Consider the following 56,596-nt stretch of genomic DNA (forward strand, 5'->3'; position numbering starts at 1 on the left):
ATCTTGGAAGCGTTGTGTAGTTTGTAGTTGCTTTTTAGTAAATATGAGCAGAACTTTACAGCTTGCAATTTTAGCATATCCAGCTTATCAAGTAACATGAAGCAAAGAGTATATTAAAAATCATACAACCTTATATCTCTTAATAATTCATTATATTTAGTGTGCATCTACAATTAAGTGATTAATATTGAACTTGAATTGGGCTTATACACTGACCTGTTATTAGTAAAACCATTGCCATACAGCCCACTTGTTTAGCAGGGAGAGCTCAAAGTGAGCTCATCCAGGTTGTTGTATTTATAAAACAAAGTGGTTGACTTGTAGTCAACTTGCATACAGTAAGAAAAGTATACATGAGACTCCCTGTACCCACACATTACAGGTGTTCAGTGTGCTGTTGTGCTTCTTTGTGGGTCTCCTGGAAGGAGTTCTTGGCCTAGATACAGCTCCGGCCCTTACCTCCTCTGGAGCCTGGACCAAACTGCTGCTAGTTGATGCGGGATGGAGGCAGCAGGGTGTGGGGTATCGAGTGCATCCACCACAATGCCTGACACTGACAGTGTCGGTACGGTCCTTGCCTGCCTTGTGGTGATGTTAGCTTCCCGGCTCACCTTCCCTTATGGAGCAGCTCCTCCTGCTGCTCCTTGACAGACATGACCATTGTAGTCTATGCTTAATTCATAATTCTCACTCTGTGTGGTGATCGCAACACCCCCCAGGCCACTTGAGTACTTGGATACCAGGGGCAAACAGGTCATGTCGGGGAGAAACAATTCCCATGATGCAAGTGCAGTGAGACAAAGCACTGAGGCATCCCCTCTGTAGTTTCAAAACTCCTGCTGAACAGAAAAAGGCACCCCTTCTGCTTGAAAGGGGTAGCAACAACCAGTCATTGCTGACAGTCCAATGTACCCATGGCTCCCCTGTTACCTGGACTGTAGCTCGAGCAGGATGGTACAGAATTATACGATCTGAAAAGTTCTAGACATAGATAAATGGTGGAAAGCATAAGAAATCATTTAATCCTAAGTGTGGTCCGGGTGGAAAATTTACTGAATAAAGTTAGTGAACTCACGACCCTATAAATAGCAATCCCAAAGCAAGACCCTTTGAGCAATTCTGGAATGGGCTGTGATCAGAGTGTCCCCCTGACTAGACTGAGGTCTGTCAGAGCTGACTTCGCAAAAGCTCAATAATAATCTCCTGACAATTATGTGGGGATTCAAAGGCCTAACTTGGTGTAGTCTGCTGGTGAAGATAGGTTTCTCAAGATTCACCAAGTGGTCGTTGAGGATGCTGGACTAAAAGTGAGTAATTTGCTAAATTTGGGAGGGAAATTTGAACTACAGGTATACCTCCACATATATTCTACATATATATGCTCAAAGCTAGTTTACTGTGTGCAATTATATTCAAATTGATGGATTAATATGCATTACTGTGTGTAATTTAGTGTGTTTTTTATTATAATCTTGTATGTATGTGTTTTATCTCCACATGTGTGATTATGTGTATATTATCCAATTTATCTCTTTTGTAAGTACAGTGTGACTCTGCTGTCATTGCATCTTTAATTAGGTCACCTTATTGGTTATAAAAAAATTATTGTTTTAAATAACTTTAATCACTTGTCACCTGTAGATTGAATGTTATTAAAATAATATATTAAACTTGTGATCTTCCTTAATAATTCCTAAATTGCTGATAAATCAAAACAGTGTAAAATTCCATTCTGCGATACTCTGGCCTTTCTCATGTTGAGTAGCTTTTAAAATCAGTGTACCCATAGTAGGCTCACTATCTACAGCCTATGGGGATATGTACTTTTTTATTTGTCTCCATGAAGACTGGGAGTTCACATTCAACTAACACCCATTTGGTCTCTGTAATGTTGTTTTCAACTTATAGGCAGAGAGTCTGGAAGATGAGGTGGGAGACTTCCATCTCCATCTGCATTACAGACTTCAAATTGGCTGCCTAGCAGTCAACACTGAGATGGTAAGGCTACACAATGCAATGGAGGACTTTCTCCACAGGTGTTGGCACCCAAAATATGATATGGTGATGCTTGGTGACAGGCAATAGCTCACTCACTGCATAGAATCTTGAAGGTGACCTTCTTTATGCCAAAATTTGGTACTTCCTGCTGGTTCACCCAAGTGCACAAAACACAGGAACTGGAGGATCATTTTCTGCAGTGTGAAAAAATTATCTACCCTTCAGCAGCTCATTTTGCCACTTCCTGGAGAAAGAGATCAGTCCAGTACTTTCTAGATAATACCTGAGCATGAGCATAATTGAGAGTACAGCAGCAGCAGAATCAAAAACAGCAGCTAAAATGGCAGCAGTAACAGTCAGGTTGTCTGTTGCCACACAGGGCAGGCCTGGCCTGGTTTCTGAGGTGTGTAGTGAGTATGTGCATGTGAGTGACTCCAGGTCTTTTAGCCACAGAAACAAAGAGCATTCCCTGGAATGGATCACCAGGACAATAGAAAGTTGTGTGAAACAACTGCAAGTTTTGTAGTTTAATTGTTACATATGGGATGAATTGTAACATATTAACAGTCTATTAAAACTAATTTAAGAATAATTTTTGTAAGCAATTTACTGACATGATCTGTGTCCAGTTCTCTAATTGCACAAACAAATTGTACCATGAGGATGGTACAGTATATGTTAATAACTACTAACAGACACTAGTACATTGTTACATCATTTCATTAAATGTAGAACTAATCTATCCCATTGAAACTTCACCAGCACAGATGGTATTTATGATACTTGTTTAAAGCAGTCTCTATACTTACTATTCTTCTTAATTAAAGTCTATGCTGTAAGAATTATACTGCTACAGGCTGTTCAGTCTTCTTATTAAATTCTAACTGCTTTCATGTGAGTATACTCCCTGTTTCTTCTGTGTGTGGTCTGCCAGCAAACTTCAAGCTGGACTTACTGTTGAGTAGAGTAAGAAGTTTAGGAGCTAAGTCTGAGGGTCCAGTCTGAGGATCTGGAGGTCAGCTACTACAGAGACCTGATCCACTGCTTTTTTTCTGTGCCTTGAAATTCAGGGATGAATGTTTTAAATATTTAGAGAAAAAGTTTAGAAATCTTATCATATAAAAAGGGACAAACACAAACATGTACATACCACCTCCTTCTTGTTCAAACTTGAAAGAATCATTTTGATCTTCAGAACTGAGATCCTGGCATTTAATTAAAAACTAGAGGTAACCACACAATTCTCTGAAGCAAGGTTATACCATAATGCATCATCATTAATGCAACTTTTTAGAAGCCATTGGATCAGTTCTATCATTATTTGAAATCCTGGACAGTTACTTCCAGGTAATTTTACCATACATGGCTTGAATAAATAGTGATTTCATGACTGCTTGGAATTAATAAACAGTGGAGTGAAGAAAATAACAGAGAATCATATTAAAATTTTTTTGTATTTTTATTTTAAGGAAAAATTATACTGAAAGAAATAATAGCCATAAAATAAAACACCAAAGTTTCCATGTATAAATTAAAGTATCTCAGAGAAAGTGCACCAAAAACATTTACCTTAGACCGTAATTCAGAGAAGTAACTAAAATTTTACTTTCAATTTTTTTAACTCTTAGGGATAGAGACATTCAATGGATCATAAGATCAAAATATAGTTTATTCTGAAACTGAATGACATCTTAACTTTTCTTACAATATAAATCATATTAGCCTGCACTTGAGCCCTCTCTCTAAAACCAAATTTTGTTAAATACATCTGTTTCTTTAAAGTACACTTTCCTCAAGTTACACTTTTGTTTGGGAATTTCTGACTACTGCATCTCCAAAAGCATTTGGACTCACAAGAAAGTAACAAAATGTAGGACTAACTTTTGGAAGTTTTTGAAAAATACATTCATAAAGATTCACAAAGGTAAATGTCACTCCAGATGACTTCATTTCAGATGTTTGTTTAAACAATTGTTGTCTTGAGGTAGAGATTGCTCCTTCTTAAGTCTCAGGTTTAACTTAACCACAGGATACATCTCATTTCTCTGAAACTCAAAATCCCTCAAGCACAGCCCAAGTAAGGAAGAAAGTGGTTTCCTTCCTAACTGCTTGTTTTCTTTCAGACACCACTATTTTTACCATAGCATTAAGTCTATTAGCTCCATCTCTTAGCTCCATCTATGCATTGTTTCAAGATAACAGCAGTTCAAAGGCACATATACATATAGGCCCCAAACAGATTTCGAAGCAGCCTTTATTAACTTTGACCACAAGGCATGTGTTTTTGTGTATGTATGTTTATCTTCCCGGGTGAGCCAGTGCAGGCAGGTCGCAAAAACACCTAGAGGCCATGAATGCAATGCAAAAAGCAAATTTATTTCTGTAACCTCACTTCCAGAGATCTCTGAAACAGCACCTAAGTTCCCAAACAGAGGTGACACAAGCGGAGACACAGGCACTACAGAATGCAGCACTGGTTGACGATGAACGAGCCTGCTTATTTTGGCCTGTATATAGGGATTCAGGCAGGCACAGTTTACCAAACCGCTTTGATCTTTACCTGCAGGAATCTCAAGGATGTATAATAAGCTGCCCTTAAGACTCTTTTCACAGGCCTGTTATCTAAAGACAGAGGTTCTACTTGTGATTTATGTTTTTCTACACCCCAGCTGCAGTTGCTTAAGCATATTTACAGTTATTGTCCTTGTCATTCTTGCACTATTCCCATACACCTCCTCACCCACTTTCACAGACACATGGGACTGAAGGTCTTAAGACATGGTGGAGGCTTTTAGAAACGCATACAGCCTTCTGTACAAAAGGGTTCATATTCTGATTAAATCTATTTAATAGCACTGTAGGACAATATTTAAGAATTTGTTTTTACCTGTAAGCCTGGTAGTTTGAAAGGTTACCAGAAACCTTACTGATGGCACTGTCTGGTAAGCAGAGAGTACAGCAGCTCTTCTTCAACACTACAGAGCAACAGTTCCACAGTGGTAGAGACCTGCCTGTCTTCAACGTAATAGAGAGGCTGACAGGGGTAAGCAGCCATGGGGTAGCAAAAGCAGCTGCAGGATGACAGGCACTGGAATGCTGTCTGGCTGTGCTGCATGGAGAGTGGCAAAAGGCAGACAAAGATTTGCCTGGGCTCTGCCCTTTGGCTATGGCAAGGATGGCAATATTTAAGTGCTTCTCTGCAGCAATAGTTAGGAAACTGCAAATGGCAGGCCTAGCAGCTCACCTGTGCTTTTGAGAGAAAGTTCCTTTTCTGAATTCCTGCTGAGGCTGCCACTGGGTCTGCTGTGTGAAAGGTCCAGCAAGGTTTACTACTGATGTGCCTACAGCTGAGGAAGAAAATGGCATCTCTGTTGCTACCTCACTACCAAAGATTTTGGCAGCAGAAGCCTCAGAAACAGTGCATGTGAACATCCCTGTTTTAGCCCTCCAGAAAAATCTGAGGCAGAGCTTGAAGCAGTTTGTGACAGGAGGGCTTCTTGATATGCAGAGATCAAACCTGCCAGCAGTAAAAACAGAGACAACAAGCTTTTTGTGACCTGCAGATGTGCCAATGTCCTGGATCACCTGTCCCTATAGATTCCCTGTGTCTACCTGCTGGACAGTAGTACCACAGCCCTGTGCCACTCCCATTACCTCCCATCCATCTATTACTTTCTCTGCTTCACCTGTGTTTCTCAGAAGATGGTCTCTAACAAATCCTTTCTTTGTTACCTTTCCCATCCTCTCAAAGGGGCTGTACTGCCTCCTTTGTTGCTTACCATGCATCAATATGCATGCCTGGAATCCTGCAAAAGCTCCTGTGTGGTCCGGGTGATCCAGCACAGAGCTTGCTAATGGGTCTTATTAGCCATCTGCACTACAACTGCTTCCTAAGAAATCTCCCACTAGTCAGGTCTGTACTGCCAGGTATTGAAAACTCTTAGAAATAAATTTTTTTATGTACTGCAATGCAGGAGTTTTCTTGCTGACTTCCTACTCTATATACCTCATATTCATGTGCATGGGGAGGGATCCCCCATGCTACCATGGGGATGAATACTGGCAGGTGTCAAGAAGATCAGGGAGTTCTTCAGCAGCAGGAGAGAGAGATGAGAGGAACCCTGTGAGTACTCCTACACTACACAATAAGCAAGCAAACTCAAGCACTTAACCTCTGCTCATGGCTCAGATACTGGTTCAGTCTCTAGCTTTGCTTTGGCCCACTTCAAGAGAAGCATGACATAGAGGGAATTCATCCTGTGCAGTCTGGGTGCAACTCAGTCTGTGCCACTTGACATTGTACCCAGGAATCAGCCCCTGACCAACTTTTACTTAGCACTGTAGATAAGATTTCAGCTGATTGCCTCAAAAATGAGATGAGCCTCTAACCACATCCTTCATTCTTTGCTCCAGCAGATGAGAGCCCTAGTGTTTCCACAGTACTTGCCGTCCCAGGTGAGTCTGTATGAAAGCAGTTCCTACACACTGCTCAGCTGTGGGATCCTGCCACATGAGCCCTCTAACTAACCTCACTGCATGACCTGTTGATGGCCACTGATTAGCAAGGAAAAGAGTGCTGAGTAAAATCACTCAACATCATTACTGGAACAGACATAATGGATACCTTGTCTACCTCTCATTAACACATCTGTAGCATTTTTTTCCTCACCCTGACCAGATTTCCAATGGAGTGGCAGTGCCTTTGTTTCTTGGAGGTCTGTACCAGGGAGCAGAAGCAGCCTTCTCTGCAAGGGAAGGTCAGCCAGGAAATGAAGTTGACAGCAAGCCAGTTATGAGGCAGGATCATCACCGCAGGGTACAGTCCCATAGTACCTGGACGAGAAGAGCAGAATAGGTCTAGTGACTGCAACCAGGTTAAGCCAGCAGTCGAGGCAATCCAGAAAGGACCATAGTAAGGTGGTAGGTCCAAGATCAAGCCATAAAGTCAAGTCTGCACATTAGGGTCAGTATCAGCAAATTTCATGGCCAGACCCAAACTTGGCTGCCTAACAGAGACCACAGGCCAATGTCTGAGCTCCTGAGCGGTTCCTGAGCAAAGAATGGGATGCCTCTGTCCAGATTTATCTCTTCTCTTCCTCATGCAGATCTTTCCACAGCAGTCTAACCTAAGGTTATGCTGCTGGAAGGTTATACAGACCTTGAATAGGCAGACAAAGCCCAGTGAGAAGGGAAAGAGGTTGCAGAGTTTGTTGGTGTACTAAGAACCTAAGAGCCTGGATGTCACTGACTTTGGGATTCTGGATAAACACCAGATAGATGCCATCAGACAAAAAGAGCATATGTGTCAGTGTCATAAAGAGGCTTGTGTATTTACACTGGTATAAAAGACAGCGCTCTGCAACTTGTTCCAGTTGCCAAGAATGAGTCAAGTAGCCAGAGTTTGATTAGCAGCAGCTTATATTTCTCTGAATTCCTGATTCTAGAGTGAATGAGAGAGTGGGCAGAACTACCAGTGATGGTCATACATAACGTGAAACAAAAATAAACTCAACAAAGGAACCAAGAAGTCCTGTAATTAGGATCCTAAGAAAGATGGTCTTTAAAGAGCTTCTGCCCATACAGATCTCAAATTTTGACCAAATAAGGAAACCCTGAGCAAAACTTGCATTAAAGACAAAGTGGGTGTCATTTTTTACTCACAGATCTACCACTAGTGATAAACACCACTTCTGTTGATTTTATAGTGAAAGTACAATTTCTCCCAAGGAGATGGATAAGCTACAAATTTAGGGATTTTCTTTGCCTTTTTCTCTTCCAAAGTTATTTATAAAATGACCAATGTTCTTCACTTTCACATTTGTTCAGGTGAGAATTATTTCCCCCCCTCCATTTTGCGTACTACTTGGCCGGCACCACCAAAGCTGGCCCCACAGTAAAACAAGACAATACCAGTGATGACATCAGAAGCACAATCATCCTTCATATAAGGTCACAAGCACAATTTTCAAATTTTATTGGAGGATTTGCTTCTTTCAGATTTGAGATTAATCTGTTGATAATATCTAAAAAGGTGAACAATATTTCTATTGGTTCCCTCATGTAGTTCATGTGATTCTATATATTTCCTACTTTGTAGTCATTTGTGAGGCACAGAGAAGGCCATGTAGAATTTGGTGTAGGCAGTGCCTAATAGAGAGTGAAGTATCATCTGTCTGTCATCTTGATGGCAACAAGAGGACATCTTCCTACTCCATTATTGTGGCTGCTTCTCCTCTCCGTTCAGTTCTGCCTGGGTAAGTACATTATTTATTTCGCATAAGGCACTGAGATAGGAAAAGAATGTAGATTCAATATAAATAGGTTGTTATTCCAAAAACCTGTAAGACAAAGTGTCAAGAAAGTGTTTAAACACATTTCTGTCTTTGATTCAATCTCCTTGGTGATCTCGAAAGAAAGAAGGGTAAGCCATTTGTAATAGTTTTGCATTTCACTCAGACATCTGTGACTGGCCATTCTCATAGGAATTTGAGTCCAAGCTTAGTAAAAAGCCAAGCTGTAATGGAAACCACCTGGGTATTCTTACTACTGTCTTGCCTCTCCTTTTGAGGTCTGTGTAGTCTTTATACAACACCAGTTAAAATGATGTTGCTGTGCTCTGTATGTCCAGTGAAGTTTAGCTGGATAACATACCATCCCCTCAGTTGTTCCTGTGTATCTGAAGCTTATTGCTATTTTTCTCTCTACTCTTCTAGAGCTATGCATACATGTTTGAAGCTGACGATGAGATAGATTTTGGAAACCTCGTTTTTGTCTGTATAGACATGGAGGTGGCACTATAGCATGGTGGTGGTGATTGCATCCCCATACAATGAGCACGAGACTTTATGGTGGCTATTTTGATGTATCATGGCCTTCGTCTTAGTGGTTCTCACCAGTTGCGGATGTAGCCACGGTTCAAGTGGATGGGAAGAGGAGTCATGGGCCTTTCTGTGCAAAGGAATGTGAAGAAAAATATTAAATATTTGTATTTAGACATCATTTTAGCAATGTCTGAGTGGCAGCTGAGCAGTACTGTAGAAGTGAGAGTGAGTTTTCTGCCAACTTATTTTTAATAGCAGGGAATAGTAACAGAGTGACTGAACAGCAGATGCAGACAAGAGCAGCTTTGCCATGACACCACCAGAAGCACCTACCACGCCGTCTCTGCTTTGGTGGTACTCGCGCTCTCCGCGCTGCTTCAGCCCCCTGCTGGTCCCCGGGAGGTTGCAGCGGGGTGCAGGTCCCGTGTAGGCAGCCGGTCCCTGCGTAGGCAACGCGGGCGCTGGTCCCCGCGTAGGCAGCGCAGGGCGCAGGCAGCCTGGCGGCACGGCCACCAGGGAGTGAGCGTGCAACCTGCGAAGGAGCAGGACGCGTCTCCTGAAAACCTGGGCACAGGGATGCAGGACTCATTCTCGTTCCTGGCCTATGAGGGGAATCAGGCCTTCAGCCAGAGCAAGCCAAAATCTGGCGCCTTCTTATCCAAGCACAACCCTACTCTGTGACTAGTACCACTGAATTCAATGAAGGCGCTTGTGAGGCAGGCTATGGAGTGTGAGGAAATACAAAAGAGCATGCCTGTAGGTATCATAAAAAAAATCACATAAGATTGATTACAGCAAATAATAGTTGTAATTAGGGAATATTTAAATCTGTTGATTGGGTTGTGCCTGCTTCTGCAACCAGCCTTGCATACTGTCACATGTTGAAAGCATCAGAAGTTGAAAAATTCAAGTGCAGAGAGATCTGTAAAGGGAGGAGCTGTTTGCTTTACTCCTAGATATGGCTAATGGAGATACATTATCTGGTTCCTTTAATTTGAATTATTAATCTAACTTTCCCAAGAAGTTATTTCTGTTTAAAATGTGTATATTTTTTAGCTAAGAAAACTCTTTTTTGGACTGTGTTCTTTGAATAAACTCTGGGTTGTTTTCCAGAAATTCTTTCAGAAGAGTCTTAAAAGACATATTATGGAAAGATTATATTCCTTTGAGACATGTTGGAAGTCTAGAGGAATTTTGTCATTTTCAGAGGCTTGTGAGAGACTTTCTTACTCAGGAAATCTGAACAGAGAAGATAACTTTGCAGAAAAAAAATAGGTTTTGGAAGTTATTAGTTGTCAGTCACTTGAATCTCCCTTAAACTTTTTTGTGTTTCCAAATCTAAATGATAGGTGGGAAATCATGAGGAATTCCAGCAGTGTTAGCAAACAAGACAAAACCTTTGCCTATGTGTCAAAGCAATATATTGTCTGTCTCTGATGAAAGAGGAAAGAACCAAGCTACAGACCACATGGAGATGGGGGCAAAACTGCCTTTTATTTTACTACTGCTGGCAGTTTACTCTGGAACAAGAAATGAAACAATGATTAGTTACGGAAGGAAGTGGCTGCATTAGCACCAGTTCATGGGATAAGACTGACATACTTACAGGGAACAGAGAGAGCAATTAGATTTGTTTTCAAAAGCAAAGAACAAGTATATATTCTTGTTTCACAATCTCAAGTGACAGCAAAGAGTGTGAAATGTAAGAACACCTTTTGAGGTAGGTAATATTTTGAGATAGGTGATATCATCCACACCAGGTTGTTTTGAAAACTCTTAATGGAAAACCCAAGGCTCTTAGTGTAAATAATTTATCTTTTGTTGTTTATCAAATACCACCACTGATAGGAGATGATATCTGAGAGGTGTCTTTCTGGACAACTTGGAAGATGTGCACGGCTGCATCGTTTTCTGTTCACATCACTGCCCAGTGCAGTACTGCAGGTTTCTCTTGGTATCTGATCAGGTTCTGATGCTTTTCTTGCTTCTAGTGTAGTCTTAATAACTAAAAATGGTGGTTATCTTAGCTAACCTTTGTCTGACCTTTGGAGAGGTTACTCCTATGAATCATGAGCTGTAGAGTTGATACGAGGATACAGTGAGGGCCAGCTGCTCCAGCTGTGATAACATGTCTGGCAGGGTGGCGGCCTCACCAGCCAGGGTCCAGCCCCACAGTACCCAAGAGAGTCAAGTAGGGCAGACCTAGAGGTGGTAGTTGGGTTCAATTCCTGTTGCTAACTTGCCTCAGATCATCAGGCAAGTTCATGGTGATGAGGAAGGTCCAAGATCAAGCTGAGAAAGCAGTCTGTGGCTCAGATTGCAGATCAACAGGGCCCATGACCAGGCATGGCTGTGCCCAAGTTGAACACATTTGCACATACAGTGTAGCTCAGGCAGGTCCAGTCCTGGGCTGAAATGGAGACTTTGGCCCATGGGCAGAGTATATGGATGAAGACCCCAGCTGGGAAAGGTCAAGGCCATTAGTGCAGTTAAGGCACTGACAATTGGACCAAACCTGTCCTATAGATGATTGCTTTCATTTTCCATTGTGTGTTAGGTTTTGAAACACTGCTAATTTGGCACCAAAGTTACTAGGCTTATTATGTGACTGTCCTGTAAACCTTCTCTAGCTACATGGTCAATGTGAATGATCCTCCAGGCCCCAAAAGAAGTTGCCAGTCCTCTTCAGGGATTTACTTGCTCCATAATATGCTGAATTTCAAATCTGATCAAATCGAAGACAAGTCTCAGATGCAGTGGGCAACCTCTTACTGATTCATGTGTGCACTTACCTTGCAGTTTGTCCTTAACCTGGAAATACCAAGGTCCTGAATGTGGTTTTCTACCATTTGATTTTCCACTTATTATGTCGTTTCCTCCTTCATGCTTTAAATGCCAGTGGCTTTCAATTCACATGGTTCAGTAATGCAAACACAGCATTTTCTTTCAATTTTCTCCTTTTAAGTACAAAGAAGTACGAAACTCATATCCAACAACCTGGTTCCAAGGGTTGCATGAGCCAATAACAATGGTTTACAGACAAACACGATGAGTACAGAATGCTTTAGTTGTCAAGTGACAGACTTACATTTTTTAAAAGTCCCCCAGGTTTCTTAGGTCCATCACAAGAGCTACAGAGCATCCTTTCCTCTGAAACATAATATTCGTTTCAAATATTTCAGTATTCTATGTGTAATCCAACTGAGCATTTATATCCAGCAAATAATTATATACCTGTCTTCATTTCAAGGTGGCCTGTATCCCAAGGTTTAAGGCATGTATCTTTTTGATGTTGTCACTGCTTTAATGTCTGATTACTGCTTGATAAAATCCTTCTTAAAAACCTCTCTTGTGCAGGGGTTGCTGAAACTGGTAGTGTGATAAAAGGCAGTTACAGCTCTGTTTCCTGAGATCCAGCTGGTAGTGAGGCTAACCTGGAGTCCCAATAGGCACCCACATATGTGACACCCATATACTGATATACAGATATGCACACACACACACATATGCATGGCTGGCCACAGAGACAGAAACATGCAACAGTGACACAAACACGCAACAGTAACACAAACACGAACTGCACCAATGGCCTTATCATGAGCAACTGATGTCATCTCAGCTTCTGTAAGGCCTTTGACATGGTCCTACACAACATTCTTATAATAAAATATATGAGCTTGATGGATGGACTCTTCAGTGGATAAGGAATTGGCTTTATGGCCACATCCAAAGAGTTGCAGTCAATGGCTCAATGTCCAAATGGAGATCAGCAACAAATGGTGTCCCTCATCGGTCCATACTGGGATGAGTACTGTTCAATACCCTTTTTAATGACATAGGTAGTGGGACTGAATGCACCCTCAGCAACTTTGCAGATGACACCAAGCTGAGTGGTGTAGTTGATACACTTGAGGGAAGGGGTGCCATCCAGAGGGACCTTGAGAGGTTTGAGAAATGGGTGAATATGAACCTTACCTCACAAAGTACAATAAAGTCAATTGCAAGGTCCTGCGCCTGGCTCAGGGCAATCCCTGGGATCAGAACAGACTGGAGAATGAATGGATTGAGATCAGCTCTGTGGAGAAGGACTTGGGGATACTGGTGGGTGACAAATTGGGCACGAGCCAGCAATGTGCCAGAAAGCCGATCATATCTTGGGCTGCATCAAAATGAGCACAGTCAGCAGGTCAAGGGAGCCGATTCTGCCCATCTGCTCTGGTGAGACCCTGCCTGGGAGTACTGCATCCAGCTTCGGGGTTCATGGCAAAACAGAGACATGGACCTGTTAAGTGGGTCCAGAGGAGGGCCAGAAAGATGATCAGAGAGATGAAACACCTCTCTTATGAGGAAAGACTGAGTGTTAGAGTTGTTTAGTCTGGAGAAGAGAAGGCTCCAGGGATACCTCCTTGTGGCCTTTCAATACTTAAAGGGGCCTTATGAGAAAGATGGAAATAGACTTCTTACTGCAGCCTGTAGTGACTTGACAAGCAGCGACAGATTTAAACTGAAAGAGGGTAGATTTAGATTGGAGATAAGGAAGACATTTTTTACAATTAGGTGGTGAGGCACTGGAACAGGTTGCCCAGAGAAGCTATGGATGCCCCATCTGTGGAAGCATTCAAGGCTGGGTTGGACATGGCTTTCAGAACCTGATCTAGTGAAAAGATGTCTGTAGCGAATGAGCCACAAACTCTCGGTAAGGTGCAATGGGAGACCTTTATTACAAACTCAGGCTTGCGTTCATACTTGCTATAGCGCTTGCCCAAGCATTTGCTGATTTGCTTAGTTAGTCATTACATAAGCGACATATTTTGTGTTCCCACCAAAGTTACTGCCATAAACACTTTTTTATCTATATCACACATTATTCTGCTGTCCTTGATGTATTGGTTAGCATACAGTCCCAGTGCTTGTTTCTCATGCTTCGCTTCTTGCAGTTTCTCACAGGCCCCATCTCAGCACACTGCCACAGATGTCCCTGTCCATGGCAGGGGATTGGAACCAGATGATCTTTAAGGTCTCTTCCAACCCAAACCATTCTGTGATTCTATGTTTCTCTATCCGGCTTTTCAGAATAAAACCCTATCAGTGGGAAACATGCTAATACATGCAATTTGCATTCCTCCAGACATCCAGCCCATCCAATGCCTGGTCCTAAGTTCTCAGTCTCTGTAGTTGGCTCATGGACAGACACACGTGTAAGTGTGTCTTTGAGTTGACCCCTGACCTTACCAACTCTCTAGTAGTTGGCCTGGACCCTGTGGTCCCACTGGGTCCCTAGGTCCCAGAGACATATACACATACACATACACATACACATACACATACACATACACATACATATACACATACACACACACATACACATGCACATACACATATTTGACTCCCAGGCCAATTAACTTGCTCACTGGCTAGTCCAGCTTGATATTCACTAGCAATCACACACTGACATGTGGTAACCTCATGCACTCCAGTTGCTGGGATCTGTTGTGGTTTAACACCAGCAGGCAGCTAAACACCACACAGCTGTTTGCTCACTCTCCCCTAGTAAAATGAGTGTCACAGTCTGTTTGGATCTCCCAAACGTACAGGACAACATACTCCATGAATTAAACTTCATTTTAGGAGCTCATTAAGAAATACAATAAATAAAGACAACAATAGGTGCTCATTTCCCCTTTGCCCAAACTAGTCTGCCATGATCATTCACTGATTCAAGTCATAACATTTCATAACTTATAACCCATAACTCTTGATTTGTGCATCTATGAGCCAAAAAAGAAAAACAAGGGAATTGGTTACCAAGCCAATGGTGAGAGTGCTCATCTGTCCTCCTCCAAAACAATGTATGCATGCCCTGTGTCACATTGGGAAGCATGAAAGCCTCAGCAGTCCAGCTGCTGTTGGATTTGCTGCAAAGGCTTTTTTGAGTAAGCTGATGATGACCTTCCAGCTCAGAGGTTTGGTCTATATCATTTCCATTAGTTAGCAGATTCTGAAGAAATTGCCAGACAAAGATGATGGCTGCAGGAGCAAGCACTCTGCAGGTAATAATGGCTGCATAATGTCCCTTTAGCTCTTTCTGGCCACCTGTCCCTATGTGGTTCTCTCCCTTTGACCTAATGGCACTGCTCCTGGCATACATCAGACTTTAGCATGATCTGTGTTAGCCAAAATCTGAGCAGGAGTTGAGTGAACAGTCACAGACTGGGGAGAGAATTAGAAGGGTAAAAATGAGAAAAACTCATGGGTTAAGACAAAGGCAATTTAATACATAAAGCAAAATCTGTGTGTGCAAGCAAAGCAAAATGAGGAATTCATTCACTATTTCCAATCTGCTGGCAGATGTTCAGCCATCTCCAGGACAGCGGGGCTCCATCACTGTCACAAGGGAGTAATTTAGGGTTCTGCTTACCACAGAAAAAATGTTTAGATTTCTCAAAGAGAAGTGGCAGGTTCACTCTATTATTTACTGCATGGGGGAAATATGCCAAGCCAAATGCTGCTTACGTTCTCTCCCAGAGCCTGTACCCATTCACAAAGCAAACTTTCAGGTGTCTTTCCACCCTGATAACCATTCATTCTGGAGTCTGTCTTGGAGTTCCGGATGCAAACTTTCAGTCGAGGCCTGTATCCATCACAATACAAATTTTTGCTCTGGATTCTATATTTTAGAACTCCAGAGGCAAACTTTCAGGCAAGGCCTGGTAACTGTATGCAAAGTACACTTTCAGGCAACAAAATTCTCAGAAAAAAAAAAAAAAGTTAATGGAGTAGAATAGCAGGAGGGCTGGCTCCAGCTCGTTAGCTGTGTAGAGGTCCCACCCGAGCATAGAAAACCATAGACTTTTATATCTTTACAGGCCACTTTGGGGTCTTCTTGCTTCTCACTGGATCTTTTCCACTGATCTCACATGTGCCTTTGCTTTGTTCAACTGTAGACATTGTTTATTGTCCATAGCCTTGCAGGTACTGTTTTGCCTGAATAAATCCTTTCTTCTCAGCAAAGTGCAAAACAAGTCCCTTTCTGCAGATGTCTGTAATATCCCTGTGTTAGTCTTTGATTGGGAAATGTGTATCCATATATCAAAGGAAAGAGGCAGACCTGGGAGCAGAGGAGGAAAAGAGCGCTCTTCAGGCATCGGCCCCACACCAAGAGATGGTGGGGCATGAGGAACAACATTTAAGACATGCCTGTCTGTCCTCTGTTTATGCTGCTTTATCTCCTGAGATAGCTTGCCACCCCTCATGAGTAATTCTCTTCTCTTGTCAGGTAGCCCTGACCAGAGGACCATGTGGCTAGGGCAAGAGAGGAGGGAAAGTACATAGAGTATTTGGAACTGAGTTGCAAGTAATTGTCTGAGAGGAAGAAGTTGAGGCACACAAAGGAAATTGCTTCTTCACATCATAGTTAACATGGGAATGAAGAAATTGGTGCCCAGTGAACATTATAAGCTGAATGTCATCATGGCAGAAAAACAAAGGAGGAGTTGATGTTGAAGCTTTTGTGAATCACACAGCAGGGACATTACTCAGCATCTCCCAGCCCTGATGGGTCAGAAGAAGAGAAAGCTCACCTGTCGTTAGAAATAGCTTATATTTTAGCAGTGCAGTTAGCTCAAACTTGTAAATACAGACACAACTCCTTGCAAAAAAAACATTTAAGTTGGATTATTTAGAAAGGTGAACTGAATAAATATGATTTAGTAGTAAATTAAGAGTAATAATAATCTCATTAACTATCTGCAATAGTTAATTGTGATTAGGCACTGTCCTTTCCATAAACTTGCTCTGTCTCTGTGTATGAAGGTGCTGATGAACTGAGGCTGTCAAATGGAACTGGCCGCTGCTCTGGAAGAGTGGAAATAAAACATGAGGGGCAGTGGGGAACTGTGTGTGATGGTGACTGGACCATAAAAGATGCTGATGTTGTTTGTAAGCAACTACGATGTGGATCTGCTGTTCAGGCCCTTAGTCGAGCTTCTTTTGGAGAAGGATCTGGACCAACATGGTTGTATCGAGTTCATTGCCATGGTGACGAATCCACTCTCTGGAACTGCTCACATACAGGATGGGGTGCTTTTACTTGCCCTCATTACTTCGATATTGGAGTGATTTGCTCAGGTAAGAAGTCATCCAACCTTGCATAATAGAAAAATGCTACAAGGCTGAGATCAAACTTCGTTCTAGCTGAATAAAGCCAAGTACTGCACAGAGGTAGCAATTTCTCCATGGTCTCCACTCAGCCAAAGCAAGTTACACAAACATTAAGTCTTCTGCTGACTAAAAGTGTCTATCTCCTTTGCCTGGGCACAGCAATGACATAGAATGGAAGTAGACATAGTACATGACATAGGACAGAATAATAAACACTATTTGTTTCTGCCACAGTTCTCCCAGGCGACAGGAGAGCAATACTTAATTTGTCTTTGACCAGGAACAGTTGTAGATGGAGAAGCAAGAAAATGCTGTGTTATGCCATACAAATGCCCTTCTTCTCCAGATCTTCATGTAAGCTAAGACAGAACAGTCTGCAATGGCAAACAAATGGCAAACAAATCCAATGTATTTTTTGCTGCCTTGGTCTGCAAGATGTGCTTGGTTTTGCTCTTTGGATAAAGTACCATTGCAAGAGGGTTGTTTGTTTTGGGTTTTTTTCCCAGCTTCAGAATATTATATGTCTCTTTTGATTTTTATAAGGTTCCTGTTAGCCTGTTAATCCAGCCTGTCTAGGTCTCTCTGAATGGCAGAATGCCATTGGGGTTATCTCCCCCTAATCCCCACATTGATAAGAGTGCACGCCATCATCTCCTGCAGGTTGTTGGCAAAGATGCTGAACAGAACAGGTCCTAGGAAAGAACCAACAAGTGGTATTCCACTTGTTGCCAGCCCCCAGGTAGAGTGCAAATAGACTCTGAGCCTGACCATCCAATCAGCTATTTAACCATGTAGTTGTCCACCCACCCAGACTGTAACATTCTAGTTTTGACACAATAACATTGTGCAAGAACATGTCAAAAGCCTTGCTAAATGAGAGGTGAATGACACACGCTGATCTCCACTCATCCACAAACCCAGTCACTTTTATCAGAGAAAGTAATAAGGTTACATGGGCATGATTTACCCTTGGTAAATCCATGCTGACTCTTCCCTTCTGCCTTCTTGTGCCCAGAAATTTATTCCAGGAGTATTCACTCCATGTTTTTTCCAGATACCAAATGGGGCTGACCAGCCTGTAGATCTCCAGACTGTCTTTTTAGACTTTTCTGAAGATGGGTGCAACATTTCCTCTTTCCTCTTTCTGGGCTGCTTCAGCTTTCTATTCATTTGAATAATGAAGTCTGGAGAACACACACTAGTAACTGGCTATTTATTTATTTATTTATTTATTCAAGGATTGCTACTTCTCAAGCATTTTGGCAACTGTTCAAAACTCCCCCTTCCTTCTACAGCTTCCCAAGGATTTAGTATTTTCACATACTAAGAAATAAGCATCCCCACACACCATTTTCTCTCTCGTCAGTAGCATACATGAATTGCTACAATGGCTATTTAGAAGTGTCTGTGGTCCTCAGATAAGTGACATACATCCTACCCATGAAGGTAAGGGAGTTATTAAATTAGGTCAGTACAACCAACCCTTGATGCTGGATATCTTGTTTGATTTTTATTTTTTTTTTCCAGGTTTCTCTGGGCTGTCTCTGACTGGAGGGGACACTGCCTGCTCAGGACATCTGCAAGTAAAGCAAGAAGAAACTTGGGCTATGGTCTGCTTGTCACACACTGATTTCAAAACTGCCTCTGTTATATGTAATGAGTTAGAGTGTGGCCAGGCTGTGGATATCTTGAGAGGAACTCACTTTGGAAAGAGACAAGAACTGATCTGGCAAGAAGAGTTTCACTGTGTAGGGAATGAGACTCACCTTGCACACTGTCCCAGGACGCTGCACCACAGTGAGACATGTTCTCATGATGTCCGTGTTGTATGTTCAGGTGAGACTTTGGACCAATGGATGTAATGTATGTGTCTGATATTTCTTCTTCCTGTCAACCTACAGTTCAGAGCCTCTGCACATTCATGTGGTCCTCGGGGTTCTTGGATGCTTCCCCTATCACACCTTGAGCCATTCAGGGAAGGCAAAGAAGAGCAGCCCCACAATGCAGATCTCAAAAGGGCTGTAATTTCTTTTATGCTACTAGACTTATGCACTTAATAGTGCTGAGAATTCCATGTCTTTCTCATATACATAAAAGGAGAAATGTCAGAGCAGGACCACGGAGAAATGAATTTCTTTTCTGTGTTGTCAGTGTGCATGTTAATCCCTGGCACTTCAGTTAATTATAAAACCAGGAGAGGTACCATACCTCCAAAAGGTCAAAGGAGGTACAAGTTACAAATTAAATTTATCTAATAAATTTAAAAAAAATAAATAAATGGAGTTGTCAGAGACCTGGATGACTTTAGGTGTGACTGCCAGGTAGTGTTATTTAAGAATTCCATACAGTCACAGCTGCTGAGGGCTCTAAATACAGCTAATTAATTGCCACTCACTATAAAAGTGATGATTAGACCTAGCAAACACAACATTTTTCCTGAGGGCACAAATCAAAAGGGGTAAACTGAACACAGGGCAGAGCTGCTGGCAACATTCTGTTCACAAAACAAGCCTGGAAACGACTGCAGTTTATGCCCATATCCCAGTCACAGGGCTGCAGTCTGTTTCAAGACTGTCTTGGATGCTGTCCCACTGGCCATGGTGATCTGAGTTCTAGCTGAGGACCTGTGGCAGCCAAATGGCACAGTTCAGGTATCAGTAACTGACAGGTCTTGGCTCCTTCTTCCATCTTGCAAGAGTCACAGCTCAGATTGGAAATCCAGATCTCATTAGGTGGACTATGATGAAAGGACCAGGTAACGGTAAGAAGTAACAGTGTGAGAAGATAGAGGCACTGCATGGAGTTGGCAGCAGGACACCACAGTCCTACCCATTCCACACTTAAATTATTGTAAATATGCTGATGGACATGGCCTGTTGTGCTCAGAGCCTTATGCTATGGCACAGATGAAAGTTGAGAATTGCACACTGCAGTTGCTGCTTACCAGGTAATGTGAGATGGCCAACTACTGGGAGAGTGCTACTAGTAGCTCCTACTTGGAGTTTCTCACATGCTCCAAATGCATGTCAATGCTGGAACTGCCTCTGCAAGAAAAGATGTTGCAAGATAGCAGCAGCAGTATTGTGTGGGGAAGAGAGAGCAGAGCGGAGGAGAAGAAACTGAACTTAAAGAGTCAAAAAACTTTTAGTCATGTAGTGCAGGCTACACAGACAATATTTTGTTTTTTTCAGAGCTGGCTTATGAGATCCTGGTCTAACATGCCTCCCAGTAACCTGAGACATAGTTAGTGCTTGTTCCTTGCAGCTAGTTCCTTGCAGGTAGATCTCTCTTACAATTTTCACTGCAATAGGAGAAAATAAAAACATAACTGCTAAGTTTCTTTATTCCTACTGCAGGCTATGGTGGGTACAGGCTGGCAAACGGCAGTAACACATGTTCAGGGAGAGTAGAGCTTCTTCATGGAGGCACGTGGGGAACCCTGTGTGACTACCTGTGGGATTTACCAGCTGCCAATGCCCTCTGCCAGCAGCTGGACTGTGGTGTTGCCCTCCTAATACCAGGTGGAGAGTCCTTCACTAAAGGAAATGGATCTTTCTGGAATGGCACGTTCAGCTGCAAGAAGAATGGATCACACCTGAGAGACTGTCCTGTGCATGTGCTAGGTCATGATGAATGCCCTGCTGGAAATGTTGCTCGTGTGGTATGTTCAGGTGAGCAGCAGAAAGATCTAAGAGGAGAAACTTTAAAACTCCTTCTTTGAGGAAAAATATGGACCCAAAATCCAGAGGGTGTCTGTGATGCCAAGCTCCATCTTTTGCCTGCTGCTACAGGCTTTCCCAGGAGTTGAGGCTGCACTTCACCTGTACGAGCAAGGCTGCTATCTGTGAAGTGCTTCTAGTCTCAGGGAACAGCAAGAACAGGGCTGCTCCACAAGGTAGGATGAGCTGGGGGCAGAGGACAAGGACAACATAGGCAAGGACAACACAGGCAGTGTCCTTACCCACCAAGACACAATCCAAAGCATCTGCACAGAAGACAGAGGAAGGTACTGATAACAAGATCTATTGGACAGTGCCAGACAAGGCAAAGTAATCAATCAGATGTAGGATCTGACTGGAGACTACAGTCAGGAGTAGCAGGAGAAAAGACTGGAGACATTTACACTAGTCATAGACTGAAGACCCTGTCCAGGTTTAAGTGAGGCTATGGACCAGTAGCCCGAGGATGGAGGCCCTAGGTGAGGCTGGTCAGAACAGTTAAGGTCTATTTGTTCACCCAGAGCCTTGAAACCTCATACCCCAAGTTTAAAATTTGCAAAAGGGACAAGATCCTGATTTCTAGTCATTCTTCTCAGTAAAATAGGGCAGACCAAAGTCTAGTTATGAGTATAGAAATACCAGTGGCCCAGTGGAGTCATTGTTACTCCTGAATGCTAAGAAAAACTCATTCCCATTTCCCAGTCACTTTCAGGTCATGCCCATGAGTAGTTATGAACATGACGTGTCAGTACTCACTTTCTCTTACATTCAGGGTGTCCAGGGGGCAGGCTGGTGAATGGCACTGCATGCTCTGGCAGGGTGGAGATCCGCCATGGAGACATGTGGGGAAGTCTCTGCCGCTCCCACTGGAATTTGCAAGCTGCCAGTGTTCTCTGTCGTCAGCTGAATTGTGGCTATGCAAAGTCAATCCAGACAGGAGATCATTTTGTGGACGGGAATGGGCCTGTGTGGAGAGATGCTTTTCATTGTGAAGGAACAGAGTCCTGCCTGTGGGATTGTGCTCAAGTGACTTTGGGCAATCCAAGCTGTTCAGTCAGAGAAGCAGCCACTGTTATTTGCTCAGGTAAGTCCTTTTATGGATAGTGCAACTTCAGACCAAAGCAGCATTGCTCACTCTGCCAAGTAAGTCTGGTAGGTCAGCCTGTCTTTAATGCCCTTTCTTTTCCCACACCCCTCCAACTTTGGTTGCAGCATGAAAACTTTATTTGGTAGAGGGATTCACATTGTTTAAATGTGCCTGACTCCTCACATGATTTTTCCTTGGGCTGGGGAAGCATTTCTCACTTCCTATTGCAGACCCTTTTGTGCATAAAAGCAAACACAGACTTTACAGAGCCTGTCTCCTTAACCAGTGGTGAGAATTACTTATTTACCAACATAGAAATTTGTCTTCCATGTCTCTGCTGCATGTTCTATCTACTGCAGTAGGAGTAGTATTAAACAGATGTTAAAATAAATGTTATTAAATAGATTTTTTTCAACTCTCTTGAGGCCAGGTCTTGCTGAATCGCTCAGACTCTCAGGTGGTGAGAGCCGCTGTGATGGGCGACTTGAGGTCTCTCTCCATGGCACGTGGAGCAGAGTCCTCGATGATGACTGGGACATTAAGGATGCTCATGTGGTATGCAGACAGCTCCAGTGTGGAATTGCCCAGAAAGCCTATTACCTTCCAAGGTCTGAGCGTGGCGTGGGCCTTGTGGGCTTAAGAAGTGTCCAGTGTGCTGGAAATGAGACTCAGCTGATGCTCTGTAAGACCTCCCATTCTCAGACAGTACCAACAGGAGTTGCTGAAGATGTTGGTGTGATTTGCTCAGGTGAGTTACTGTACAAAAGGAACAGAATGCTTCCTGGGTTGCCTCTAGCCCACTTTGTGCTGTGGTCTCACCAGATCTTATATAGGCATGGGTCTGAGCTTGTGATACCCACCTGTTTGTATACTCTAAGGGACAAATGATAGTTAAGGAAGCCAGTGTAATTTACATAATGCTATCTTCATCTGAATTTCTGAAAGAATTTATCACAGAATCAAAAAGCAGTAATAAAATACAGAAGTCATAAGAACACTAATTTGGCCATGACTGCCACCCGTTCTGACTGTCACTTGGGAATGAAATACATTTTATTATGTGAGCATTTCTAGATACTTGCAGCCCTTCCAAAGTAAATTAGAACTGTTTCTACTCTGATTTTGTAACCAAACTGTTTCAGAATCTGTCTCTGCATAACTAAATGAGTTTAGATAGAAGACAGCTTCTCAGGATTTCTAATATAAGGTGATGTCCATATATACTCAGTGCGACTAGACACTCCTTCTTGTTTGCAATATCTCACAGGAGTTATTCAGGCATTTACCTGATGGAGAAGTAGGCCTTTCCCTTTATGCAGCTTTAGCATCACAGATGTTCTCCCCAATAAACCATAACAGAAGACCTCGAATATATAACAAGAACATGATGCCTTAAAAGTGTTTTGAACATATGCCATTACACGGACCTGTGCATTGTCATTATACTGCATGGTGACAGCTGGGTTTTATTCCTGCAGGTAGCAGACAAATCAGGCTGGTGAATGGAACAAATCGCTGTGCTGGAAGAGTAGAGCTTTATCATGATGGCAACTGGGGCACCGTCTGTGATGATAACTGGGATCTACCAGATGCTAATGTTGTTTGCAAACAGTTGGGATGTGGACATGCCATCAAGGCATTTGTCTCTGCTCATTATGGTGAAGGCTCAGGACAGATCTGGCTGGATGATGTGAACTGCACTGGGGCTGAATCTGATCTCTGGGCATGTCCTTTTAGGGCATGGGGCCAGCACAACTGCCAACACAAAGAGGATGCTGGAGTCCTGTGCTCAGGTGCGTTCAGAGAATCTTTTTGTGAGCCTGCAGGTGGAAAGGGGAGGGTTACACGAAGGGGAAGTGGAGAACAGTGGAAATTTGCTTGGACAGTCTCTTGCCCTCTCTTGACTACAAGCATAGTTGGTCAGCACATCTTGATCCCACCAAGATGCAAGGGGTCTACCAAAGTCCTTATCTTGCATTAACACACACACACACACAAAGTGTGTGGTAGTGTGGGATATTTGGGGGATAAATTTGAGAGTTTCTGTAAAAGTTTCCACAGCAAGGGGCTGTGGGTGTTCCTTGTGCAGGAGGAGGTCATCGACTGCCATGTGCCCATTATAGTCAGCTACAGATGGCTCTGAAACCAATGGAAACAACCCACTGTGCATCAAAGCATCAAACAGAGGAGCATATGGTGGATCTGCTCCTGAGTATTTAAGACAGAGTGGCAGCTGCACGACAGAGGAGAAATGAAGGAGAAGTGGAAAAAGACAGTGGTGGTGACATGGCTGGAGACGCGGTTTCCAAGCCAGAGGAGGTATCGTCACAGTGGAAAAGATACATTCCTGAAAGGACTGCAGATTGTGGAGAACCCACACTGGATCAGGTACAACCCCTGAAGGGACTGCAGCATCTGGAGGGCCCATGATGGAGCAGGCACCAACCCAGAAGGAACTGCAGCCTGTGGAGCATGCATGCTGGAGCAGAGAAAAAAGAATAAGAAGCAGGGAGCAGCAGAAGAAAAATACAACCTCCTGTACTGCCACCTTCACTTCAAGAACTAGGAGGGAAAACAAAGGAAGCTAGGACGAATAGAGTGGATCAAAGATGTTTCCCTCAGTGTTTTTTTAATTATTAGTTTTTCATTATTTTTTTCCTCATTACCCAAAGAAATAATTAAGATTATGTTAGGAGAAAAAAAATTAAGTTATATTTCCCAAGTGGGAACTGTTTTGCCCATCTTAGCAGCCAGTGAATGTGGAGACACTCAGGCAATCTTGCATGCCCTGGGACTGAAATAACTGTAGTGAGTTCAAATCTTCAGAGAAGTGTTGATTCTGATACTGGAAATTTGTCATGGTGTGATGTTGGAGAGGAGAGGGGGAAAGGTATGGACTATGTGTAAACAGGTGAGAAATTGAGAGTGTGACAGATCTTGTTGCAGGGGAAGGTGACTGGGAAGAACTCCAGTGGCCTAGAGCATGGATTTTTTTTTTGTCCAACAATATCAGTCCTGGAGATGCAAAGGGGTTATGCTACTTGTGAAAACCCAAAAGAGGGGTGTGTTGCTTTGCTGTGGGATACACCAGAGCCTACCATATACTCATAGCAGGGCTTCAAGAGGCACTGGGATAGCTTATCAGAGCTGGGGAACCTGGTTGACAGTCTCTATCAGAGAAATGGTCTGGTAAAAGAGGAGGATGATTCTGGTTGGAAGTTAGCAGATAGTAGCACTGAAATGGTCAAATATCAAGCTTCCAGCTGCTTATGGGAGCACCTAGAGACTGAATTGACTGACCTGGAGGGGGACCCTCACACCTTGGAGGGGAAACTAAGGGCTCATGATGAATTAAAAATTGAGTCCTTTCAGGCAGCTCTAGTCACAGTAATTAAGAAGCTCTACAGAAAAGGGTACGCTGCTCCCCAGACTGTGACCACTCAATGGGTCTTTACTCTGAGTGTACATCACAGAATCACAGAATGGTTAGGTTTGGAAGGTACCTCTGGAGATAATCTAGTCCAGGCCACTTGCTAAAGCAGGTACACCTAGAGTAGATTGCACAGGAATGTGTCCAGGCGGGTCTTGAATGTCTCCAGAGAAGGAGACTCCAGAACATCTCTGGGCAGCCTGTTCCAGCACTCTGTCACCCTCAAAAGAAAGAAGTTTCTCTTTATACTCAGATGGAACCTCCTATGCTTCCGTCTGTGCCCACTGCCCCTCATCCCATCATTGGGCACCACTGAAAGGAGTCTGATCCCATCGTCTTGACATCCAGCCTTGAGATAAACATTGATGAGATTCCCTCTCAACCTTCTCTTCTCCAGCTTGAACAGCCACAGGTCTCTCAGTCTGCCTTCGTAAGAAAGATGCTCTAGGCCCCTAATCATCTTTGTAGCCTGCTGCTGGACTTCCTCTGGTAATTCCTTATCCTTCTTAAACTGGGGAGCCCAGAACTGGATGCAGTACTCCAGCTGCAGCCTCACCAGGGCAGAGTAGAGAAGGAGAATAACCTCAGCCTTCTCGTCACACACTTCCTAATGCACCTCAGGATACTGTTGGCCTTCTTGGCCACAAGGGCATATTGTTGACTCATGGTCAACCTGTTGTCCACCCAAACTCCCAAGTCCTTCTCTGCAGTGCTGCTTTCCAGCAGGTCCGCCACTAACCTGTACTGGTGCCTGGGGTTGTTCCTTCCCAAGTCAGGACCCTATAATTGCCCTTGTTGAACTTCATTAGGTTCTTCTTTGCTCAGTCCTCCAACCTGTCCAGGTCTCACTGAATGACAGCACAGCCTTCTGGTGTGTTGACCCTTCCTCACAGTTTGGTATCACCAGCAAATTTGCTGAGGCTACACTCAGTGTCTTCATCCAGGTCATTGATGAACAGGTTGAACAGGACTGGACCTAACACTGACCCCTGGGGAACCCCACTAACTACAGGCCTCCAACCAGACTTCGCACTGTTGATCACAACCCTCTGAGCTCTGCCATCCAGCCAGTTTATGATCCACCTCACTGTGCATTCGTCCAGCCTGCACTTACTGAGCTTGCCTATGAAGAGATTGTGAGTGACAGTGTCAAAAGCCTTGCTGAAGTCAAGGTAGACAACATCCACTGCTCCTCCTTTGTCTACCCAGCCAGTCATAGTGAAACGAAGAAATAAACTTAACAGTAGAGTCAATTATACTGTTGAGTGGCATTCTTTATTGACAGTGCTGAGAAGCTCTGGGGATCATAAGTGCTCCAAAGACTGGATGCTCTTGTGTTGCTTATATTCGCATAATTATTACATATGCATTACAATTTTTGAAAATTTCAACATACATCTATACTAAGAAATAATCTATGATGTTATAATTATTTAGTTTCTTACTTACAATACATCTATTAATTATTAGTTAAATATAAACTAAGCACTCTGCTTCTAAACAATGTATTACTTAATCTTCTGCCTCCCTCCTGTCACGCAGAAGGTTCTAAAACTTGAAAAATATCCCCTCATTTTACAAGTGGTCAGAAAGCATTTATCTCATGTCAGTTGGTTAATGATGGATATACCTTTTGTAACTGAATCACAGTATGCATTAATTTGGCAGCTTCTCTTCAATAGAAGGCTATCAGGTTGGTCAAACATGTTTACCCTTTGGTGAACCCATGCTCACTACTCCTGATAGCCTTCTTTTCCTCCACATCCTTGGAGATGACATCCAGAATTAGTTGTTTCATCACCTTTCCAGGGACGGAGGTGAAGGTGACTGGCCTGTAGTTTCCTGTGTCATCCTTCTTGCCCTTTTTGAAGACTGGAGTGACGCTGGCTTTCTTCCAGTCCTCAGGCACCTCTCCTGTTCTCCAAGACCTTTCAGAGATGATGGAGAGTGGCTTTGCAACAACATCTGCCAACTTTCTCAGCACTCATGGATGCATCCCATCAGGGTGCATGAATTTGTGGATGTCCAGTTTGTGTGAACGATCTCTTACCTTGATCTTCCTCAACAAAGGGAAAGTCTTCTTTTTGCCAGACTTTCTCTTCTGTCTCTATGGTCTGGGATATCTGAGGCCCAGTTTTAGCAGTAAAGACAGAAGCGAAGAAGGCATTCAGTAATTCGGCCTTCTCTGTATCATCTGTCACCAGGGCACCCTCCTCATTCAGCAGCAGACCTACATTTTAGCTAACCTTCCTTTTGCTGCTGATATACGTGAGGAAGTCCTTCTTGTTGTCTTTGACATCCCTGGCCAATTTTGCTTCCAAGTAGAGTATGACCTTTCTCACTGCATCCCTGCATACTCTAAAAGCCTCCTTGTATTCCTCCCAGGTGTCCCTTTTTCCACATTACATAAACATCCTTCTTCCACCTGAGTTTTGACTGGAGTTCCTTATTCATCCATGCTGGCCTCTCACTCCCTTTACTTGATTTTTTGCTCATAGGCATGCATCAGTCTTGGGCTTGGAGGAAGTGATGTTTGCATATTAGCCAGCTCTCTTGGACCCCCTTACCTTCTAGAGCCCTAGTCCATGGGATTCTTCCAAGCAGGACCTTGAAGAGGCCAAAATTCACCCTGCTGAAGTCCATGGGTTTAGTCCTACTTATTTTCCTGCTTCCTCCACGGACGATACTGAACTCCACCATCTCATGGTTACTGCAGCCAAGGCTGCCCCCAACCTTGACATCTCCAACTAGTTCTTCTTGGTTTGTTAGGAAAAGGTCAAGCAGCAGGCCCCTCCTCGTTGGCTTCTCCACCATCTGTGTCAAAAAGTTGTCATTAATGATCTGTAGGAACCTCCTGGACTGTGCATGCTTAGCTGTGTTGCCCACCTAGCAGATGTCAGGTGGGCAACAGATGACTGAAGTCTCCTGTGAGAACCAGGGTATGTGATCATGAGGCTATGTCCAGCTGTCTGTAGAAAGCCTCATCAATTTCCTCCTCCTGATCAGGTTGCCTTTAGTAAACACCCACAACAGTGTTCCTCCTTATTAGCTTGTCCCTTAATTTTTACCCATGGGGATTCAACTCATTCTCTCGCCCAGGCAGAGTTCAAGACATTCAAGTTGCTCTCTCACATAAAGTGCAACTCCTCCACCTCGCCTTGCTGGCCTGTCTTTCCTGAAATGTACATAGCCCTCTATGACAACATACCGGTCTTGTGAGCTGTCCCACCACATCTCCATAATAGCAATGAGATCATGGCCCTGTGAACACACACTAATTCTTCTCTAATTCTTCCCATGCTACGTGCGTTGGTGTATAGACACTTCAGGGAAGTACTCAAGCATGCGGGTTTCTCATGAAAGGTGCAGAAAGATCTACTTCAGCCATGTGTACCCTTGAGGTGGTTGGCCCTCTGGTTCTCATTTTGAGAGGCAGCTAAGGAATATTTGTCACTGCTCTGATTGGTCTGGCACGTTTCCCAGATGCATGTGACTGCGCGAGCATCACCACATCAGACCCCACACCCCAAACTCATCAGTTTAGAGCCTGCTTCACCTCACCCCTCTGTGCTGGCTGTCTCATCCCACAGCATGTCACAGGCAAGACCCATTACATCCCCATCCCCCATCATATCTAGTTTTAAGCCCTGTCAATAAGCCCTGAGAAATTTTCAGAAACTTACAGTCACTGCTCTGCAGTGGCTATGGCATTTCTGGGACACCAGGGCATATGAGGTACAGCTGAAAGCTTGAGACAGCAGGACTTCGGGGAGTTTGGGCATAAGCCACTTCTAAACTGTCCTGAACACTGTGATCTCTAAGGCACAGTTACTAATGCCTCTCTTGTACAACCTGGTGGGATGCCCTGTTGATGAAGGAGTGAGCTATGTATACTGTTGTGGAGTAAGGATGCCAGAAGAAGAGTGAAAGCTAACAGCATGGATGCAGATAATACTGAGGATCCAGCAGTATGGTTAATCTCAGGAAACACATCAAGAGAAAATGAGAATTCTGCATGTCCCTCTTCAACACACTGGCACTTAAGGATGCATCTGAAAGAAAAGGCAGACTGGGCTTTTCTTATCCTTTCATAGACCTAGTACTGTGAGCACAGGAGAGAGGTGAGAGCTTATTTAAACCATTCCCTTCTGCTGCCCCTACTTCTGGACCACACAGTACTCTGGCAACTGATTTGAACTTACTGCATCAGGGGGGGTTCTCCCTCACCCTGGCAGTGGATGAAGTTTACCAAAGTTATTAGACTTTCCAGATAGGCAGCCAAGTACTCTTGTCTCAACAATTTTGTGCCCTAGTGAATACCTAATCATAGCGACATCCAGTGCACCTTATTGTCCTCTCTGTGAAGCAGTGATAAACAAATAGTTATTGGAGTAACTGGAGGAGAAACATGCCCAGCTCTGGAGGAAGGGAACCTAAGCTTGAATAGATGGGTTTGGTACACTTTGCTTGTTGTCATTGGCCCTACTGCCCTTGTAATCTTTGGCACTGACTTTCTTAACCACTGGAGATGGATGGATGGGACACAAAGGCCTTGGTTTTTTTGGAATAGGCAGTGTGGCTTGCACAGGTGAGAAGCAGCTATGGGACTACCCAGGACTCTCTTATCACCCAAACATTGCTGAATTTGCTTTAACAGACCCAGGTGTCAGTCCCTTAGCAATCCAAGTAAATTGCTGAAAGCAGTATAAAACTGACCAAGAGTCCACCAATGAAATCCCAAAAATAATTGTTCCCCTGAAAAAAAACAAGGGATGTTCTTAAACACACAGTCACCTTACAACAGTCCTGTGTGGAGGTCTACTGGAGAATGATGGCTTACAATAGATGTCAGAGCTCTGAAAGAAGTCACGCCCATTAGCTGTTACAGCTTCAGACACATCACAGCTATTGTATAAGCTGGAAACTAAAGAATATACCTGGTATGTTATAACTGATATTGAAAATGTTGTGGTTTTTTTTCAATCCCACTTGTCAAAGAAGGAAAACCTCAATTTGCCTTCATCTGGAATGGTGTGCAGTACACCTGGAACCAGCTGTCCCAAGGATGGAAACACAAGCTACTTGCCATGGCATCATCAATCAAAATTTGAAGCAAGAGAATTCCAAAGAACTTTTCCTCTACATTGATGTACTGATTGGAGGAACAAGTCCAGAATATACATGGTATATATTCCTACTTTCATGCAAATGGCACAAACATTTTTCTTTCTCTATATCCCTGATATGAGTACGTTAAAATTACATGAGTGTCACTAAGTAAAGGGCTATAGGAAATCATTACCTCTCTCAGTGCTGGATTTGTCATTAAAACTCAAAAGGCCCCATCAAGAAATACAGGATTTAGGCATGCAAAATGGATGGAGATATATGCCATCTGACCAAATTGCTTGGATAAGGACTGTGGACCTCCATATAATAAGAACCCAGGCCTTCTCGGGCATTACTGGGTTTTGATGTGTATACATCCTTGGTTACAGCCAATTGAACAAACCTACATATGAAATGACCTGAAATAAGCCTCATTTTGAGTGGGAAGAGGAACACCAGCAAGCCTTCAAGCTGATCAGCAGAAGACAGTCCATGCCATTAAGATCTAAATGGGTAGGTAGCTATATATATATATAAGCTGTTATATACAAATGCAAGAAAGACAAACATTACATGGAATGGAGTTTGTGGCAATGAGTATCTCAAGAGATGAGAGACACTGTTGGAACTCTGGAGTCAAAGCCACAGAGGAGCAAAAGATAAATGCTCCCCTCTAGAACAAGAAGTCCCAGCTGCATATGCAGGGGGTACCAATGCCACTGAGGCAAGTTCAGAGCAGTCATTGTGGTTATGTCCTAGACTAGATGTCCTGAATTTTAGGCTCAAGGATTCAAAACTACTGAGGGAAGAGTGACCACAACTACATGACAAGAAAAGGCTATGACACTTTGACAATCTGCACATATTTGTTCTTTGGACCAGGATTAGTTGAATTTACTAAGTCAATGGCCAGCAAAACAGTAGTGTGAGGAAGACAAAACACCTTTGTCTGTCAAAGTTCTAACATTTGACAAAAAGTACTGAAAATAAACAAAAGTTGGTTCACTGATGGATCCTGTAAAAGCACAGCAGGAAACAGGAGGTGGAAATCCTTGAAACACCTCTACAGGAGAAGCTGCCATCTGGAAGGAGGCTTGAAGAAGGCCTTGAAAATAGCCTCAGAACATGCTCACAAGCATCAACAGACCCACATATACAGACTCCTGGATGGTGAATAATGTGGTAAGGAAGTCGCTTAAAGAATGAAATGTGATAACTGGCAGCAATGAGGAAAACCATTTTGAGCAGAAGTATGGAAAGTAGTATGACAGCTGCTTCATGGAAGACCTGCTTAGTTTGTCATGCTAATAATGCATATATCCCAAATTAAAAGGCAACTCAAGAAGAAAAACACAGCAACCAAGCTAACCAGCTAGCTCAACCTATCAATAGAGATTTGGGATGGAACATAAAGGAAAACTACTTTTAGATAGATGAGCCTATGAAAATGCAGAACATGATGCAAGCTATCAAGGACAGAGAAGGGTGCTTAGGCTTGTCTTGGGAAGATATAATGCAAGCAATTAGGTTATGTGATGTCTGTGGAATAACACAACATATACCATGAAGGATGAAACAGCGTGGACTGTGAGAGAAATGAATGTTTGGAGATTCCTGGCAAGTGGATTATATAGGCCAACCCCTTCTTCCCCTGCACCACTGCCAGATGTTATGTTCTCATAGTGGTAGAGCACCAAAAAGGTGACTAGAAGCTTTCTCCACTCAGACAGCAAACACAGGTAGCACGCTAGAAGAAATAAACATGTCTATTGGCACCATGGAATGCTGCTTAGGCAGGAATCAGACAATTTAAGTCATTACAAAAATGAAACCATTCAAGAATGAGTAGAGCAGGTATACCGTCAGGTAGCTGGAAAAGTTAGAGGTGTGCAATGGTTTAATTAAATCTGTGCTAAAAACACTAGGGAAGGAGTCTATCAGGGAATGTATGACATCCTAACCTTCCTCATCTGCAGGAAGATGCATGGTTAGTTAACCCAGAGGCCGGAACTTGTCATAGCAGCCCAAAAGAAAACCTGAGTTTAACTGGGTGATAAAGTACCAGCAAGCCCCGAGGATACTTAAATAGGGAGGCCTGCAACAGTTGAAATCCCTAAGGAAGTGGTCTCTGTTGTTTGAAGAGCAGGGTTTACTTACTGGTTGGTCTTTGGAAGAAGAACAACGAAACATGTGCCTTTACATAAAGTAAATAGAAGAGAGTAATTTTACTTCACTTCATGAACTACGTTCTTGTTCGTGTGTTTGGCAGGGACAAGGACTGAAGTTTGTAATAAATATATTTTGAGATTGGTGCGATGTTAACTCCTACAATGTGGTTCTCAGCGTAAAGGGTATTTTGTTGACTATATGTGCACATTGTTACAATGTCAATACCTATTGTTCGGGGCTAAAGGTAGAGTTTACAATACATGCATTTTATGATTATTATGATGGTAGAGTTTATAATGGATGAATGTTCAAACCTTTCTTAAACAGATGTTTCACAGAGGTAAGGGGTGAAATGTACTGGCTATAAGTAGCAGTGTTTCAGTCATTGGGGGCTGCAGGGGTGCCCTGTGCTTCTGCAGGGAAGCCATTCCAGATGGCTCTGAAGTTATTGTAAGCGAGTCACTGCACACCAAATCTTGAACAAATCAAAGGAGCACATGGCATCTATCCTTCAACATACCAAAGAAATATGCCTGCAACTGTGGGGTGTGGCCATCACTGTTGTTTGTTGATGTAGATGATGGTGAATGCTGACTAGCAGAGGACCACTGTATGACTTTTGGTTTTAAGTGTTTGTCACTTTTAGACTGGTTTCCTCTCCCACTTTCTCATGCAGACTGATGAACAGGATTGTTAGCAGATTCTGGATTTCACTTGTCATGGGCAAGTTCCTAGTAGAATCAGGTCCCCCTAATTCAATTTTTATGTCTTCACTTCTAGAGTTCCTGGACCTGAGGCTGGTGGATGGCAATGATTGTGCCGGGAGGCTGGAAGTTTTCTATAATGGGACATGGGGGAGCATTTGCTCCAATCGGATGTCTCAACTCATTGCAACAATTGTGTGCAAACACCTGAACTGCGGAGATGGTGGGGAAATCGCAAGAGACTTCACATATGGCAGAGGTTCTGGGCCCACGTGGCTGGACCACATTGAGTGTACTGAGCAACACAGCTCTCTCTGGCAATGTCAGTCAGACCCCTGGGATCCTCATTCATGTGATAACCGAGCAGAAGAGACACATATTTCTTGCACTGGTAATTAAAAATGTATCTGTACAGGATTGCCCAGACATATACATAAATCTATGCATGCATATATGGCATTGTAGTAATTGCTTCATGTTTGTTTGTTATCTGATATATATTACTTCTGGTTTCATGCAAATGGCACAAACATTTTTCTTTGTTCATATCCCTGATGTAAGTGAGTGACTTAAAATTACACGGAGTGCAGTTACCCAGTGGAAATCCTGAGGAAGTCCCTGATATGATGGTGCCATTGCATATTTTTAAAGCAAAAATCTGTGACACACAGTCAGTGTCTGAGACCTGAGATAGGATCAGACTTCTCAAGCAGACTTCTCAAAAAGTCTAGAGGCATGTATGTGTTTCTACATGTATTGAGGCATATCACTGCATATGTACATGTACATGTGTGCATGCACTTAGCCATGGACAAGTGTATAAATTAGTTCAGTTCCAAAGGTTCATTTCTAATGCCTGCTCTTATGACAGTATTTCATATCTGTGGGTTCCCACTATAACATAAATGAATTCTAGATGACAATCAGATCTCCTGAAAGGGATTGCAGCTGTCTCACACAAGAAAGCAAGCATAGTCATCAGGAAGATTATTTTATTCACAACAATAGCCAAACAGTGATCCCCAAGAAACAAATAGGCAGTATAAATGTAACAGGAAAAAATAACTTGGTGATTAATTTTCTGGCATTTTATACTCCCTCAGTCTTTGCAGAGAATAATCAAATTATTTACTTCAGTATTTAAATTCTGCAGGAAGAAAAGAGGCAAAGTCTCCAGCCACATTTTCTGAGTGTCCAAACTCTACAAGTTGTTCAGGTACCTCTATGTCTTTGTTTCTCCTTATTGGTCCCTACAGACCTTCCTGCTTTTTCAGCAACAGAGAAGGTTTCTGTGTTTTGCAGACAAGGAGAAGTTACGAGTCATAGGAAGAGAGGATGGATGTTCAGGCAGAGTGGAGATTTGGCACCAAGGCTCTTGGGGAACAGTCTGTGATGATTCCTGGGACATGGCAGACGCTAATGTTGTATGCAGACAGCTGGGTTGCGGATCTGCTGTGTCTGCTCTGAGCGAAGCGGCATTTGGGGAAGGGAGTGGTCCTATCTGGTTGGAAAAGGTGCACTGTAAAGGAACAGAGCTGTCTCTTTGGGACTGTCCTGCCAAGCCCTTGTTCAGCAAAAACTGTGATCATAAGGAAGATGCTGCCGTGGATTGCTCTGGTTAGTGACTGGTCCTTTGATTCATTAAACAGATCTGGGAAGGAGGTGGGTAGAAGAACGTTATGTCAGCTGTACATTCCAGTGACTAGCCTCTTCACAATTTTGACTGCAGGAAGCTCCCAAAGGATGTGGAGATGTTCTCCCTATTTTTCACACTTGCCTCTTCCTTAATCTGGACTCACCTTCCTTTTGCAGGTATAACAGAAATGACAGCATCACCCACTAGAGCAGGTAAAACATTCCTTCTTCCCTCTTTCATTCTCCCATCAAATGAGCATTTAATGTCCATGATACTTGCACAGCAGGTAAATCAGCAGTATATTCTAGCTCATCAGAAAGCATCTCCCACAGCCTTTTGTAAAGGAGAGCCAAGTGACACTATGCCCAGTTGCTGAATTCTAGGTGCTTGAGCAAGACCCACAACTGGGTAGCAGGTGACCAGCCTCCTTCTGCTAGAATGGGCACAGCAGGAGGCTACAGAGAAGCAGTGCTTTGGGTCACCTGATTCTCTACCTGTTGACTCTCCATTTCCATTCAGATCCTCCACGCCACCCTGCAACAGAGAAGACAAGAATTTCAACACCTGTCATCATCTGCATTTTTCTGGGGGCCCTTCTCTGCCTGGTCCTTGCCATTCTTGCTGGACAGATCCAAAGTGCCAGGGCACAGCAGAGAGGTAGGTCTCAGGACTGCTGTGAAATGCCTCCTTGACATGGCTGGCAAGTGTTTAGTTGGCTGGGTAGCCTGGGGGATAGTTGACTAAGATGAATGGCATCTACTGCCACACTGAGATTTCCACTTACAATCTGGTAGTGAAAGAGTTCAGCAATGCTTATCCTTAGTCAGCACCTTTTGGTGAATTTCTGGGTACCAACCAGGCTATATAGACCCCTTTAGGTCACTTCTCCTTTTTATGACCCCGTCCTGAGTATGAACAAAGACTGTGTGAGTGATTATTGCCTTTTACTTTCAGGCTCCAGAGTATCCTATGACCCATTCTCTGAGGCTGTCTATGAAGAGATCAACTATAACCTGATGATGGAAAAGCAGGGCATGAGTGGCCTCCCAGGTCTGTGTGTCTTGCTTTTGTAAAGGGAAAACAACTGAGGCTAGTTCTTCCTTGTGGCCCAATCTGATACTTTGCAGCTCCCAAATCTACTACAAAACAGAAAATTCCTAGATTTGAGAAGGAGGGTTTCCTGACCACTGAACTCTGCCAATTCCTCTCACAGGGACAATTCATTTGTGCCACAGAACATAGATCAGTTTAAGTCAAACAAACAAACCCAAACAAACAACAGACAAAAGGCCTTTGTTGCAATTATTTAAAGCAGGAACAAATAAAGAAATAATTTATATCTCCCTCCCAGCAGCTATGTGTATCTATAGGCTTCTTCCTGTTGACTGCTTTCCTCCCTTTATGGCTCGCCTCCCCTGTGAGCCATGAGAGGTGTTATGGGGCCCCTGAGGGATTTCTTAGCTATTCCACTGTAAGCTCTTTACCTTCCAGGAGTAATACTGCCCAAGAATCTCCTCAACTTGGGTGGTATTACTGCAACTTACTCATTTCCTCATTATATAGTCTTAGCAAGGAGAGTTTAATTTGGTATCACACACTTTCTCATTTACTAGATCATGTTTCAGAGAGTTCAAAAACAAAGGTACCATTTTATAATGGGGACAGTGATGAAGAAAATAGTCCTGGAGCAACTCAAGGAAATGGAAGATGGGAATCCTACAAAGAAAGAGACTGAAAATCAGGGTAGCTTTTAATTTCCAAAGCACTTTTGGTGATTAAAGCTTTTTTCTTGCTGCACCTCACGTCCACTAGGGATGTTTTGATGTGAACCAAAAATTTTTGTTTAACTCTTGTGGTGGAAGAATCATACAATCTTGTATACAACTGCTAGTCTTCTGTATAAGAAGCTGAAACTAAATGTTTGCTGGTAGTATTGCACTCTTTACAGGATCCAGTCACACGAATCCAACAATTTGACAAGTGCTTTTCCCAGAAATTGCAACTCCAACAGCTTGTAAACTGTTGTTCCATTTTGCAGGTAAATGAGGAGAATTAAAACAGAGGAAAAACATGTGCCAAATAAGAACATTGATATGCCATTGGAGTTGATTAGGGAATTTTAATCTCAGTGATATGAAAAGCATGCAGTTTTCCAGATATGGTGGTTTGGTTTTTTGGGGATTGCTTTGGGTTTTTTTGTTGTTTGTTTGTTTATTCGTTTGTTTTTTCTTTAGTCACAAAACCTGAGGGAGAGTAAGTGTTAGGAGATTGTGTTTTTCTAGATCTGATCCTAGCTATTGCCCGGCCTCAGAGAGTTTAACTGTCAAACGCACAAGCCGTTTTGGATCTCAGCTGCCCATCTCCCTGACTCTCTGTTGTGCTATGTCTTTAATTTTGTTTTCTATAGTTTTTCTTGTATTAAGGCTATTTTATTATCTAAAATTAAACGAAAACCTATTCTTTTCCTTACGTGCTTTGAAATGCTTATCAAGAAGACAATTAATTCAAATAAGATCTATTTTTCTTATTCATATTGAACATTGAGTACTACGTAAAAAGTGAAATAGTGCTTTAACTGACTTATAATTTTATATATGTATTATTTGTATGTCTTTGTGTGTATATAACACTAGAAAACAGTGAAAACTGAGGGAACTGAGGGATGTCTTTCACTTAAGTACAGACCACAGGACTAGCTGCCCCTGAGGAATCAGAAAGCTGGCTACTCACAGAATTGAGTTTGATGGATAAGGAATTGGCTGTATGGCCACATCCAAAGAGTTGCAGTCCAAATGGGAATTAGTAGCAAGTGGTGTCCCTCGTGGGTCCCTATTGGAACCATTAATGTTCCATATACTTATTAATGGCATAAGTAGTGGGATTTAGTGCACCCTCAGCAAGTTTGTGGATGACACCAAGCTGAGTAGTGCAGTTTGAGAGAAGGGGTGCCAACCAAAGATACACTGAGAGGTTTGAGAAATGAGAAAATATGAACCTCACCTCATGAAGTTCAACAAGGCCAAGTACAAGGCCCTGAACCTGGGTCGAGGCAATCCCCAGGATCAGTACAGACTGGGGGATGAATGGATTGAGAGCAGCCCTGCAGAGAAAGACTTGGGGGTACTGGTGGGTGACAAAGTGGACATGAGCTGACAATGTGCACCTGCAGCCCAGAAAGCCAATCATATCCTGGGCTGCATCAAAAGGAGTGTGGCCAGTGGGTCAAGTGAGGCGATTCTGCTCCTCTACTCCACTGTAGCGAGACCCCACCTGGAGTATTGCATCCAGCCCGGGAGCCCTCAGTACAGGAAAGATATGGATGTGTTGGAGAGGGTCCAGAGGAGGCCACAAAAATTATCAGTGATGGAGCACCTCTCCTATGGAGAAAGGCTGAGAGAGTTGTTCAGCATCGAAAAGAGAAGTAGAACTGCAGATATTTTTCTCCAAAGGTCTACCCTGAGTTTGTAGCCACATGTCCATAGGCAAATGGCCAAGGGTAGCTACTTAGATAGACAATTTGTCATTGTGCAATTATGAAATGCAATGGGGAATCTTACCCTGAAATAAACCCTGTCACTAACTGCCTCCTTCTCCAGATGAGAAGAAATGGCCTCAAGTTGCACCAGGGAAGGTTTAGACTGGATATTAGGAAACATTTCTTCACAGAAAGGGTTGGGAAGCAGTGGAACAGGCAGCCCAGGGAAATGGTGGAGTCATCATCTCTGGAGGTGTTTAAAAGATGTATAGGCTCTTAGCAACATAGTTTAGTGCTAGATTTAGGTTATAGTTGGAGTCTATGATCTTAAGGGTCTCTTCTAAACAAAATGATTCTATGATTCTATTATCTTCTTCCCCCTTCTGTCCCTCCTCCATGTTGATTTTCACTTTCTACCTGTCACAGCAATGTGTAACAATTATTGAAGCTATATCATTGTTGTCTGGAATACCTTAGAGTCCTCAGGAGGATTCTTGATTTATTATCGTTCATTACCATCATGCTTTATCACTGGATCATCAGCTACTGCTTTCTCTAGTGGAAGATCTCTCCCTGTTATAGCTAATACATCTACTGTTGCAGAGGTGTCTCCACTGCCTGGAAGTGCTCTGGAAGATGGCTACGATGATGTGGCAGAAGCTCCTGGACCTCAAGACGCTTCTCTTTCTGGGCAGAATGAACAGGAATTCATTGGGATCCCTGAGGAAAGTGACAGAAACAAGGATTCACAGACAGGTGAGGCCAGAAGAGCAATGTTGTTAGTTTTCATAATCTGTAGCTACTGTGCTGAACTCAGGAAAAATCAAGGTGGAGGGTACCTCAAGGTATCACCTAGATTTTATCTAACCACTGTCAGGAAGAAACGCTGCCTGCCTACACAAAGACTAGGTTAGATGGAGGATGGATTCATCTAGGATTTTATTCTAGCACTAAATTTTGTCCAGTCCACCTATTTAAAAAAAAAAAAAAAGACTTTTCTTTCTCTGTGCACTTAATATAACTGTGGAACACCTTCTGGTCATGGTCCGGCTCTGGTTGCTGGCAGTTAGATGTCCACACACAGAGAGAATGGAGAGCCCCCCTAGTTAGGAAAGCAGTTAGAAATGGAGTTCAGTTAGAAGACAGGATAGATGCTGCTGATCAGATCAAAGGCATGGCGAAACATGCGTACTGGCCAGCAGCCTGTTTACATGTCACCAGTCCCTTTTATCCCCTTATCATTCTATTTTCTCATGTCTGTTTCTCCCCAGACCACACTGATCCCTCCTTCTCTCTGCTTTTATTTCCTCTTCTAAGAAGCCCATAGTAAGTTGTCCAATCCTAAAATGCTCTTCCCCTGTAACTCATAATAAGTCTCATACCTTTGTGGGCAACAACACCCCTCAGTAAGTAAGGTGGGCTACATCCTTTTAATGGGTTTCAAACACAGACAATGGGCTGAGCGCTCTCCTGTGAGGAGCCAGATCAGGGCACACTTGGATGGAGAAGGAGAGATCTACTAAATTTGCAATGTGTCAGATGACACTTGAGACAGTAAAATGGAGTTGTATGATTTAGGAATTTTGAAGAATTGCCTTCATTAGCAGTGTTTAAAACTAGATCAGTAACCTGTTTTCTGGGAACACTATGCTTGATCCTTGCAGATGTGTACATGTAGCAGGAGGCAGGATAAGACAAGAATTCCTCTGGGTTTTCACAACCACGCATGTCTGTGGTTCTAAATTCTAAAGGAAACAATGGACAGCTCATGCTGCCAGCTGCATAAACTGTAATGTAATGTAATACATACAAAATGTGCATTTATCTCAGTGTTCTTCCCTTCTTGTTTTCAGACTGGAGTTCTAATGTGTCAGGAAACAGGACCTCTGAGTCTGAGAGACATTCATCCCCTGCTCTTGAAAATATGGGCTATAACAACATTGAGGAGCTGGGACACTGATAGAGACTGCTGAGCTGTACTGGTCACTTTTGGAAATACACCTCTGTTCATAAAATGCAAATGGGGTACTAGCAGAACTGGAAAAACCTGCATTTACGATTAGTTTACCTAAGTTTCGTTTATTTGCAGAGAAGTGATTACATATTTAGAAGAAATACAAGCATGACTGTTAAGAAAATCTTTCTAATTTCCCTTATAATTTCTTGTTGCCGAGACTGTGTGGACACTTTTTGCTTTTTATTTCTAAATATGTTCACTGACTTTTTTTTTTCCTACTGAGTTAATTTTTCAGCTTGAGATATTTTCTTATAAGAAAATGTTGAAATTTGTCCTCAAATTTATGTTTGTCCTCCCAGGTACACAGGGCAGATTTCTGGAGATTATTAGGAATGCAGACTGAACTGCAAGAAAACAATACATGTTCTGTTTCATCTTTTGAGTATTCCTGCTTGTCCCACAGAAAGCGAGGACTAGATGTAATTTTCTAGATAGTGCTTAGTGAGATGAGAAACTCAGCAAGAAGTTATTCTTGTCCTCACTTCAGATGCAGGTCTGTCATTTGAATTATGTACAACTGATTCATGCATTTGATTGGAGGGAAAAGCTTCTCTTTTCTCCTTCTATACCATCATGACTTATTGTCTCCCAAAGTCATACCAATTACAGAGTAAGAGAAAGTCTGATTTCTTTCCACAAATTGCAAGTGTTCATACCTATACGTGTCTGTTATATAATTTCTTTTAATCATATGAGGGCAGACTGAAAAAGTCCTCATGTTGACAGAATGTGAAGTATTGTTGTCTTGACTCCCAATAAAATTTCTTTCGGGTCCTGAAAGTGTCCCTTGCATTGTCATCTCTCTTGGCCTCATTTATCCCTCAAAATCTGAGCCCTGTCCTTCTAGTAAGCACTCCGTCTTCACCCAATTTATTCAAGAATGTGAAGGAATTTTTTATTAACCATATTCAGACCAGCTATCTCAAAAGAAAAAGATGTGAAACTTCAACATGGATGTGGATCAGATGATAAATGCAGACTGTTGAGAATTTATGCAGTCCTAAGATTACATTCAGCCCTTTGAAGGCAACCGTGAGGCTGATGTGGCCCCTGGTGAAAATGAGTTTGACACCCCTGGCCTAGAGCATGCCAGTGTAATAATGTGTCTAGAAGAAATACCTGCGAGAGTCACCATAATCTAGATTAGACTCCCATTTGTACATAAAAACAACAGTTATTCTCTCCATCATGATACATAAAGAAATGTGAGTTTGTCCCAAACAGCTGAGAAGACACACAGAAAAGCAAACTCTTTCGCAAACAATTTAATTAATCTCATTACTCAAGCCTCAAGACACCATATAACCCTGTGCCAAGGACTGCGGCAGAAGAGGTTGCACTGGGACGAAGTGAATACTTCTTCGTATTCAGTGAGTATCCCGTCAAATCTACATTTCCATGGATGTCTCCCTCTCAGCACTGAATGGAGCTTCCTGTGGAATATTGTGGGAGCATACGAGTACTCTGTACTGTTGTGATTCTGTGATGCATAGGATGTTTGTGCAACTTTATCCATTCTGACCTGGACTGAAAGTAGTGAAGAAGAAATTCAAAAGGGAAGACAAGTCTGCCAAAGGCAAGTCACTTTATTAAAAGTGATCCTAAGGGAGAGTAATCACCTTGACATCTAGCTCCAGGCAAGAGTCATTTACTTCTTAAAATACTAAATACTAAAATACTGAAATGAATGTACTCTCAAAAAGGAGATGGGAAGTAGCAAGATAATACTTTGCCACTACATACTATGTACTGTTTTCAATGGGATATTGGAATATACTTGACAAGATTTTTAAATATCATGAAGAGACAGAAAGAGGCTTCCAGATTACTTGACTGGTCTATATAACATAATAATAGTAATAAAGGATAATACAAAAAAGGAAAAATAGTGATTATTTCTGTGCTTTAGATTGTAGCATAAGAAAAATCTTTAAAAAATGTAAGTGAACGTAGAAAGAATGGTTCATAACTACTAATTTTCTAGCTAACATTCTGGACTGCCCCGCTGAGTCAGCTCCCGGCTTCACTTCTCTGGAGCCTCCTCTCCTCCTGCCTCGCCATGGAGAAGGGCACAGGCTCGCTCCCGCTCCCATCACTCCTCTTCCTCTCAAGCCGGACTTAAAAGGAGAGACAGCAAAGGGCACTTCACAGCTGGCACTCAGCCTCAGGCACGCCGTGCCAGCGGCACAGGGAAAGACGGAGGGAACGAGCCAAGAAGGTCGAAGGGTAACTGCGGCCTACGGAGCGGAAGGACACCCCGCCTCCGCCACCGCCCCTCGCCTGCCCCGGGGGAGGTGCTGGGGAGCGCTGGTTAGTGGCCGCTGGAAGGCGGGCGAGGGGACGGGACGCTGTTCAGGATGGGACGGACGCTCGTGGAGCTCTTCTACGATGTGGTATCCCCTTACTCCTGGTTGGGGTTTGAGGTGAGATGGAGGGAACCCGTTCTGGGTGCGCCCCGCCCTTCTCCCGCGGCCCGAGCCGCTGCCGCGGCCCGCTGCGGGACGGACGGGCTCGGGCAGCCACTCCAGCCGCAGCCTCCCCTTGAGGAGGCGGTCGAAGGGCAGCTTGTCCGCCCGACTCGCGGGGCCTTCTCACCCTGCTGCAGTCAGCGCCCTCCCCACCCAAGGTTTAGGGTTTATTTTTATCTCGCTTGTAAAGGGTATTTCTGTTTCTTCCTCACGTAATCAGGAACACTAAGGAAGCATGTCTCAGCCAAATGGCAGCATAGCCTGTGCTATGGGAGTTCTTGGGAACATTTTGCTTTAGGGATAGTTTTGATGCTTAGCAAGTGCCATTTGTCCACTCACGATCTTGATCTTTTCCTTATTTACCCTTGCGGTTCTTTACATTTTTCTGAGATCAGAGTTCACTGGCAGCATCCAGAAAAGGATTTGAGGACTATCACTAATATAATAGAAGAAGATTCATGTGCCGTGTTTATTTCATGCTTTAGCTTATTTCCTAGCTGCATGCAGTTCTACAGACACATCCCCTGAGTGATAATCTGGCACTGCTTTTTTTATGTTGCAGGTACTCTGCAGGTACCAGCACATCTGGAATATTGATCTGCGCTTACGTCCAGCTTTCCTTGGTGGCATAATGCAAGCAACTGGTAGGCAATATAAGGCAATGAACCCTGTAGGAAAAAAAAACAAACACCTTCACTAGGAGATGACTAGTGGGCAAGCTCTTAGTGACTGCAGAGTCCTAGCTTTAAATTAAGTTTTGGCACTGATAATGAATTAATTATAGGATTGTGGAGCTCAGTAGTGACTGAGAAATAAGGCACAAATAACTTCATACTGTTGCAGCTACACAGCCTCTGATTGTTTGTGGGTTATATGGTCTATGCCAAATCTTACCAGCTCTAAACCAGGATAATAATTTGATATGGAATGTTTTTTTAAAGTTTTGCATTATCTTTTAAAATGCTGTGTATGTTTCAGTAAGCCAATATGAAATTATACTCTTCTTTAGGCACATATATGGATGAAGTCTAATTTGTCCAGTTTTGTTTTGTACAGTGTTATTATAATACAATTGAAAATCTCAACAGAAGTTTTTTTCTGGAAGGTAACAAGCCCCCAGCAATGTTGCCAAAGCGTGCAGAATACCTGCTGAAGGATATAAAAAGGATGGCAGAATACTACCAAGTGCCTGTACAAATTTCAGCAGATGACTTCAAACGTATTCTTGGTAAAAGTAAGTAAGAAACAGCTTATCTGGTATCTTTCAACTCCAGCACTTCTGGTTCAAATTCTCCCTTCCAGTAAAGGTGAAGATGAATTCTCTGGCCACAGCCAGATGAAGTCTTTACATTTTTAACCATAAAAGGAACTTGTGGAGAAATATGCTGATGAATTATAATAGCATGGAAGATACTTTAAATCAACATAAGCTTTACTGTTTGAGGACTGTTACAGAGAAGATCATACTGTTCTTAGGTATGATTAGCACTTGTGATGACCATATCTGTGCCTGATCCTGTGCCTAGTTTCAGTATGTTTCTCTGTCTCCCTCCTAATCACAGGCACTCTTGGGGCCATGCGCTTTATCACAGCCATTGACATGACACAACCACGATATTTAGAACCCTTATCTAGGGAGTTCTGGATACGTTTTTGGTCACAGGTCAGTATTTTATGAAGCCAACTTGATCCTTTCTCTGCTGTCCTGTCCCACTTCATTCAAACGTACAATTTGAGCAAGAGAAAGGGGAGTGTCTTTTAATGAAAAGTCATAGCAGGAAATTTAAGGTCATAGTGGTTCAGAAGCCATTACAAGAGAAGAACTAGTTTATAGCCAGCTTAATTTGCCTTTTTTTAGGTATGTATGGTGACTCCTATGGGCTCAGTGGATCAGTAGTTCATATCAGAAAGTACTTAATACATTCCTAGATTAGGTGAATTAAAACTTTTGCTGAGGAAATTTTTCCAGCAACTAGTATTGTTTTTATTTCTATTTTCGTAGAAAACTTGCTTTCAAGTCTAGAGCTAAGCTTTTGTTCTTAAGTACTGAATTACTTATTTTATTCTCTTACCAGCATGAAGATATCAGCCAGCCGGAGAATATATTAGCTGTAAGTGTCTCCTTTTTGTTGGTGCTTCTGCAATTCTGATACAGATTCTTATTGATAGCTTGGATCAGAATACACATGAAGACAGCTTAGTCAAATGATCACTTGGAGTTCTAGAAAAAAGTGGATTTAATTTCCCTAGCAGCTATGTTTAGAATGATTTTTTTTTTGGTCATGCTTTGAATGACACTTGGAACCAGAATCTCCTTTTTTGTTAATTCATGTGGCAAGATACCCAGGATGGACAACGAATTATCTGTTAATACTGTTTTATTAACATTAGTGAAAGTATGAACAGCGTCTCCAGAATGCACTGAGGTTTTGCTGCTTTATGAAATCATCAGGTAAATTCAACATGTCATGGAAGTGACTTTCTTTGGTGTGATGGAGCCAGGCTTTACTGTTAAGTTCAGTGCTTTATTGCCCTATTACACGCTTAGAAATTGTACTCATTAGATTAATTTTCTTTTACTGTTTAGGTTCTATTACAGTTAAAACTGTAATGGCATGTAAGTTAGTTTACCATGAGATCCTCTTTAAGGGCTCCATTTCTACCTTATTTTATTTTTCAAGTTCTTGAACTATGAAGAAAAGAGAGGAATTTTCCATGGCTAGTCTCTCGTATCCGGCTTCCCTATTTGAAACCTGAATCTTGCAGTCTTGCTGTTTCCCCAGAGGCTAGTCCTTGCATTTCATCTTAGTGTACCCTTTTACCAGAATTTCAGCAAATGTTTGCACTTCACCTTTTCAAGAGGCAAGATTTGAAGGATATAATTTACTGTGGTGTATTAACCCTGGCAGGCAGCTAAGCACTACACAGATACTTGCTCGTTTCTACCTGCTGCCCAGTGGAATGGGGAAGAAGAAAGGAACAATAAAAGGAAGAAGACTTGTGGGTAGACATAAAATTGCTTAATAAGCAAAGCAGAAGTGGAAGAAGACAGAAAGAAAACAAAACGTGATGCAGAGGCAATCACTTATCACCTCCTGTGGGCAGACCAGTGCCTAGCCAGTGCCCAAGCAAAAGGTGACTAACCTCTCTAAACCCCCCTCCCCACTTTTGATTGCTGAGTATGAAGTTATAGGGCATGGAACATCTCTTTGTTTTGTTTGGGTGATCTGCTTTGCTGTGTCCCCCCCAACCTCTTGTGCACCCCCAAGCTGTTCACTGGGGGTGTGGGAGGGAGAGTGAGGAACAGAGAAGGCCTTAACATTCCACAAACATTGTTCAAAAACAGCTAAAACATTAGTGTCTTATCAGCATGGGTTTGATCACAAATCTAAACCATAGAACCCTATGAGCTATGAAGAAAACTAACTCCATCCCAGCCAGACCCAGTACATAAATATATACAGAACATCCTTGCATCATCATTTAAATAAAGATAAAGCAAGGATTTGCAGAACTTCAGAGAAAAAAACTCTATATTCAGAAAGATCTTTATGTATTTTAGTCATTGTTTGGTGGTTTGTGAGTATTCACCTGTGCTCAGCAAGGCAGAAAGGTAGACATCTCCTTGTTTGCTTGTGTCTGTTTTAATTCACCCCTGCAGCAAGTACTAAACATTCCTGTCTTGTGGAAATACGCCATCCAAAGCTGGATGAAGGGTGCCAGCCATTTAATCTGAGTCTTTATAGGTGAATTTATTTTACGAACAATTACAAAAAATTGAATGTTGTTTATTTGATACAGTTCCTTTGTATTTTTTTTTTTTACTTCTTTTTTTTAGTCAGCAATAACTTCACATAAATTACTGTAGAAGACGTGTATAGTCTTTGAATCCTGCCCTGGTCCGGTTAAATACCCCTTCTGCCCTAAATGGTGAGAGCCAGATACTACATTTCTCCGTAAATATTGCAGTCTAAGCACCATGGCTACCAAGCATACAAAGCATTTTGTTCTACTCCAGTGCTATACCTTTTTATCTCATATTCAAGCAGTGTCAAAAAGAGCTGATAATCTCCCTGATGTGGAAGTAGAAGGTATAAGAAAATGTGGATGCTAAATGAAAAGTGATTGGGAGAAAAAAAAAAGAAAACAGAAAGAATCATTAACACCTGCATGCAGAGGATTACTGGTCTGTGTGCAATACTTTAAGTTTTTTTGTTTGGTTTTTGTTTTGGTTTTGTTGTTGGTTTTTTGATTGTTTTTTTAAGAAAAAAAGATATGTCATCAGGTAGATGGCATGGAAGTTAACATTGTTTGTGAAATACTTTATTAAAACAGGTACTTGTAACTTTGATGTTACCCGATAAACATTTGATCTTTACCCTGGGCCACTTTATCTCCTGTGTGGCAGAGATACAGAGGAGGCTAAAAAGATACATTAATAACACTAGCAACTCTTTGACCTCTGTGAGCTGCAGTTTCTTTCATACAGTATCACTTATAGTTCCTATGTGGCCACATTTGTCACACAAACTGTTTTGTCAGACTTGGACAGTAAGATTTTCTTTTTTCAGAACGCGTGCTTTTTTTGGTAAGTTATCTGATAAGTCATTGGATCAGAGGTTAAACTCCTTCTCTCTCTCTTTCTCTCTCTGTTTATCTCTGTTTAGGAACTCCTGAAAAGAAAAGAAGTTCAGACTTAGGGCTTGGAAGTTTAAAATATCCCTTCTACTTTTTATCTGAGAGTTGAAAAACTATGAATGGGTTGGGAATACAGCAAGACAATTGTGCAAAAAGTGCCTCAAGGGTATTTTGTACTTTTCTTTGTAATAAACCTTGGGTGATAACACTGAAGATTAAATTAATCAGACCATAGTAGGAAATAGAATATTTAGTGTTAGAGTACTCTTAATTATATCATGTCTTCTCAGGTTGCAGGACAGGCTGGGCTATCATCAGAGGTTGCCCAGAAACTACTTGAAATGATTTCATCCTCTGCAGTGAAGAACCGACTGAAAGAGACAACAGAGGAAGCAATAAAATATGGGGTAAGATGCTTCCAATCCCATTTGTCATCACAGCTGTGCACTCCTTCCTTATTAACAATACTGGCAAGCAAAGAACAATTAAGGTGATAATTAGAAAGCACTTGTGCTAGGTTGGCCAAGGTAGGGTGAATTTCCACAGGTAGCTTTGGGGACACACAGCCGGGACAGCTGACCCAAAACTAGACAAAGGGATATTCGATCCCAATAAGGTCATGATCAGTTATAAAATGGGGGCTGGCCAGGGGGTAGTCTCTCTCTCACTGTTGGGGAGCGGGGCAGTCTAGGACACTCTCTGGACTGCGTGGTTTGGTGCTGTTGTGCTTTGGGCACAAGCTGCTGTCTGGGACCCAGGGTAGAGGCAGGGAGGTTTCAATATAGGCTGTGGTTGGGAATCCATGATTGATGCTTCACAGGAATAGTTTGCCCAGAAAAGGTGGATGGCATACAGGGATTACCATGTGGTGAGAGATTGTGCTGTGTATCCCTCACTTTGTATATTCTTTCTTCATTATTATTGTTGTTGTTGTTGTGGGGTTTTTTCCTTTCTTTTCCACTGTTCTGTTAAGCTGTTCTTATCCCAACCCACGAGTTTCGCCTTTTGTTTCCTGATTCTCCTCCCATCCCAACCAGGGGCAGGGGAGGGATAAGCAAGCAGCACATGATTTTAGTTGCCAGCTGAGGATGTGGCTAAACTGCAACAGGACTATATAGACCATCTCTCTTAGTTGGTCTTTGCTTTTTGAATATGCAAAAGCTAACTCACTGCTATTGGTAATTTATTGCATTTTCATCTGGGAAAACAAGGTTGACCCATTCAGCTCATTCCAGTCAGACGACAAGGATAGGGAGCTACAAGGCCAGTAATAAGAGATACCATTTATCACTACTTGACATAAAGCCGTGGATTTATCAGGCTGCTTTTTTGTTCCTTCAAAAGGGCACACAGGCTCTGGAGAGTCCTTTACTTTTTTATAGCTCCATTAGATTCATCTTTAAGAATGAAAGAGGTGAAAAGAAGGGAAGGAAAAAAAGTCAAAAGTTTTTACTTTTTATTCCTGAAGATTGATCATGTGTCTGCAAAAATTTCTCTCATTATAAAATTCTCTGTTTCATCTCCATGATGTCAATAGGCATTTGGGATGCCTGCTGTTGTGGCACATTTTAATGGGGAACCTCATCTCTTTTTTGGCTCCGATCGTTTAGAGCTGCTAGGCAGCATTATAGGTGAGTATATTTAATAACATCACTTTTGTTTTCATGCTTTCACCCTCTTTTATTGAAATATGTAATACAGCTAAATAAAACACTCTTTGTGTCTTTCAAATATTAAAGAATGTTGGGTATACTTCTCATGGGATGAAACTGCTGACTGGAGTGTATCTCAGTAGAGTCAGAGTGACCAAAGATGTAGTCCTTTTCAAAACAAGAAGTAACTTGAGTTCTCCATTCTCTCTTGGTTTCAAGGCTTTGTGTGACACATGCCATTCTGAAGTTACTATTGACACTCTTTTAGTTTTCAGTATGTTCGTGTTTAACCTTTTGGTACTGGGCATTAGATTTTGGCTAAGATTAAGACTATGGCTGATACTTTTTTTTTTTTTTTTCATTTAATATCTGTTCCTTCTAATAAAAAGCACATTAGCACAGCTCCCAAATCCATAACTTATAATTATGCAAATACATGACTTTTTAACAGAAATTCATATATTGGCCATCCTTCTTTTCATTTTGCTGTTAATAAAATATGAACTCTTAAAGAGAATTTGAATAGGTTGTGATAACTAATAAAACTTAGTCATCTGCTTTTAAGTAAGTTACAGGGCATTTTGATTATTGATCTCAAGATTTGGCAGGAGAGCCATCACAATAAAGAGTTATGCACATAATTAGCTCTGATGCATTTGTTGAAAAACTTCAGCAGAAAATCTTAATTAATGTAAATTAAAATTAGTCATAGGCCTAAAAATAAGGGAATTTTTGGAGGCTTATATTATTTTCTGATGGGTTTCTGATTAAAAAAAAATATTCTTGATGAAAATGAGAATGAGGAAGATTCACTTCACAACACGCACTATGATAGTCACTAATCCTGATTGGAATGTTGTGGCCTGGTTTCTAGTCTCAACTCCAAGAACTGGAACAGATTTTCTTTTTGTTTCTCTGACTCCCCAGCCTTCCACCCTTTTTCTTTTCCTTAGCCCCAGCCCCTCAAAAAAGGAGTCCTAAAAAATATTAGCTTCACCCTCATGTGGGGTGCCACAGACCTGCAGAATCTCTTATCTGTGATGAGGAAAGTAATTCTTCTGTGCAGCTTCAGTTGTGACTAGACAGCGAAGGATTTTTGGCGCTGGCCAAACAAGATAAAAATCTGTATTCCATCATCAGTATTTACCCTTCGAAAGAGGAGTAGGACCAGTCATCGTACTGCAGAAATGTGACTGGCAAATCACTTCTACATATTAAAATTTATCTTTTGTGCTGGTTTGTCTTGCAGGTGAAAAATGGCAGGGGCCAGTTCCATCAGTTCCAAGCCCCAAGATGTGAGAAGTCCTGGGGAAATATATAAAAGGGAAAATATATATGTACATGGTCAGTCTTCAGATTATCTGAATGTATCTGATTTTATGAAGAGGTGGCTTTCTCGTCTTTAACAGTTCACTTTACAGCTCAGTCCTATCTCTAATTAGGAAAAAGTTCAAGGTTTGCCAGTATTACCAGTCTGGTGAGGTCTTTACCAATACAAATGTGCTTCTTTTCTTTCAAAAGATTAATGATTAACATTAAAGATTAAACATTAAATATTTAACTTCTTATGGATTAAACATTGTTATTTCCCCATTAGTTCAGTTTCTCTTACCCTAAAAGCATGAGGATTAATTTGTTGTTATGGGACTGTGATCTCTGGATTTCTCATGTCTTCCTGCTTGTCCTTTAGAAACACACACAGCCAAAGAAAAGCTGGCCACATTCTCCTTTTATTTTAAGTCAAAGGTACTACATAGACAGTAGAACTACAGGACAAGATATTCATGCTTCCTTTTAGTCTGTAGCATGGCAGTTGGAGTGGACGCGAGAGAGAAAAGTGGAAGAGAGAGGGACAACTCAAGCCCAAAGAAAAATCTGGGAAAGCAATCAGAAATTTTGAAGGAAACTGTTGCCCTCCTGGACAGTATTTTACACACCTTGCTCTGCAGTGACTGACATTTGAGGAGACCACCACACACATGGATTCTCAGGCACCAACCCCAGACCTTGCAGGGGGTTTTGACTAACATCAGTTTTACAATAATGTCTGTGGAGGACAGTGGTGAATCCCATGTAAGTTTAGTTGGTAACTGAACCAGACTGTGTTTTGCTTCCTCAAGGATTGCCTAATTGCTGCCTATCCAAGAATGATTTGGTTATGGCAATGAGGGGCTTCCCCTCATATAGACTGCAGTGGGAAAGATAGGCAAACAACATTTAAACCAAAACACTTCATTTTTCACTCTCACTTCTAATTACAGTAGTTAGAAATAGTTTGAAGCTGGTCCTATATTGGCTGATTGGGAATAACACACTCAAATGAATTTGGTTCGTATGAGGCTTGATTTCTCAATGATTCCTATCTGTCTCTGACACATCACTGAAGGAAGCAGAAGAACTAGCAGCAGCTGGAATTCCATTTTTTGTTTCTTTCTGAACTTTAAGGTAAAGCATATTCATGCGTGTTCACTTGAACAGCAAATCCTGGACCAAAGCATCAGAAAAATAATCTATATCCCTCATGTTCTTACAGCTGTAAGTATTGTGGAAGTATCATTTGTTCTTCTTACACCTCTTTCAGCTCTTCAGGAAATATCCTGTAATTTGAAAACTCCTTCCTCCTTTCCACCAGCACACCCATTAGTCTTTGGGCAAATCCAGCCTGGAATTGAATGAAACTTTCGTAAGATATGTAAGAGGCTACATTCATTTAGGAGTTAGAATGACAAGGAAGTTATCATGATGAGGAAAAGGCTGAGGTACTTAATGCCTTCTTACCTCAGTTTTTAATAGTAAGACCAGTTGTGATCCAGCTACCCAGCCCCCTGAGCTGGAAGACAGGAGGCAGAATGAGGCCCAAATAATCCAAGGGGAAATGGTTAACGACCTGCTACATCACTTAGACATGCACAAGTCTATGGGGCCAGATGGGATCCACGCAAAGGTACCGAGGGAGCTGGCACAGCTGCTCACCAAGCCACTTTCCATCATTTATCAGCTGTCCTGGCTAACCAGGGAGGTCCCAGTTGACTAGAGGTTAGCAAATGTGATGCCAATCTACAAGAACAGCCGGAAGGATCCAGGGAAATACAGGCCTGTCAGCATGACCTCAGTGCTGGGGAAGGTTATGGAGCAAATCTTCTTGAGTGCCATCATATGGCATGCACAGGACAACCATGCAATCAGTCCCAGTAACCATGAAAAATTATGAAAAGCAGGTCCTGCTTGACTAACATGATCTCCTTCTGTGACGAGGTGATGTGTTTAGTGGATGAGGGAAAGGCTATGGATGTTGTCTACCTGGACATTAGTAAAGCCTTGAACACTGTTTCCCACAGCATTCTCATGGAGAACATGGCTGGTCATGGCTTGGACTGGTGTACTCTTCATTGGTAAATAACTTGCTGGATGGCCAGACACTAGGAGTTGTGGTGGGCAGAGTCAAATCCAGCTGGTCACAAGTGGTGTTCCCCAGAACTCACTATTGGGGCCAGTTCTGTTTAATATCTTTATCAGTGATGTAGTCAAGGGAATCAAGTGTACTCTCAGTAAGTTTGCAGGTGACACCAAGTTGGGTGGGAGTTTTGACCTGCACAGAGACAGGAAGGATCTACAAAGGGATCTGGACCAGCCAGACCAATGGGCTGAGGCCAACTATATGAGGTACAGTATGGCCAAGTGCTGGGTCTTGCACTTAAGCCACAACAACCCCATGCAACGCTACAGGCTTGGGAAAGAGTGGCTGAAAAGCTGGCTGGTGGAAAAGTACTTGGGGGTGGAGGTTGACAGCCAGCTGAACATGAGCCAGCTGTGTGCCCAGGTGGCCAAAATGGCCAACAGCATCCTGGCTTGTATCAGGAATAGTGTGGCCAGCAGGACTAGAAAAGTGATCGTCCCCCTGTACTCAGCACTGATGAGCCCCCACCTTGAATACTGTGTTCAGTTTTGGGCTCCTCACTACAAGAAAGACATTGAGGTGCTGGAGAGAGTGCAGAGAAGGGCAATGAAACTGGTGAGGGGTCTGATGAGGAGCGGCTGAGGGAACTGGGGCTGTTTAGCCTGGAGAAAAGGCAGCTAAGGGGAGACCTTATCACCCTATAAAACTACCTGAAAGGAGGTTGTCATGAGGAAGGTGTCAGTCTCTTTTCCAAGGTAATAAGTGGTAGGACAAGAGGAAATGGCCTCAAATTGCGCCAGGGGAGGTTTAGTTTGGATATTAGGAAAAATTTCTTCACAGAAGAGGTTGTCAGGCATTGTAACAGGCAGCCCAGGGAAGTGGTGGAGTCACCATCCCTGGAGGTGTTTAAAAGATGCATAGATGAGGTTCTTAGGGACATGGATTAGAGGTGGACTTGACAGTGTTAGGTTAATGGTTGGACCTGATCATCTTAAAGGTGTTTTCCAACCAAAACAATTCAATGCTTCTATCTATGTGGATGCCATAGGTTTCTCTGAGTCCCTTGAAGCCATGTTAAAAAATTTTTTTTACCATTTTCCCCTTGAAATCTGCTAGTCTCCAATTTGTGCTATCAAACAGATTTTGAGGTTGTGATAAAAATTGAATGACTGAAACATAACTTTAAGCTAGATCACCTTACTGACCTGGGGCCACTGCCATGGGCAGTGCTGTCTCATAAATGGGTAAAATGAAGTTTCGTGAAGGTAATGAACTCAGCTGGGGAGAATGCAAGGAATATATTGAAAGCCAAGGTCTTAAGAAACTTTGTCCTTTGAACAAGCTTGGCTGAAAAAATACAGCCTTTGTGACAGAACATTGTTGATTTGGCAGATGGACTGAATGAGATACGTATTTCCCAAAATTACCTTAAAGGCCCTTAGACCTACTTGAAATCACTGGAAATTAAATGCTCAAAGCCTTGGGTACTAAAATAGTACTTAAACACTACGAAGATTAGCAAAATCTAAATTCAGGCTTTTCCTTACGTTACTTATTGCCTGTGACTAGTAAGTGGTTACAGCCTTTGCATTTATATCAGTGAGTATGCATATTGTTGCAATTCTGACCCTATACTTGCTTTGTGCAAAAGTTGCCTGCTTGGGAGCAGAGCTTTGAGGAAGTTCTGCCTCCTGGTTAGGCAACCTTACTCCTGCGTTACAGAGACCTGATTGTGAGCACAAGCTCTTGGCAGACACTCTGATGATTATCCCAGTAAACAGTGGCTGGCAGCTCTACTGTCATTCTCAGTACTTATCTTTGGCAGTAGTCTCATCACTGAGTACCAGCTTCTTTACATCGCTTCACTTTCAGATCTGCTGTCTGTAAATGTCACTCTGCTGTGACACCAATGGCTGCCACCACACTGAGTTGAACTGTTATCTGGCTGCTCTGAATACCACCAGGGCAGCTAAAAGCTGAGCATTACTTGAAAAAACATTGAGGATCTAAACTGTTGTGTCCTTTTACTAGGCATTGGGGTAGATGTTAAGCCTTAATAAGAACTGCCAATTATTTAGGAATAGCTGGAATAATTTTCTTCCATAAAGATGACACCTCTTCTACTTAGCTATATACCAAACTAACTCCTGAGAGTCTCATATCACTTGCAAAGTAGCATGCTGTTTAGCTGTCAAGCCAGAGAAAGTACTGGGCAAGGAAAGGGACTTCAAGCCAAAAGAGAGACTCTCAGTGACACAGGCAAAACTGGACTATGAACTCTAGGGAACAAACTTGGAGTTCTGTTCCCCTTTGCTCTATCACAGACCTCAGTAGGACATCCAGTCCTACTTCCCATGTCTTGAAAAGCTGTGAAATTGGAATGGAGATGTAGGTTCCACCAATACTAGGCGGAAAGCAAACAAGCAAGCATAGAGATTAGTTCAAAGTCACAAAATGAGGAAAAGAAAGTGGTTCAGTAAAATAATGAAACCATAGGAAGCAGAGAATAGCTGCAGAGAAAGGTAGATGGCATCTGAGCAAAGGAAACCCGACAATAAAGGAGAGAATAAAACTGAACATAGACTTAGGGCAGAGAGAGGTGTTTCAATGAGAAATGCTGTCCCCTGAGAGGGAGCAGGCAACCAAGAAAGGTAGATTAAACAGTCCAGAGCCAGCTGCCCATGGAAGATCATTTGAGGAAGAAGGTATAGGATTAACTGTATTTACTGTGAAGGCTTACAATACTTGCTGTACTCTTTCAGTGAGACCAAGGATGGCCCAGCGGCCTGTCTCCACCCTGAACCACAGGTCTACAGCACTTCTCCATGTCTGATACCTGTGCTCCTCACCCAGTGTGCACCGAGACAGTCCTCCAGCGGTGACCTCACACACAGCACAACATGGAGGCCTGCAGAACAAGGCAGTTCTTTAACCTTCCCCTGCAAGCACCTTCTTATTGTGCTTTCAACTCTCAGCAAGTAAAGTCTCTTAAATTAAGTCTCTTCCTCCCATCCTTATCTCTGTGCAAGTGATAAGTAAATCTTTTATTAAAGCACTTACTGACATCTGGTGCTGAGCATCTGCTTTGCTGCCTTCTCCTTTTCTAGTGGAGCCAGCAACACTGCTGGAAGGAAGCAACCTGCTTCCTAGAAGGGAGCCAAGCACAGAACAATAAAGAAATAATCAAAAGGATATCCCAGGAGCTGAACACATAGCTGGTTTTACCCCAAACTTTTCACGGATCTGTGGCTCATCCACAGGTAAGAGTGAAAGCAATGTATCTACACCCAACTTGAGTAATGTTACCTTGACCTACTTATCATTCCAGCTTGAAACACAAGCAAAGTGACTACTTGGCTTGCATATCACTCAATAAAATCATTGGCTACTGATTCTAGACTGTGTTTCAATGCCACAGCTGTGGCAACTATAGCTTCTTGCCTAAAGAAGCTGTGTCTATAGTTATCTAACAAGTAATGAAGTAATTCTTCAACTTCCCCAAATATTTCCATCAGTCTCTTTTTCAATTTATGTATAGGTTTACTGTTATACAAAAAAACTTGTTTAAAATAATACAGCAGGTTGCAGTAGGTGACAGGGTCATGCAGTCAAGCTAAGAAATGCCATTACTGAGTACACCTGTGCAATCTGAATGCCTTATCCTTAATAATACATTTTGTGAAGCAGTCGAATCTTATGTTCTGACAGTATCTCTTCCTTATCCTCCCTCTGCCCCCTCCCTTAAGTATCCTACATCTGACTTCAGGGTTTAAGGAATTTGCCTATCATCAAGTATCAACACCATGGCTGAAACACTTCGGAAAATTCACAAACTTAAAACATTATTTTGCTTTCTGTAATCATCTGCTTATATTCACCCTACACATTTCACCAGAAATGAGTATGATGTCTTTAACATAACAGCCTTCTTTCTTACGCCATTTTAATTTGGTCTTATGTGATCCTCCATCCTATGCACTAAGGATCGTTTAAAATTATTAGATATCGCAATTTCATAAATAGTATAGTTTCTGGGATTTTATGAATGCAACAGCAAATCTGTATTAGAACTTTTCTTTGAATCAGAGGAAAATCAAAAGAGTTTGAATTAAAGAG

General features: G+C 42.4%; 2 protein-coding genes across 2 annotated transcripts; both read left to right on the forward strand.

The window, feature by feature from the left end:
- The first annotated feature begins 8,143 nt into the window (after positions 1 to 8,143).
- On the forward strand, positions 8,144 to 40,319 carry LOC309443329 (antigen WC1.1-like). The gene is made up of 16 exons (XM_082060160.1): positions 8,144 to 8,252; positions 16,632 to 16,946; positions 18,507 to 18,815; positions 20,336 to 20,650; positions 21,471 to 21,782; positions 22,216 to 22,533; positions 23,264 to 23,578; positions 33,274 to 33,588; positions 34,351 to 34,413; positions 34,500 to 34,814; positions 35,010 to 35,045; positions 35,353 to 35,490; positions 35,788 to 35,883; positions 36,447 to 36,530; positions 38,912 to 39,064; positions 40,162 to 40,319. The coding sequence occupies exons 1-16, from the start codon at positions 8,183 to 8,185 to the stop codon at positions 40,266 to 40,268; spliced, it is 3,261 nt and encodes a 1,086-aa protein (XP_081916286.1). The 5' UTR covers positions 8,144 to 8,182; the 3' UTR covers positions 40,269 to 40,319.
- Positions 40,320 to 42,409: 2,090 nt separating this feature from the next.
- On the forward strand, positions 42,410 to 50,651 carry GSTK1 (glutathione S-transferase kappa 1). Its single transcript, XM_082053065.1, has 8 exons — positions 42,410 to 42,748; positions 43,356 to 43,437; positions 43,899 to 44,027; positions 44,356 to 44,456; positions 44,869 to 44,904; positions 47,722 to 47,838; positions 48,969 to 49,062; positions 50,333 to 50,651. The coding sequence occupies exons 1-8, from the start codon at positions 42,683 to 42,685 to the stop codon at positions 50,380 to 50,382; spliced, it is 675 nt and encodes a 224-aa protein (XP_081909191.1). The 5' UTR covers positions 42,410 to 42,682; the 3' UTR covers positions 50,383 to 50,651.
- The last annotated feature ends 5,945 nt before the right edge of the window (positions 50,652 to 56,596 follow it).

This window comes from Streptopelia decaocto, assembly GCF_964273445.1.
Source record: "Streptopelia decaocto genome assembly, chromosome: 1".
Classification (NCBI taxonomy): Eukaryota; Metazoa; Chordata; class Aves; order Columbiformes; family Columbidae; genus Streptopelia; species Streptopelia decaocto.

Coding starts and splice junctions, on each gene's coding strand:
- LOC309443329 (XM_082060160.1), top strand. CDS start 8,183: ATGGCAACAAGAGGACATCTTCCTACTCCATTATTGTGGCTGCTTCTC. Junction 20,651..21,470: donor TGCTCGTGTGGTATGTTCAG/GTGAGCAGCAGA, acceptor TCTTACATTCAG/GGTGTCCAGGGGGCAGGCTG. Junction 22,534..23,263: donor TGTTGGTGTGATTTGCTCAG/GTGAGTTACTGT, acceptor TTATTCCTGCAG/GTAGCAGACAAATCAGGCTG.
- GSTK1 (XM_082053065.1), top strand. CDS start 42,683: ATGGGACGGACGCTCGTGGAGCTCTTCTACGATGTGGTATCCCCTTAC. Junction 44,457..44,868: donor GGATACGTTTTTGGTCACAG/GTCAGTATTTTA, acceptor TTCTCTTACCAG/CATGAAGATATCAGCCAGCC. Junction 49,063..50,332: donor GCTGCTAGGCAGCATTATAG/GTGAGTATATTT, acceptor TTTGTCTTGCAG/GTGAAAAATGGCAGGGGCCA.